Raw genomic sequence first — 59025 nt, 5'->3', positions numbered from 1 at the left:
TGACCCGTGCCTGGCACACGGGAGGACTGGGGCGGGGCCCCAGTGGGTTTAGAGGCAGAACTCCAGAGCAGCCCCCCAGCCCCACCAGATGCCCTAACTGCGTGCAGGCCCTGGGTCTTCCAGCTCTGCCCGGTTCCTGCCCACGGAGGCCCCAGCTGGGTCTGGGGAAGGCTGCAGGGGCTGAAGCCACCTAATCCCGAGACTGTTCAGTTTCCCTGCCCTGGCTAGTTGAGTTGGCCACGCGGTTCGGTAAGACAAAAAGGAACATAGCTCGGGGACATGTACAGGACCTAAAGGGCCCGAAAAGCCAGGGGGCACGAACGCAAGGCCTGGACACACTCACTCTGTGCGGGCGGGCCCCCAGGCAGCTTCCCGGGTCCCGGAAACATGCGATTTCATAACCTTTAACAAACACCGTTTATACACTGCTGTGCGTGTATCATTTCACATCTAACATGCAAACCCAGCGGCGCGCCTCCAAACCCGCACGGGGCACCCAGGGACGGGGAGTGTCTCTGGGCACACGCGGAGCTGTGGGGACAGTCTCTCCCAGCGGAAGTTCCAGTAGTTGATCTTATTATACTTGTTCTAATATTCGTAAGGCAAAATCAAGGCTAATAATAAAGATGCTAATTTTGGGGGAAGACACTAGAGGAACTTGCACCAAACACGAAGGTGCCCCAAAGCCCCACAATAAAACAGGGCGGTGCCGGCAGAGGAACCGGCAGGGAGCGCTGGAACAGAACAGAAGGCCGGAGCCGCCAGGTGGGAAGTCCCTGCTGCGGCAAGTGCTGGGTTTGCCGAGCTTGGCTTTGGCAGCCCCGGGGAACGGGGGCCGGGCCCAGCCCACCGGCCCCCACAAGGCGTCTGTTCGCGCCTCTGAACCTGTATGTGGCGGGGTCTCCATTGTCTCCACACTGCCAAACCCGAGGTGGCTTTCCAGAGGTCCCTGGTGGCTCAGGCCCCTGGGCCCCACAGCACCTTCCTGTTTCCTCTCTTGGAGCCCCTCCCAGGCTCCTCCTCCTCTCCCGCCCACTTCCATGGGGAGGGACCAAGGCCAGCGTGTGCACCCCCCACCCGGACAACCACCAAAGGTGGGACATCGTCTTTCTTCCTTCCTGGGTCCTTCAGGCCTCTGGAGAGTGTCGTGTCCTTAGAGAGGCTGCCCGGGCCCCCCTCTGCTGCCTGGGGTATTGTCCTGAGGCCTTCTGCTTGGGGTCGCTGGGCCTGCCCCTAAACCCCCAGTTCCTAGCGCCCTGCGCACAGCAGGGACTCGGTACAATGGCAGATTCCCCTGCCTGTTGTCCTCCCAACCCCGAGGGACGCCAGGCGCGCCCTGTCCTCAGGTCCACGTATAGGATGTGTGTGCGGACCGTGGCCTTGGCGTGAAGGGAAAGGGCATGTGGGGAGACAGGGCTGGGTGGCCACGGCCTGCACGGAATGTTCCTGAACAGCCTCACTGCTATTTTTCCTTTTTTTAAAAAAAGTGAACAGAGCTGGTGCACGCCTGGTCCCAGCTACTTGGGAGGCTGAGGTGGGAGGATAGCTTGATCCCAGGAGTTTGAGTCCAGCCTGGGCAACATAGTGAGACCCCGTCTCTGCAAAAAAAAATTTTTTTTAATTGAACTGAAATCCACATAACTTCAACCATTTGACAGTGAACACTTCAGTGGCATTTAGTATCTTCATAACACTGTGCAACCACCCTGGCTACCTAGTTCCAGAATATTTTCTTCACCCCCAAAAGAAAACCAGCATCCATTAAGCAATTGTTTTCATGCTCCTCTTCCCCAGCCCCTGGCAGCCCTTAACCTGCCTTCCGTCTCCATGGATTTACCTCATATGAACACTTCATATAAATGGCATCATATAATACGTGGCCTTTTACGTCCAGCTTCCGGGGAGGAATCTGACCGCCCTGGGACTGCCATACTTCCAGGAAGCCCAAGCCAGCATGCAGGGGGCCGGCCAGCCTCCACCGGCGGTTCCAGCCACCCAACTGAGGCACCAACACGGGGCGAAGAAGCATCTGGTCGGCCTGCCCTGCTTAGCCTTCAGATGACACCAGCCCCCGCCACCTGATGACAACTGCAGAGAGACCGCACTGCTGAGCTGCCTCGCTGAGCTGGAGCAACCCCGACTGGCAGAGACACTACCAAGTGGGTGCTGTAAGTCATTAAGTTTTGGAGTGTTTTGTTACACAGCTGTAGCTACAGACACGGGAGTCAATTTCAAGCCCCCTGAGCCATAGTTCAGAGAGCAGGTGCAGGCCGGGGCCCAGCTCCCCGAACCCACGGCTTTTCACCTGCTCCTGGGGAGGCAGTGGTGGCACTGGGGGGGTGGTCCTTAGGATCCATGCCCAAGGAAGAACTCCAGCTGCCTGGGGCCCCTCCACGGCCAGGGAGGGGCGTCAGCAGGGTGGGCGTGGGACATCTTGGAGGAGAGAGCCGCAGCTGCTCTGGGTGGAGCAGGGACAGGTCCGGAGACCGGGAGCAGCTGCTGCCACGTGGGGCAGGTGGGCAGCGCAGCCCAGGCCGGCCCCCAGCCGCCCTTCCCGCAGGAACCTCGAGGGGGGCCCGTCCCGCGGCTCCCGCGGCTCCCCCTTCGCGTGGGCTCTGCTCGCCCGCCCCGCGCCGGTCTGCGGCGCGTCTCCTCCCGAGGCCCTAATCGCGGGGCTGCGGCCGTGAGAGGTCCCCAGTGCCGCCGCCGCCGCCCCCGCCCCCGCGCCCGCGTCCCACCTGAGCGCCGCCCACCGCAGGGCCACCTGGGCGCCCCGCCGCCTAGCCCCGCCCCGCCCCGCCACCCCCGCAGCCCACTGGGCATGCCCAGAGCCGCAGGCCCGCGCCCTCCCGCTCGCGTCCGGGGAGCACTCGGCCCCGCGCCTGGCCTGCCCCGTACGCAGCCATGGAGCGCATCGAGGGGGTGACGGTGGGCCGCTGCGTCGCCTCGCCCTACCTGCGGCCGCTCACGCTGCACTACCGCCAGGTGAGCCCGCCCACACCCCCCGGCCCCCGGCCCCCGGCCCCCGCCCCGCGCGCGGCCCCCGCCCCACGCCCCGCCGGCCCCGGCCCCGCCCCGCCGGCCCCGCGGGCCCCGCCTCACGCCCCGCCGGCCACGCCCCTCGCCCCGCCGGCCACGCCCCACGCCCCGCCGGCCACGCCCCACGCCCCGCCGGCCACGCCCCACGCCCCGCCGGCCACGCCCCACGCCCCGCCGGCCACGCCCCTCGCCCCGCCGGCCACGCCCCACGCCCCGCCGGCCACGCCCTTCGCGCCGGCGGCCCCGCTTCTGCCTGCAGCTCCCAGGTTCCCAGTCCCGGTGAATCCCCAGGCCGGGGAGGTGCCAGGAGAGGAACATGTGCCTTCAGGGAGGCGTTGCTGGGGGTGCGACAGCTTGTCTTGGGTGACAGCTCTGTACCGTGCGGACCTTCCCGCTCGCCCCATCCGTCCTTTTTGGCAGCGGGATTCACCCCACTGGTGGCCCTGGGGATCAGGGAAGGCTTCCTGGAGGTGGTGGCTCCATGCTGGGAATTGAAAGAGGAGATAGCTGGGCCGAGGAGGAAGGAGCATGGGGCACAGAGGCTGAGCAGAGGGGAGGCAGGAGAGGGAGCGGTGAGGACTCCCAAAGTTGGCTTCCTCCCTGGGGAGTTTGGCAGGGAGGGCATCTCCTTGGAGTCTCCACCAGTTCTCCTCACCTCCCAGGGCGTCTCCTCCCACCAGGAGCCAGGACGGCAAGGCCACACTGCCTCTTGGCACCGCGCACATAGAAGGTTCACAAGGAATGCTTGCTGGGTGGGTGAGTGGCCCGGGCCGGCTTCCTGCTGCCCCCATGCCCAGCCCTGCCTGGTCCCGGGGCAGCTTCTGCTGTCTGCTCTGCCCGCTCCGGGGTGTCGCCCCGCTAGGGCCCCTCCACGCCGGCCACAGCCTCAGTCAGGGCGAGGTCCGGGTCTCCGTGCCCCTCTGCCTGCTGCCTCCTGCCTCCCGTCCCCCATCACGTCCGAGCTGTGCCTCTTGCCAGCACTGTGACCCTTGCTGAAAGAGACCCTTTCCCGCCTGAAAGAGACCCCGTGCCCCCCACTCGCCCTCTTGGGGGGGTCCCACTGGCTCTGGACCACAGGGGCTTCCTCTCCTCAGGACGGAGCCGCATGGGCAGCTCTGGCCGGGTGAGCAGCTGGGTCAGTTCGGGGACAGAGGGTGGGGACGGGGCGTTGCTGCCCCTTTCTGACGTTGGCCTGGAGCAGGGGGCTGGCGGATGTAAGATGCCCACTCGTGGCTGCACAGCCACCAAGGGGCTGGGGCTCTGGGGCAGCAGGTGGCCCAGGGCGGCCGGGCCACGTGTCAGGCTGAGGTGCACACGGGCTGGGGCAGCACTTCCGCAGGGCCCAAGGGACCGTGGGCTGTACAGTGTATGCCAGCCCGGGGCAGGGCAGCCCCTGGTTATCTGCTGGGCCCAGCCAGGGAGGCCTGGCGGACAGGCAGACTGACCACGTTTGCTCCCAGTCCTGTCCCTCCTACTGGGCCTCCGTGGGCCTCCGTGGGCCTCCTTGCACCTCCTTGCACCTCGCCCTGGCTGGACCTAAGGGTCTGACTTTTTGATCTTGAGCTGAGACCTGCACGGGGGACACTTACTCGGAGGGGCGGGCTGGGGACACAGTAGGTGTGTGGCCAACGGCAGGGAGGGGCAGGCCTTCCTGGAGCCTGCCCTGGGTGGGTGGCTGGCCCTGGGGTGGCCCGTGCCAGGCAGGCCTGGGCTCGCCTCTTGGGGGTGGTGTCTCTGCGGCCCTCCGGGCAGCTGGACCTGCACAGGACGTGGCCCTCCCCTCCTTAGGAACTGAGGCTGCTGCACTCTCCTCCCACGATGCCTCTGCCTCCCGGCCAGGCCCAGACCATCTTCCTCGCTCCTCGCTCCCCTCAGCCCCACCTCCACCCGTGAGGCCCCCGTCTGGAATGCCCTCCCCCTCCCATCGCCTCCTCCAGGAAGTCCTCAGGAAGGCTGTCTCTCGGCATCGTCCCTCTTCTGCAGCCCTGACTGCACTTTCTGTGTCTCTGGTGCTCGGGCCTCTGTCCATTGCACAGCCCGACAGAGCCCCCAGGCTGGGGTGAGCAGCTGGCCGGGGCCTCAGGGCTGACCAGCGGCTGAGTGGCAGATGGGCCGAGCGTGTTGGAGACCGGCAGCTGTGGGGAAGGTCCCCAGGGCCCCAGGTCCAGCCCCCAGGGTGGGAGCACTCTCGCCCTGGTCGGTCGCATCAAAGCTGGGTGCTACGAGGGGCCCAGCCTCCTCCATCCACTGAGTGCCTTCCGGGTGTGGGAGCCTGGGCGTGGGGTGCCCAGGCTGGGGGAGCAGCCAGGGGGAGGGATGTACAGAGCAGGATGTGGGGGAGAGCCCAAGCCAGAAGCCAGGTGGGGGAGGGGGTGTCACTGAGTCACGACCTCCCTGCTGCTTGGGAGCTGCTGCACCCCGGCTGCTTCTGGTGTCCACCCCTCCTGCCCCATCTCCCTGTGTTCCGTGGCCCAAGGGAGCTGCCGCAGCGAAAACCTGACCTCTGCTCTGTCCCCATGGGGACCCCGACCATCCCTGTGAGGTTGCCATGCCTGTCCCTCCCCTGTAGCCTCCACAGTCCTTCCTACACTTGGTGACAGCGTACATCTCTTTGCAGGCTCTTTTGCTCAGCCTGGGCTGGGCGGTGCTCCATGGCCTTTGCCTGCAGCATCGGGCTGTCCCTGACCTCCCGCCCCGCCCGGGCTGCTTGCTCTCCCGACCCCTGCCGCAGCTCCTGGCGAGCAGGCCCCAGGGGGACCGGGTGCAGCGGGTCTGTCTGGCCTCTTCGGCTACCAGGGCTCTGTCCGTGCTGGTGGCCTCTGGCTCACGCTGACTGCTGCCCTGCCTCTTTCAGAATGGCGTCCAGAAGTCGTGGGACTTCATGAAGACACATGACAGGTGAGAGCCAGCCCTGGCTCAGCCAGTGGGGAAGCCCAGGACTGATGCCCAGGCGACCACCGGCCCAGGGGCGGAGCCCACCCCTCCCTGCCCCGTGCTCCCTCAGGGGTCTCCAAACATCCTCTCTCAGCCCGGCCTCCGGTCCCTGAGGGTCAGGCTGAGGCCTGGAGGCGGAGTCAGGTCCCGGCTCAGGACAGCTGGACCGCGGGGCGGGCAGGCCCTCTCTGGGCCGGGAGAGGCTTCCTGGTGCCCACCCCCCCATCCCGGGGTACGGGATGGATGGCCGTGTGGCTCAAGGAGTGGGGCTGGTGGACAGCTGGCCAGCAGGGGCCAAATGTGCTGTCGGTCACCTGGTCTCAGCTGCTGTCACCCTGACCCCCGGCCCCCAGTAGTTCTGGGTCCTACCTTGGCTCTGTGTGGCCTTGGCCCTGCCTGGGCCTCAGCCTCCCCATCTGAGCAAGGGGCCCGACTCCCCCGGGCTGTTGGGGCGGTGGGGTGGGCGTGCAGGAGCAGACGGACGGCAGCCGGGGCCCCAGCGAGGTGAGGCGGGGGTTGCTTCCGCGCTGAGCCCCTCCCGTCCGCAGTGTGGCCATTCTCATGCTCAACTCCTCTCAGCGGAGCCTGGTGCTGGTGAAGCAGTTCCGGCCAGGTGAGGCCAGCTAGGGCGGGAGGGAGGCTGCAGAGTCACCCCCAGGCCCCTGTGGTCCTGGAGGTCTCAATGCAGATGTGGGGAGGGGCTCCAGGGGAAACTGAGGCCCTGCAAGGGGGTCTGGCCCGGAGCTGATCACAGGGGCTGGCCACCACGTGGCTGTGACGTGGTCTGCCCCCCTCCCGGCCAGCTGTGTACGCGGGCGAAGTGGAGCGCCGCTTCCCAGGGTCCCTGGCAGCTGTGGACCAGGACGGGCCCCGGGAACTGCAGCCGGCACTGCCGGGCTCGGCAGGGGTGACGTTTGAGCTCTGTGCCGGCCTTGTGGACCAGCCAGGGCTCTCCCTGGAGGAGGTGGCCTGCAAGGAGGCCTGGGAGGAGTGTGGCTACCGCTTGGCCCCCTCTGATCTGCGGCGGGTCGCCACGTACCGGTGAGTGGAGCCAGGCGTGTGGGCCTGCAGTGTGCGGGCAGGACAGTGGGCTGGGGCAGAGCGTCCTGCTCTTGCGTGGCCCAGGGAATGGGGCAGGCTGCCTGCAAGAGAGTGAGCACCCCGTCCCTGGGGGTATGTAAGCAGGACAGATTCCTCCTTGTTTTCAACATGGCACTGGGGGAGGGTTGGTCAGAACTTGCCTCAGATCCTAAGCCAGGCCGGAACCCAGGGCTCTCGGGGCTCATTCTGGAGCAAGCTCGGCCCGTGCCCCCACCCCGCGGCCCCTAGCCGTGTGGGGCCAGCCTCCGGGTGGCAGCTGCTGCTGACAGATGCCTCCACTTCCTGTGGGATTAAGCACCGGGCGCTGGGGGTGGGGGTGAGTCACAGCTCGGTTCTCAGATGGTGGCTCAGGAATGAGAGAAGGGCGAGTCCTGGGCTGGGGTGGGGGCTCCAGCTCTGGGGGACGGGGGGGAGGTACGGCCTGCAGTCCCCACCAAAGCTCAGACGTCCCCACCCCTACTCACGCCCCCATGAGGCCCATCAGCTGGGGTCACCTTCCCAGGACAGGATGTTGGGGTAAAGCCTGTCCCCGTCCCAGGGACACTGTGATGGGTCCCTGACCCCGGCAAGGTCTGGGGGCAGCAGGAGAGTCTCACAGTTGAGTCTCACAATGGCCCCTCCCAAGCCGAGCACCAGGCCCAACGTCGCCCCTGCAGGGCGGGGACCCCTCCTCCCCTGGGGGAAGGCCAGGGCGTCGCTGTCCCCACCAGCCCCCTCGCTGTTGAGCCTGGGCCCTCCTGCTCAGCGGTGCCAAAGGGCTGGGGTGTGAAGGGCAGGCCTTGGTTCTCCACAGGTGTCTGCCCCGTGGTCCCTGTTCCCCAACCTCCTGGCCTGCCCTGCTGGGGGCGGGGAGGGTCCCAGGGGCCTGGCCTCCAGGAGGTGCTGCCGGTGGGCAGCTGCGGGGCAGGCTGGATGGAGGGCAGGTGGGAGGCGCCCAGGGGAGGTCGGGGCCCTCCTGGGCGGTGAGTCTGAGGGGGAGTCCTGCGGAGGGCTGCGAGGCAAAGGCTCGGGGAGGAGTGGTCTAGCAGCCCTGGCTGCAGGGGTTCTTAGGGCCTCTGGGCTGTGGCCTGATCGCAAAGGTGCTAGGGAGCCACGGAGAGTTCTGGGCAGTGAACATCTGCTCAGACCTGCATTTCGGAGAGGAGGGTGTGGCTTTGGGGAGGTGGGACTGGAGGTTGGGCGGAGTAGAGGGCAAGGCACCTGTCCCTGTAGGCCTGACGGGGGGCTGGACAGACAGCGGGCCCCCCCATCCTATAGCAGGGCCTGTGGCTCCCTGTCTGTGGCCCTGTAGGTGAGCCAGGCCACTCACCTGCCAGTCACAGGTGACAAGGCGTAGGGCACCCAGCGAGGGCCGTGACATTAGGACCATGAGGGAGGCGTTGGGCAGCCTGGCTGGGCATGTTCCTCTTGGCCTGGGCCAGAGGCGGGGCCGGTCCCCTCCCCAAGTGCAGGACGCAGGACTGGCTGCCCTACTGGCCGCCCCTCCCGTCCAGGCGCAGCTGGAAATGGGCCGTCAGGAAGGGTCCCGGGGGATGAGGGCGGAGGGCGGGGAAACAGCCGGGGTGGGGGTTGGTCTCCTGGGGGCGGGGAGACTCACGTCTGCTCCTGTGTGTTGGGCACATCTCTGGGGGCAGCCCCCACCCCGCAGGCCTCTGGCTGGCCTTGGCACGTGCCCCCTGACACCTGGGGCGAACCAGGGCTCCGTCACCCCTGGGCATCTCCCCAGACACACTGGTTCCTCCTCCTCCCCAGATCTGCACTGAGCCCCCCGCCATTCAGGAGCCCAGCCTGGCCCCCGCTGCCCGGTCCTCTTGGCCAGCCGTCCCCTCTGGGTCCTGCCCACCCACGCGTGCTGCTGCCTCAGGGGGGGCCGCCGCGCCTGGCTTCCAGCAGCTCCCTCTGGCCACTGCCCACCGAGGGAGGGCACTTCCTCTCACCCCTCTCCAGCCAGGACCGCTGGACCGGGCCTGGGCCCTCACTGCCACCCTGCCTCACGCCAGGCCATTGCAGCACATGCTGCCGCCAGGCCTGCCCATGCCCAGTGGGGAGCGCTCACCACACTGGCCGTGCCAGGCTGCTGTCCTCGCCTCCCGGGCAGCCTGGGCCCTAGGTGCGGGCCGCGGTCTGGCTGGCCCCGCAGGAGTGGGGACAGGGGCCTGCCACAGACTTAGTAGCTTCAAACATGTCCTGTTGGCAGCCTCACGGTTTCTGGGGGTCGGGGTTCTGCCTGTGAGTGGCGTCCTTTGCTTGAGCCTTGCCAGGCCTGCGGTCTCAGCAGGGCTCGGGGGGCTGTGTGAGCGGGGGCCTGTCCCGTCACTGAGTGTTGGCAGGGCCACTGTCACTCCTAGCGGCAGCCTGCAGGCCCCTACCTGTGGCCACTGCCGGCGTGGAGGGGTCACTCCGTCTTCAGGGCCGGCAGGATGGACTTTCTGAATCCACCTCTAAACCCAAAAACCTCCTTGGAGAGCTTGCCCCGAGACTGTTCCTTTCAGCCACCTCAAGTCAACTGATCATGGTCCTTAATCACATCTGCAAAACGCTCCTTGGTCTGACAGAACCCCCTCACGGAAGGGGAACCCCTCACGTTCACAGGTTCCCCGCCCCCCCCGTCAAGGGGAGTCTGGCTGGGAGGGGGTGTCCCAGCGTCCCGCCCACCAGAGTGCTGGAAGGAGTGGAGGGGAGGGGGTTGGAGGGCCGTGGAGGGGACAGGGGTAGTGGGCGGGGCCACCGCGGGTGGCTCAGCAGACCCTGTCTCACCCGTAGGTCTGGAGTAGGACTGACTGGCTCCAGACAGACCATGTTCTACGCAGAGGTGACAGATGCCCAGCGTAGCGGGCGGGGCGGGGGCCTGGCCGAGGAGGGGGAGCTCATCGAGGTCGTGCACCTGCCCCTGGACGCCGCCCAGGCCTTCGCGGATGACCCGGACATCCCCAAGACCCTCGGGGTTATCTTTGGCATCTCTTGGCTCCACAGCCAGGTGGCCCCTGCCTGGGGCTCCAGTGAGACTCCAGGGGTCCTCGGCAGAGGCGGCCACTCGCTCCCCACCCTGCAGACCCAATAAAGGCTCGCACAGCTCCAGCCTCCGACTGGCTTTCAGGGGACCGGGTGGGGGGCGGGGCGGCAGCTCTTCCCTGAGATGAGCTCTGGGGTGCCGCAGGCTCTGTGGGTGCCCCCAGCCGTACCGCAGCAGCTGTCGGGGAGCACAGGACCAAGCCAGGCCAGTCAGGGCCCCCGGAGAGCGGGTGGGGCCGGTCGGGGCCAGACTGGGCGTCCTGCCCCCAGGGAGGGGTGGGGCCCGGGGCTCAGCCAGGCCAGGCACTCAGGGCGGGCAGGTGGCAGGCCTGGGGTTGGGCCTGCTGGTCACTCGCTCACAGGACGAGCTGTGTTCCCAGGAGAGGTGGCAGAACCCACCCTCACCCTCGAGAGTGGAGAGGAGGTGGGGACAGCTCCACTGGATCACATTGCAGAGTGTGCCCTACCCCGGGGCAAGAGAGGGTCCCCATCCTGACGGCGGGGGGGGGGGGGGGTTGGCTAGAGCCCCTCCAGGAGCAGGGTGCCCCCAGCAGCCCTCCCTGCGCCCGGGCCCTTGGCCTGCGGAACATGCAGCAGTGCCCGCAGCCTTGCCCCAAGAGGAGGGGCCGGCACGTGGTGGGGACGCGGGGCCAGTGGTGTTGGCGTGGCCCTAGCTCAGGCCATGCCCCGGGCACGCTGCGGACTGCCTCAGCCTGGCCCAGCAGCCCAGACCGGGGGCTCGGCCGGCCTGTGTGTGGGGTGGCCCGCAAGCCCTGAGCACCCCGCCCTGCGTGCCCTGGCCTTGCCCTCTGGCCTGCCCTGAGGGTTGGGCTGCGTGAGAGGCATGCAGCTGCCCCCGGGTCCCCCGCGCACTTGGGGTGGCAGGAGGGCATGCTGCCTCCGGCTCCTGCTGAGATGGGGCGTCCTGCCCTCCCGCCCTCCCCACTCCCACCCCGCCGGCGGAGCTCAGGCCGGCAGGCGCTTCGTGTGGTGGAGCATGGCGCCCCAGCCCCTGCCCTGCTGCCCTCCTGCTGGGCATACCCTCTGACCTCCCCGAGGGCAGGCGTGGCCACCTTCCTGACCGCGATCCTCTCCTGGACGGCATTAGGTCCAGGCTGTGCTCCTGGGAGGACGGAGAAGGGGACCCTGAGAGGGAGAGGGCTTCTGTGCCCCACAGAGTGGCACAGGGAGGCAGGGACTGCCCCCTGGCACTCACCCAGCATGGTGCTGGCCAGCCCCCGGGGGGACCTGGCACTGGAGGAGGCTGTGCCGCAGGGGCCCACACAGGCAGCACCACCTGTATGCAAATGCGGTTGCGGCCCAGGTGGGGCCGTGAGCACCAGGCTGGGCCAGCGACGGGGCTGTTGGGGAGAGGCCTTCAGGTGTGTGGGGTGTCCAAAGGCTGTGCCACGGCGGGGTCCTGGCCAGCCTGAGCTTCACCCTGCCCAGGGGACGCCCCGGTGGGACATTCACAGGATGGGATGCAAGGGACAGTTCTGCCAGCTCCGGGCCGCCCCCCTGTGCCTCCCTCCCTTGCAGCCCGCATGATGCCTGCCTCGAGCTCCCCAGCCCTCTGGGCTGACCTGCAGGTGCTGCCCACGGCCTCGGAGGGACCGATGGTGGCCATGGGGGGCAGGGCTCTGGGCGGGTGGGGACACGGCACAGGGCACCTGGATTGGGTGCGGTCCAGCCCCTCACTCTGCTCTGCAGCCCGATGGGCGGGTCAGCAGGCACCGCTGCTGGCCTTACGGAGCTGGCATTGATTTCCCAGCAAGGGGGGCGGGGGGGCTGTAACCGGAAACTCCCCTCCCTGTCTGCTATATTTAGCACGGCAGGACGCCGACGGAAGCACAGCTCACTCGAGCCTGGTGGCTCTGTCCAAACCCCTGCAGCCTGGTCCCCTGCCTGGTCCCGGAGCGTGCCCCCACCGTGCCTTCTGCAGCACAGGCTGAACACCCCCCCTCAGAGCATTCGAGGCCCTGGTGTTGGGGGGCTCAGAGAGGCAGCTGGGGGCAGGTGGGGCTGGGAGGCTGAGGGGTGCTGTGACACCCCTGGGGCCCCAGGACAATGATGCGGGCCCTTCCTGGAAGAGGAGGGACGGCTTGGCCTGGTGAGGGTGGAGACTGGAGCCCTGGCCCCCACCGGCCCCCACCGGCCCCCACCCCCCGACTCCAGCAAGGTACAGCACCCGGGAGGCAGATGAGCCATCGGAACTCTGTGGGGGCCACGGCTCCCACTGCTGCCACTGGGAATGCTCCTGCAGGGTCCAGCCCCCCCTGGCAATTCTGCCCAAGGGCTGCAGAAATCCGTGCAGGGAGAGGACTCCAGGAGGGAGGGTCCCCTCTACAGTGCCTCCATGCCCTCTTCCCCGAGGGCAGGCGTGGCCACCTTCCTGGCCGTGATCCTGTCCTGGACGGCATTAGGTCCAGGCTGTGCTCCTGGGAGGATGGAGAAGGGGACCCTGAGAGGGAGAGGGCTTCCGTGCCCCTGGGGTGGTGCCCTGGGCCACAGGGACCCAGGTCGCGCACCCAAAGGGCCTGGAGGGAGGCAGATGGGGCCAGGCCGCCATCTCCCGAGTTGCTGGGCGGGCCTGCAGGCAGGGCTCCAGGGAGGCAGCAGCCTGACCAGGCGGAGCTGTGTTGGGGTGGCGAGAGCACCCCTCCCTGGGGGCTCCAGGCTGAGCGGCGCAGAGCTGGGGGAGCCTTGGCTGGACGCAGCAGCTCAAGGAACAGGCCGCGCACCAGCCGCCATCAGCCAGCCACACCGTTGAATGAGCCGGCCTGTTCCATCCTTTCCTCCCGCTCCCCAGGAGCAGGAAGTGGGAGGTGGACGAGGGAGGGGCCCTGGAGGGATTGTTCCCTGGTTCCGTCTCTTATTCTGGAACAGCCCCCCTCGGCCCTGCCCTGCCTCACCCCTGGGCCCCCCACCCCACAGCCAGGGGTCGTAGTGCACATTGAGTCACTGCAGCCCACCCCGGCTCAGCGGCTGTCAGGGCCCCTGTTGGTTTTAGCAGGAAGACTCTGGTCTCACCAGCAGCCCCCAGGGGCCACTGTGTACTCTCACGGGCCCTCACTGGGGTCATGCCTGGACAAGTGCTCTTCTCGGCTCTCGCCTGGCTGGCCCTGGGCACCGTCCAGGTCCGAGCCACCCGGTTTTGGCCTTAGGGTCTGCTACCAGAGGCACCGGAGCGTCCTGGGGTGGTGGGGCAGTGAGCACAGGCAGGGATGGAGCCCTGGTCTCTGGAGCCGGCGTCCTCCCTCTCCTGAGGACCCGGGTACCTGCTCCCTATCCCCTGCTAAAGCTGAGAAGAGGAGGCATCTCCACGGGGGACCCCTCCACCTGGGCAAAAAGCAACAGCAGGGCTCTGAACACTGCTCCAGTGCCCATACCTGGTGGGGGTCTCTGTGTGGCTGTGCCTGGCTTGTGTTTAACCCCACCCGGCCTACCTGCCTCTAGGCCCCGGGAGGTGCGGGTGCTGGCAGGCCCTGAGTGAGCAGAGCCGGCGAGATGCTCATGGGAGACGCACCCCCAGCTGGACCTGCAGGCCTGGCTGCTGGAGGGGGCTGCCAAACAGGGGTGAGGCAGGTGACCCCTGCGTGGGGGGCATTCCTGGCGCATTGGTTCCCTATGCAGGCTGCACTGGCATGTTCTGGGGAGAGCGGGTAGTGCCTCTGTGCCTGTGCCCAGCTTGCCCTCCCCCCGCCGCTGCACATGGCAGCACCTCTGCCTCCAGAGCTCTCTCCTTCCAGGAAGCCCTCCAGGGCCCCACCCCAGCCCAGGGTGGAAGTGACCTGCTTCAGGCAGGGGGCTGCACTGCTCACTTATTGTGTGGTGGGGTGGGGAGGACCCTCTGGATCATACGGGGATCTCTAACCGCCCAGGTGACCAGCCCTGCTCAGTGGAGAGGGGACGTTTGCAGGCAAGGTGCTCTTGGTATTGAGGGCGCAGAGGGACAGGGAGAGGGCAACGAGGGGACTGCAGAGGGTGGGCTTGGGCACTTGGCGACCAAGGCAGCCCTCAGGACGTGCACTGGCGGCCTTTGTCCCCCTGGTTCCCGGCCCTGCACCCCAAGCCCGGACCTGTGTCCTGGGCGTTCCTCGAGGGTATGGCCTGGCGACCTCCGCGCCAGCGCCGCCCTGCACTTGCTGACTGGCCGCGCGACCGGCGCGCCGCGGAGAGCCGAGGCCGGGTCACAGGCGGGGAGCAGCGCCCCCTGCAGCCGGCCGGAGCGGGGGAGTCGCCGGGACGCGGGGGCCGGTCCCGCGATGGCCCCGGAGCTGCGCTTGTGCCGCGGCGGCGTCTCCGCTGGGACGGCGCGCAGCGCGGCGGTGGCGCGTTGACGGGAGGGACCGCGGCGGCGACCTCGGGGGCGCCCAGTCTGCTGCCGACGCCGGCGGGGACGCGGGAGGGGGCGCTACGGCGCAGCCCCTGCCCAACCCCGGCCGCGGTCCCGCGGGGCGCGCCGGTCCTACGCTGCCAGGCGGCGCCCTCGGCCGCCTTTAAAGCGGGGCGCCCGGGCGCGGCCCCACCCCGCAGCGCGGCCCGCCCCCTCATGCATATGCAGGTGCGCGGGTGACGAATGGGCGAGCGAGCTGTCAGTCTCGTCCCGAACTTGTTGGCTGCGGGGCTGGAGCGCGGGCGCGCAGAGCCGAGCCGGGACCCACCGCCGCCGCCGCCGCCGCCGGGTGGGAGCCGGGCCGGGCCGCCGGAGCCGCCGCCAGCGAGCCGGAGCCGCCGCCGCCGCCGCCCGCCGCCGAGGCCCGCGGCGCTGCGCCCGACCCCGCCCGCGCCGCCGCCGCCGCCGCTGCCGCTGCCGCTGCCGCCGCCGGCGCTCGGAGGGCGGGCGGGCGGGCGCTGGGGGGCCGGCGGCGGCCCGGAGCCGGGCGCGGGCGGCGGCGGCGGCGGCGGGGCCGGCGGGCGGGGTCGGGCGGCGATGCGCGCGCGGGGCCGGGGGCGCCCGGCCGGGCGGCTGCTGCTGCTGCTGGCGCTCTGGGTGCAGGTGAGCGGGCGCCGCGGCGGCGGCGGGGGTGCGGACTGGGCGCAGCGGGCGGCCCCTCGGGGCCGGGCGGGCACCGCCTGCGGCCGCGGCCGCTCGGGAGCCCTCGAGGCTGCGCGCCGCGGCGGGGGCTCGGGGCGGGCGCGGCTGGGTGGGGGCGGGGTGGCGGGCCCGTGTCCCACCCCGGGCGCCCGGCCCCCGACCCTGGCCCCGTCCCCACCCCGGGCGCCCGGCCCCGACCCCGGCCCGCACCTCCCTCGGCTCTCCGCTGCCTTATTTTTAGGCGGCGCGGCCCATGGGCTATTTCGAGCTGCAGCTGAGCGCGCTGCGGAACGCGAACGGGGAGCTGCTGAGCGGCGCCTGCTGTGACGGCGACGGCCAGACGACGCGCGCGGGGGGCTGCGGCCACGACGAGTGCGACACGTACGTGCGCGTGTGCCTTAAGGAGTACCAGGCCAAGGTGACGCCCACGGGGCCCTGCAGCTACGGCCACGGCGCCACGCCCGTGCTGGGCGGCAACTCCTTCTACCTGCCGCCGGCGGGCGCTGCGGGGGACCGAGCGCGGGCGCGGGCCCGGGCTGGCGGCGACCAGAACCCGGGCCTCGTCGTCATCCCCTTCCAGTTCGCCTGGCCGGTACGTGCGCCCCTCCCCCGCGCCCCAGCCCTCCCCTCCCCCGCGCCCCGCGCCTGCCCCGCGGCTGCCCGCCGCGCTCCGCACCTGCGGCCGGGCCTGGCGTGCGGGCCGCGCGCCCAGACGGGCGGGGCCGGCAGGGGGCGCCGCGCGTCGGGCAGCCCAGGGCGCGTGCCCTGCGGCCCGGTCCGCGCCCGGCCACGTGCGCGCGCGGGGGGCGCGGGGCGCGGGGTCGCGGCGGGGGTGGGGCGGCGGCCGCGGCGTGTGCCTGCGTCGCCCTGCGCGTGTCTGTCGGGTGGGGAGGCGGGGGGGCGGCGCCGGGCCGGGCGGGCCGCGGAGGCATGTGCGCCGCGCGTGCTGGGGCTGGTCCGGGGCAGGCCCCGGCGGAGCCGCCCGGGCCCGCGGCCAGCCTGTGCCCGCCGAAGTTTCCTGGATGCCCGAGGGCAAGGGCGGGAGCCGGGGGACCTGGGCTCGGGGGAGGGGGCCTAACGCTTGAGTGTCGTGGAAGCCCCTGCTGCTGGCGCGAAATCCCCCAGCAGAGGAAAGGGTGGGTCTCTGGCGCTGTGACCCTCCGTGGCATTGTCCCGTTGGTTGGTTTTTTGGAGGGCTGGAAGCTCAGTCGGGGGTCTCTGGTCTCCCTTGGGCATGGCCAGTCTGGCAGGAGCCCAGGCCTGGGCACGCTGGTGGGAGTGTGGTCAGCCTCGGTGGCAGACAGGCGTCATCCCTGTGGCGGCCCTGGCGGTGTGGGAGGCCTGGCTCAGGCAGGGAGGGAGCTGACTGCTTCTGGAAGCAGGGCATGGCCCTGGGCTTCAGGGTCCTCACCTGCCTAGGTGGTGGCTGTGCTGCTGGCCTGGAGTTGGGGGGAGGGGCGAGGAGGAACAGGCCGGGCAGCCAGGTGGGCCTGGGGGAGCATGGGGGCTGGCGCCGTGTCCTTTCAGGCCTGTGATTAGTGGGCAGAGGAAGCAGGATGCCAGGCAGTGACCCCGGGGCCTGTCCTTCTCAGCCAGTGAGAGGCACAGGAGTGTGTCCACCTGGCACCCTGGTCCTGAAAGAGACTGGACCTGGGGCCGGGCCTGGCCGAGTTTGGACCAGCAGGGCCTGCCCTGTGGGAGGCTGGGCCGGGTCTAGGCCTCACCCTGCTCAGCCTGGCAGGGCGGCCTTGCTTCTTCCCCCATCTGCGCCCTTTCCTGAGCGCCCGTCTGTTGAGGGAAGCAGGCCGGGCCCTTCTGGCTGTACCCCTGCCCTCGAGCGCCCGGCTGGGTATCCCTTGACCGCGGGGCCTCAGGGTGGGGACTGTGTCCCGGAGGTGGCAAAGGCAGCCTAGGCGTGGGGAGCAGTTGGGATGAGCCCAGCCCCTCACCCCACGGCGGTGTGGCGGGCAGGTCTGAGCAGGGCCCGCAGCCTGTCATCTGCACTTGGGCCCCAGCCAGCAAGCTCCAAATCGCTACCTGAGGATGTGTTTTCTGCTCGAGTTGGCAGCAGTGGGCGTGGGGGCAGGGAGGCCTTGGAGGAATGTGCGGCCAGCGCGTCGCCCGTGGCTCTGTGCCCCACGGGCCGCCGGGTGTGGGACGGGCCAAGGCAGGCCCCTGCCTTCCCTGGGGCCACTTCTGTCCCTCCCGCTTGCTCGAAGCCCATCCTCTCAAATGCCCCCGGAGCCTGTCCTGGGTGGGGGGCTGGGACCGTGGGGGTATCCGTGTGTTTGGGGGGCAGACCTGGTCTTTCTCTTCTGCTGTGCGGCCTGGCTGCGGGCACGGACCTGGCGCAGTGATGCCAGCGCCCTGGTATTTCCGCTCTGTCGGTGGCGGCCCCGCGGCCACACTGCCCCAGCTTGCTGCAAGTCGAGCTCCGTCCCGTGAGCTGGGGCGCGTTTGGAGCCTGCGCTTGGCTGCGACTGGGGAAAGCAGGGCCTCTCCCGTCTCCGGCCGCTCTGGGGAATGAGGGGGTGGCTTCAGCTGGGAGGGTGGGGTGGGGACCTCCCTAGGGCCAGCGGGGACTCCTGGCTCCCTGGAGCAGGGGTGCGAGGAGGGCCTTGTGGGAGGAGGATGAGACAGTCTGGGCTCTGCGTGGACCTCTTCCACCCCTGACCCGTGAATGACCTTCCCGCCCCGGCCTCTGCAGGTGACCCAGGCGGCTCTCTGCACCCTGACCTGGTTTCAGGGGGCCGGGGTCTTTGTGCTGTCTGTGATCTGTGGGTCCCGTTGTGTGTTGGTCTCAGCCTCAGCCTCCCTGAGCGGGTGCCCAGGGTCTGGATGTGGAGAGGTGGAGACCACCTGCCAGCGGGTGCCCCCGCTCCCGGCCCCACCCCAGATGCCCCCTGGGAGGTCAGTGTCGCCCTGGTGCCTGGCCTGTAGCCGGCAGGTCGGAGGCTGTGTTCGCCCACACGCGTGTGCCAGTGCGACTGTGCGGGGGGTGTAGCAGGTGGCCCTGGAGGGTTCGGAGAGGCGTGGGGCCCTCGGCTGGGGACGCAGGGGGCTTCCTCCAGGGCCGGGTGGGTAGCAGGCTGAGGGGGCCCCTGCTGGCTGGGGGAGTAGCAGGTGGGCAGCAGTTGGCCGCGACTGTGCAGCCAGAGCCCGGCCTAGCTGGTCCCCCTCCTGGTGTCCAGGAGCCGAGGAGCCCAGCCACGGGCCTCGGGGGCACACGTGTTCCTGGCATGTGCGTGCCGGGCTCCGGAGGGAGTTGTGCACGGAACATGGTCCCCACACGGATCTGGGCTTGTGGGGAGAGGTGGGGTGGTGGGGAGAGGTGGGGTGGGCGGGGCCCTGCAGGTGCAGAGGTGGCCTGGGGTGGGCCCTGTGTCTGACAGCTCAGGACCCCTGAGGTCCAGGGCTGCCAGGAGGTTCTAGGGCCTGGCTTTCCTCACCTGTGACGTGGGTGGGGTGGCACATTTTTACAGGGCCTCTTTGCCCCTCCTCGCCCCTCCCCATGGGCTGTCCAGCATGCGGGCAGGGGGCAGGGGGGCAGGGCAGGGCTGCCCCACCAAGGGGGGGCGGGAAGCCGGCGGGGCTCTGCGGGCCCATCAGGGCTGTGAGTGCCAGTCGGGTGTCTGGCGGGGTGTGGACACAGCCATCCAGCCGCCATGGGGCTTGGCAGGGGTCTGTGCCTGGGGTCCCCGGAGCTGCCCTTGCCAGGTGTGAGGTGCAAGGCCCCTCTGCTTCCTCCTGAGCTTGGGGCTGGGGCTGGGGTGGCCCCGGCCTCCTCCCCACCCCAAGCCTCCCCTCTGCACACTGGGGCCCACCGCCCCGCTCTGCCCACGTCTTTCTGTCTGGGGACTCAGGGCAGTCTCTGCCTTGCTCCGTGCCGGCTGCCTGCCTTACGCGCCAGGAGTCCTGCTCACATCTTTGGCGTGGGGACTTCCGCTGCCTGGCAGAGTGGCTCCCAGGAGGCCGGGAGGGCTGCCCTTGGCCAGTGGAGGGTTACGGGGGTGGCAGAGCGTGGCTGCAGCGTGCTAGGGTCTGCAGCGGGGGCCGGAGGGCGTCGTGGCTCTTGGGGGCCCTCTCAGCCAGCTCTGTGGGGTCTTGGCTCTATGGGCTGAGCCAATGGGGGTCTCTGGGGAGCCAGGACAGGGCCTGAGTCGGAGGTTGTGGTGGGGAGACAAGGGTCTCTGTAATCCCAGGTGCCAGCTAGGGTCCCCAGCCCCCTGACCCCAGGAGAACTGCGGTCCCTGTCCCCAGACCCCAGGCCTGAGCAGGCTCTCTGTCCCCGGAATGTGGGTCTGAGTGGGGTCTCTGTCCCCAGAATGTGGGTCTGAGCAGGGTCCCTGTCCCCCACACCTCAGACCTGAGTGTGGTCTTTGTCCCTGGACCCCAGGCCTGAGCAGGGTCCCTGTCCCCAGACTTCAGGCCTGAGCAGGGTCCCTGTCCCCAGGCCTGGGCGGGGCGTGACTGGGACCAGCTGTACCTGGGCTTTGGTGCATGATCCCAGCTCAGTGTGAGGAGATGCTTAGAGACCCTTGGCCACCACCCTGTTCACTGTTGGGGCCCCTGCACCCAGGGGCTGGGTGGATGCACCAGGCCAGGGCCCCGGCTGGTCTCTGGTGTGGAGCTGCCACTGGGTTCCCTGTGGGTTGGGCCTGTGGTCTCCTGCTGTGGCCCTGGGGCCTGGAGTCCTGTGGGGGGGATCACCCCTCCCCCTCCCCCTCGGGTGACAATGGCGGCGGAGGCCTGGGCCTCTCAGAAGCTCAGGTTTCAGGAAACGTATCTGTGCTTAGAGCTCCTGGCGCCCGTACCAAGCGCTGGGCTCCGCAGGGGGCGGTGGCTGCAGGATGCTCAGGGGAAGAAACCAGGCTGGAGCCCCGGCCCGGACAGCAGGCTGGGGGCAGCGCTGGCCTGGGGTGCCTGGGACATGGGGTGCACTTGACCCAGGGTGCCCTGCATGCGGGGTGCCTGGGATGCGGGGTGCCCTGGGCCAAGAGGTGGCACATCTGGCCCCTTGTCTGCCTTTTGCTCATCTCCGAGCTGCTGCCTGCGCCCTGTCTGGGCCGGGAGGAGGCAGGCGGAGGGTGAGGAGGTGCAGTCCGCGGTTCTGCTTGTGCAGTGGGGGTGGGTCAGGCGAGGCTGGCTGGGCCCTCAGGCAGGAAAGCCTCCCCTGCCAGTGGGCGTCCAGGGGGCGTCCAGGGGCTGGGCAGCGGGGCTGGCCCGGGAGGAGGGAGCAGCTCCTCTCCCTGCTTGCCAAGGAGCCTGGGGGGGGTGGTCTCTGACCTGCCCCAGTCCCCATGGCCCCACACGCCCCAGCCCCAGCCCTAGAAGGGCATGGCACCCCCGCCCGCCAGCCCAGGCCCGTTGTCCATGCTGCTGTGCAGGGTTGGGGTCGGCAGAGCCCTGTCCCAGACCACGGCCCACCAGGCAGGCAGGACAGGGACAACAGAGCGCTGTCCACAGGGTAGGAAACTGAGTCCTGGGGGCCGGGCTGCGGAAGGAGAGGGCCAGGAGCTGGGAGGGCCGGCAGGTGCCACCGCGGCCAGCTCAGGTTCTCCCTGGATGACTTCCTGCCGTCCAGGTGTAGGGACCCCAGCTGGCGGGCGGTGGGGCCCTCGCGGGCGAGCGCATGTCCCCCTGGGAGCCGGTAACCAGAGCCCTGGGCTCAGGCGAAGGTGGCGGTAATCCTACCCGCGCGGCTGGTGTGGGGTTTCCTGGGAGCCAGGAGGAGCTCCCTGTGCATCCCAGAGCCCGGGCCTGGGCTTTCCTCTGCCTGCCCTGGCCGGTGGGCTTGCCCCCTCATGGGGGTCTCAGGCCAGCCTGGCCTCGCCCTCGCGCCCTGGGCCCACCGCCAGCTCCCTGCTCCTGCCGGTTCCTGTCCATTGTTGAAGCCCTGGTGGTCCCAGACCTTATGCAGACCCCGGTAGCCAGTGTCTGGCTGGCATCAGTGACGAAGTGTGCCAGGGCCTGGCCCTGCACAGCATGACCCCACTCTGTGCCACGTGCCGTGTGTGCCCGGCGTGGAACGGTCACTCTGCGGTCTGGGTCACCCTCCGAGGCCTGCCCTGGCGTCTCCGCCCCACCGTGTCCCCTGAGCCCCCAGCTGGCAGGCCGTCACCCCCACGCCACGTGTGAGCAAGCAAACAGGCGAAGCCAGGGAGGAGCTGGGTGCGCCTGCTGTCCCCAGGAGCTAGGGAGGACGCGGCCGGGGTGGCCTTCTAGGTGGACGGGCCGGCGTGCTGGGGGGCGGCTGGGAGGAGGGCAGGGGCCGCGGGAGGGCTGTGGCGGGTGTGGGGAGCTGAGTTTAAGGGAGACTGAGCGCTGGGATTGAGGGCCCGGCGATAGCCCCGTGTGGCCAGGGAGGGTTCTAGAAGAGGGTTGGGATGGCTCCCGCGTCCCGCCCATGCGCCAAGGTGGAGGTGAGGTCCTGTGGCCGTCCCCGGCATGTCTGGGAGGCAGTGCCCAGGGGAGGGTCTCCAGTGCAGGCCTGGCCACGAGCAAAGCCAGGGTGGGTGAGTGTCGTGGGCCTGAGGTGGCCACGCTCGCAGCTGGAGGCATGGCTGGGGGACCGGGAGAGGGTGCCCAGGCTGTGCGCGAGCTGGGTGTGACAGGCTGCAGGGTGGGCAGGGGAGGGGCTGGGCGGTGGGGCACGGCCTGCTGGGAAGTACTGGGAGGGCCAGGGCCTGGCCTGGGCTGGGCGAGTGAGGCTGGGGACGGCCCGGGGTGGGGACCCGAGGCCTCAGTGGGGACACGTGCTTGTCCTCAGCACAGCCAGGCCGTGGGGCCGGACGACAGCCGCGCAGATGCTCCTGGTGCCGTGTGCTCTCGGCAGGCGCCCAGCAGGCCTGGGGCTCAGGCCCACCCTGCCCCGCAGGCCGGTGGATGCAGGGCCGGGGGCGGGGGTGGTCAGCGTGTTCTCGGAGGCTGGGGGGTCCCTGGGCAGTGGGCTGCTGAACGGCCGTGGCTGCAGGGGTGCCCGATGCTGGGCAGCGAGGGCAGAGGCGCGGTCCCCGGTGTGTGCCGGGAGTCCTTCCCGTCTGAACGCTTGCTCTGGGCGACAAGGGCTCCGTGGGCTGCTCCCGGGGGCTCGGGGTGGCTCCTGGCAGGGGCGGGCCCTGTGTTGCTCGGTGGCAGCTGGCAGCATCACCCCATCGCGGGGACTGGGGCGCGAGGACAGATGTGCTGGAGGGGAAAGGCAGCCACGGGCTGAGACCGTGCCGGGCAGTCCCCGGGGCTTTTGGGGCCTCAGTTTCCCCGTGCGTGCGGCAGGGCCCCTCCTGCTCCTGTTCTGGGGTGGGGGGGTCCGCCCGTTTACCACGTGCCTGCTACGAACGGGGCCTCTCGGTAGGTGCTTGCGCACCCCTGCTCCTGGTGGGGGCACGCCTGGCAGGGCCACAGGGCGTCGTCCCCCTTGGGTGGGCTTGTAGCAGGACCCCACGTTCGCTACCGTGTGTCACCCCCCAGTGAGGCACCGAGGGGTGTTGCCACTCAAAACTGGCCCTGGGCCACCCGCTGGACCCCTGTCCGTGGCCACTCCAGCCTCTGCCCACTCCTCTGCCCGAGTCACTTCCCGGCTCGGGGCAGGCTGGGCGTGGGGCCCGGGGAGCCAGTGAGGGGAGCCCCCAAGCCCCTAAACCCCCGAGCCTGTGCCGTGGTAGGGGGCGGTCCCTGTCCTTCCAGCTGGGTCATCGTGGAGTCTGCGGAGGAGACCTGGCCTGAGGATGGGGGAGGGTGCTACGGGGGGGCCCTGCTGGGGAGGAGACACCATGCCCAGCAGGCCTGGGGGCGGAGGGGAGCGCTGGGCCCCCCCCCAGCGCAGTGGTGGGCAGGTGGGGGCCCCGGGCAGGTGGGGGCCCCGGGCAGGTGGGGGCCTCGGGCAGGTGGGGGCCCCGGGCAGGTGGGGGCCCCGGGCAGGTGGGGGCCCCGGGCACCTGACCAGCCCCTTCCGTGTCCGCAGCGCTCCTTCACTCTCGTCGTGGAGGCCTGGGACTGGGACAATGACACCACCCCAAATGGTGAGTAAGCCCCAGGCCACGTGGTCCCCCGAGAGCATTGGGAGGCTGGCTCCCCTCGCCCTAGGGGTGTGTGTAGCCAGGGTCTTGGTCCTTTGCCTGCGGAGGATAAAGCCTTTCTCTATCCCAAGGATTTTCATGTGCTGTTTCCCTTTTTGCTCTGGCTGCCAGGAAGCTCTGCCATGTTTATGACTTGCAGAGCTGTGTGTGCATTGTCTGTCTCCACAGTCCTGGTTTCATCCATGTTGTCCTCCTGTTGGGCATGTTCTCTGGGGGCCTGTGTGAGTGACATAGTGGAGTGGGGTAGTCTCTAGTGGCTCTCTGGCTTCATGGCCTCCTCTCTGCCCATCTGTCTTGAAACCAGGGGCCTGGCGGCTGCCCGTGTGGCAGTGTGGAGGGCCCGTGTAGTGAGGCGGAGAGCCTTCCCGTGGAGGGCAGAGGGGCAGCCTGTGCAAAGGCTTGAGGCAGAGTGAGCTTGCCGTGCCGAGGGGTGGGGGTGCTAGCTCCCCCGGAGCGGGAGGCTCAGGCTGCCACGCGGCCGGTGGACCGTAGGGCCAGGAGGAGACCGGTGGAGCGGGACAGCCTGCAGGGCTGCGAGCTCTGGGTGCTCTCAGAGGAGGTGGAGGCGCAGGATTGGCTGACGGGTGGGACATGGTGAGACAGCAGCGTCAGGTGGCCCTGGTGGCCGGCGAGATGGCCACTTTCAGGGTAGGGATTATGGGGGGAGGGGAACCCCGGGCAGCTCAGGGCCAGGGTGTCCCTGGGAGGAGGTGGCAGTGGCACAGGCAGGCTGAGCGCCTCAGGAGGCCATCGGGGCCCTTAACAGCCTGGGCCTGATGGGCCCTGCTGGGACGGGGGCAGCGAGGGGGCAGCCCGGGCCTTTGCCTGACGAGGTGGGAGACAGGAGGTCTGGTAGTCGTTAACCTTTTATTGTGGAAAATTCCAAACTTGTCCAGACGTGCAGGGATTGGTGTCACGGACTGTACCCAGCGTCACCAGCTGGGACACCTCCTTCCCCAGGGGCTCACGCCTGTAATCCCAGCACTTTGGGAGGCCGAGGCAAGAGGATCGCTTGAGCCCGGAGTCCCAGACCCGCCTGGGGGATGTAGTGAGACCCCGTCTCTCCGAAAAATAGAAAGATTAGCTGGGCGTGGTGGTGCTCGCCCGCAGTCCCAGCTGCGCGGGAGGCCGGGGCAGGAGGATGCTCGAGCCCTGGAGTTGGAGGCTGCCGTGAGCCATGATGATGTGGCAGAGCGAGACCCCATCCTGGGCTCCGACGGATGCCGGGTCCCTGAGTCCGTGCCTGTGTCGGGGTCTGGGAGGAGGCAGGTGCCAGTCACAGTGCAGGACAGGGGGCAGAACAGCTGAGCCTCTCCTGCGCCGCGTGGGGACGCAGGGCCCTCCCTGCCCCTCTGCGTGTGGGTGGGAGCGGGAGTGCAGGGCCTGGGGGCGGGGGCGGGGCCCGGCCGGCGTCCCCACCGTCCTGGCCCCGCCGCCCACTCGCCCCGGCCGGGCTGGTCTCTCCAGCCTGTGCTGACTCCACTGCCTCCCCAAGAGGAGCGGCTGATCGAGCGGGTGTCGCACGCCGGCATGATCAACCCCGAGGACCGCTGGAAGAGCCTGCACTTCAGTGGCCACGTGGCCCACCTGGAGCTGCAGATCCGGGTCCGCTGCGACGAGAACTACTACAGCGCCACCTGCAACAAGTTCTGCCGGCCCCGCAATGACTTCTTCGGCCACTATACCTGCGACCAGTACGGCAACAAGGCCTGCATGGACGGCTGGATGGGCAAAGAGTGCAAGGAAGGTGCGGGGCCACGCGGGGCGGGGCGGGGCCACGCGGACCTCACACAGGGGCGGGGCCACGCGGCCTCGCGCAGGGGCGGGGCCTGGGCTGGCTGCAGCGGTGCCCTCCTGTGCTCTGTCCACAGCCGTGTGCAAGCAAGGGTGTAACCTGCTCCACGGGGGATGCAGCCTGCCCGGGGAGTGCAGGTGAGTGTGGCCGCCGGCCCTGCTCTGCCCCCACGTCCCCTGTCACTCCGTAGAGTGCACACGCAAGGTTGGCCCTGCTCTCGTGGAGCTTACGGTCCATGCAGGGGAGGCGTGTCCTGCGTGTGGGGTGTGTCTGACGGCGGTAGCCCCTCGAGGACAGCGAGGAAGGGATGGGAGGGCAGCTAGATGACACGGCCGTGGCAGGCGAGCCAGCGGGAGGCCTGTGGGGCTGAGGACAGGATGCGCTGGCCGCTGGCGGGTTTGGAGCCGGCACTGGGGAGCAGGAACTGCGTCGGCCGCTGTGGGGTGGGGGGGCGACAGGCCGTGAGGAGAAGGCGGATGCGGGGATGCAGAGTGGGGAGGGCTGGAAGGGGGTGAGCCCTTCAGATGCCCTGGGGCAAAGCCCAGGCATTTGTGAATGGGTCTGATACAGCGGGAGAGGAAGAGCTTGGGGTCAGGAGGGACCTTAAGCTGCAGAGCACGAGTGTCACAACAGGTGGGGGTGGCCCAGGAGAGGCGGGCAGGGCAGAGGGGAGGCGGGTGATGCTGGAGTGATGTCTGAGAGCAGCGGTGGCCTGTGGCACTCGGGGTGTGCAAAGCCCAGAGGCTGCGGGAAGAGGGAGAGGAGGCCCGGGGTGTCCCAGCCTCTCGCAGGTTAAGGCTGGGGATGGCAGGAAGCTGGCGAAGTCCTGCAAGCCTTAGCGGCCATCGGCCATCGCTGGTGGCCTTGGCCAGGGCGTTGGGGGGTGGGCTAGGCCAGAGGGTGGGGAGCCTTGCTGCGTGGCCGGGAGGCCGGAGGGGCCAGGCAGGGTTGGAGCAGGCGAGGGGTGCGAGCTGGGGGCTGACGGCGTGCGAGTGGGCGGGGCAGGGTGCAGGGAGGCCGCCCTGGGAGCAGGTGGCTGGTGTGGTGGGGGCCCTCGAGGGGCTGCGAGTGGGTGGGGAGACAGCAGTGGGGCGGTGGCTGCCCTCGTGCCACCCTTGGGCCACCAAACCCCTCTGAGGAGTGGGTTTGTCTCCACGTACGGGTTCAGGCAAGGATGCTGAGACAGGGGTTAGGTGACGTCCCCCAGGTCACGCAGTGCTGAGTTTGGAGAGGAGGCTCGGAGTTTGGGAGCCGGCTGACTCGGGCGCCAGGCTGGGGGTGGCGGGCCCCCCTGGAGCCAGGCCCGGAAGGTGGTGTGAGGGGCGGCCCTGGCTGACCTGGGGGCAAGGAGGCGGTGGAGCAGGGCGGGGCTCTCCCGCCGGTCACTTGTGCACGCTGGGATTGTAGACAGGCTGAGCGGCCTCGTGGCGGCGGGCAGCCCGGCAGGGGCCCCGTCGGGGGGGGGGGGGGGGGGGGCTGGTTTCTCGCAGGGGGCAGCCTGGATGCCGGCTCCCGCAGCCCTGCCCTTCCCTGTGTCAGGCGGCCTGAGCGTGGGGTTCTGGGGACGCAGGTCCCCGGGTGTGAGCCCATCCCCGCCTGGCCCTGTGTGCTGCACGCCGAAGGCCGTGCCGGTGTCCCCGGGTGGCCAGGGGCCGGGCGGCCCGAGTGACCCCACCCAGGCTGGAGGGAGGTGGAAGAGAGCGGCCCGCCGGCGTGGGCCGTGCAGGAAGATGCGGGCAGCAGTCCCGGCCGGCCGGGTTGGCGGGGGCCGTGGGTGACCCCACCCACGGCTCCGGCCTTGTGGGAGAGGCCCAGCTGTCGCCGGCAGCTCAGGGCTCAGGTTTCAGCGCGGGACCCCCCCACCGGATGCTGCGGAGATGGGCCTGTCTTCCTGCCGCTGCCTCCCGGGCCTGGAGCTGGCCGGGGAAGCGGGAAGGTGGGGGCTGGCGTGGGCTCCGCCCGGGTGAGAGCGCAGCCTGCGACCTGCCAGGTCTGGGCTCTGAGCCTGGCCGCGGCGCTCTCTGGCGGTGAACCGAGGCATGCCACAGCCACAGCCCCACCCCGGTCCCCGTCTGTCACCTGGAGGGAGGATTCTGGGCAGGGATGTGAGGCCCTCGCTGTGCGTGCTGGGCTGGACGCCGGGGCCACGCTGTCCGCAGCCTCAGTTTCCCGCTGCCACTCGGCTGAGCTGGGCTGATGTCCCTTCGGTCCCTTCCGTGCTGGCTGCGTGGCTCGGGGGCGGCTCAGGAAGGGCCGTGGCTCTTTCCTTTTACAAAAATAAATTCCCGTGTCGGGTGCCGGTGTGGAAGTGACGTGGCCTGGACGTCATTCCCATCCCGAAGGACCTGAGCGTTCTAGGGAGGGGCCCTTGGGAGTCCCGTCCCGGCCCTGCAGGGCAGCCCGCTGGGCCCTGGGTGTCTGCCCTGAGGGCAGTGCCTTTGGGTCAGGCCAGGCCCATGCCCAGGCGGCCTGCCCACCTCCCGGAGGCCCCCACGGAGGGGACCCGGCCGACAGCGTGGGCAGGGCCAGGCCGTGGGGTCGTGGCCATGCTGCTGCGTGTATCCGGAGCTCCTCTGGGTCAGGAAGTGCCCCGAGTCCCGGCTCAAGCAGGGCTGACCCGGGGCAGCCTGTGGCCCCTGGCGTCCCCATCCGGGAGCTGGGCCCTTTCCGTGGGGCTCTGCTGAGGGCAGAGACTCCTGCCCGGCCCTGGCAGCACCTGGCCGGGCTGAGCTGGCGTTCTCCTCCCTGCAGGGGTCCCGGCAGGGCCTTCCTTTTCCCGGCGCCTGCTCTCGGGGCCCAGCTCAGGGGTGAGTCCCAAAATAGCTCAGGGAGGAGTGACGGGACAGCTGGGGCTGACCGTCTGCAGCCAGCGGCCGGGAATGCCCGTGACAGTGGGGCTGGCCGGTGGGGCTGTGACCCCGGCCTGGCTCTGGGCCGCTCCAGTTCAAAGGCCCGAGGCCGCTGGCCCCGGGGGCGGCCCGCGTGACTCTGCGCCTGCGTCCTGGCCGCCTTGCTGGGCCTCACGCTCCCCCGTCCTCCCCAGGTGCAGCTATGGCTGGCAGGGGAGGTTCTGTGACGAGTGTGTCCCGTACCCCGGCTGCGTGCACGGCAGCTGTGTGGTGCCCTGGCAGTGCAACTGTGAGACCAACTGGGGTGGCCTGCTGTGTGACAAAGGTAGCTGGGGGGCGGCGGGACAGAGGCCGGGCCCAAAGCTCGGCCATCGTAGGGAGGGCAGGTGGGACACGGGCGCGGGCCAGCCCCTGAGCACCCGCCCTGCCCCCAGACCTGAACTACTGTGGCAGCCACCAGCCCTGCGCCAACGGGGGCACCTGCACCAACGCCGAGCCTGGCCAGTACCGCTGCGCCTGCCCGGACGGCTACCTGGGCAAGAACTGCGAGCGCGGTACGTCGGGGGGCCGCGGCTGGGACGGCTCCCGGGGCGGGGGCGTGCGGTGGGCGCCCCCTCCCTGGCTCTGGGGCCTGGCAGGCTTGGGGAGGAGCGCCGGGCCGCCGCCCACCCCCCACTCTGGTTCTGCAGCCGAGCACGCCTGTGCCTCCAACCCGTGTGCCAACGGGGGCTCCTGCCACGAGGTGCCGTCCGGCTTTGAGTGTCACTGCCCGTCCGGCTGGAGCGGGCCCACCTGTGCCATCGGTGCGTGCCGTGCCCGAGTCCGGGGGTCCAGCTGGTGTCAGGCGGCCTGGGAGCGGGGTGGGGCGGTCGAGTCCCCCCGCGGCTGTGGGCATCCTGGAGGGGGGCGTGGGCAGGAACACCCAGCCACGCGGCGCCACCCCCCTGCGTGGACCACGTCTCCTCTCTGTCGTCTGCAGACATCGACGAGTGTGCCTCGAACCCGTGTGCGGCCGGCGGCACCTGTGTGGACCAGGTGGACGGCTTTGAGTGCATCTGCCCCGAGCAGTGGGTGGGGGCCACCTGCCAGCTGGGTAAGGGCCGCCGGCCACGCGGGCTGCATGGGCTGCGCTGTGCGTGTGGCGGCTGCTGCGGGGCTGCGGGGCTGCGGCGCCAGGCACGGTGAGCGGGCGGCGGGGCCTGGCCCCACGGCGCCCCTTGTCTCGTCCACAGACGCCAATGAGTGCGAAGGGAGGCCGTGCCTTAACGCTTTTTCTTGCAAAAACCTGATTGGCGGCTATTACTGTGATTGCATCCCGGGCTGGAAGGGCGCCAACTGCCACATCAGTCAGTACGGGCGGGCGGGCCGCAGGCGGGCGGGGCTGGGCCCGCGCAGGACCCCCACCCTGACCCTGCTCCTTGCCCCCAGACATCAACGACTGTCGCGGGCAGTGTCAGCACGGCGGCACCTGCAAGGTGAGGGGGGCCCGGGAGGGGCGGGCGGGGCGGGAGAGGCCAAGGGCGTCTGCGTGAGGCTCGCCCCCCTCGCACCAGGACCTGGTGAACGGGTACCAGTGCGTGTGCCCACGGGGCTTCGGAGGCCGGCACTGCGAGTGGGAGCTAGACGAGTGCGCCAGCAGCCCCTGCCGCGGCGGCGGCCTCTGCGAGGACCTGGCCGACGGCTTCCGCTGCCACTGCCCCAAGGGCTTGTCTGGGCTGCTCTGCGAGGTGAGGCCCGTGCCATGGCCGCCCTGCCCGAGTGACCGGCGGGCGCTGCGGGGGGTGTTGTCCCCAGAGTCCTGGGCGCCTGGCTGGGCGGGCCTGAGGGCTCACGGGGTCACAGCGTCGGGCTCCTGTCTGTCCACTCCCTTGGGGACTGGAAGGCAGGTGGCTCTGACAGGGCGGGGTCCACAGGCCACCTGAAAGAGGGCCGCAGGGCAGGGCGGGGGGCGCACCCCTGCCTGCCTCCCTCCAGCCCCGCCTCCCTGCCACCTGGCCGCACCGTCCTGTCCTGTGTGCCGAGGGTGGGCCCCCTGCCCGGCGGGCCCCTTGGAGCCAGGGCAGGGTCCAGGGAGGGTGGCAGGGGCTGTCTCTGGAAGGATCCGCAGTCTTGGCTCTGAGGGTGGCAGTGTGGGGGCTCAGGAGCTGGCCGTCCTGCCAGCTGGGGGGCTGAGGCTGGGTGCCACCCACCGGGGACCGAGGAGCCTCGGCTGCTGTAAAGGTGAGGGCAGGGGTGGCCTGGTGGCCCACAGGTGTGCCCATCCAGCAGACAGGACCTGCACGGTCTCGGGCGGGTGGCGGCCTCAGGCCCGGGAGGCACTGCCCGGCCCAGGGCCGAGGGGTGTGGGTGCCGGCTGAGCCGGAGTCCGGCCTTGGAGCCTCGCAGGGACCTGCCTCCGTCTGGGCCGCACTCTGAGACGCCCCCACCCTGCAGGTCTACGTGGACTTGTGCCGGCCGAGCCCCTGCCAGAACGGCGCCCACTGCTACAGCCTGGCGGGCGACTACTACTGCGCCTGCCCCGATGACTTCGGCGGCAAGAACTGCTCTGTGCCGCGGGAGCCGTGCCCAGGCGGGGCCTGCAGAGGTGCGGGGCACGGCCGGGGGTGGGGCGGAGGCCCGGGCGGGGCAGGCCTGACTCCCGCCGCTGCCGCCACAGTGATCGACGGCTGCGGGTCCGAGGCGGGGCCCAGGGTGCCCGGCGTGTCACCGTCCAGCGTGTGTGGCCCCCACGGCCACTGCGTCAGCCAGCCCGGGGGCAACTTCTCCTGCGTCTGTGACAGCGGCTTCACCGGCACGTACTGCCATGAGAGTGAGTGGCCGGGGACAGTGGGCCAGGCCGGGGCCGGGCTGGCCGGGGGACCCGGGCTCACGGCCTTCGCCCCGCAGACATCGACGACTGCCTGGGCCAGCCCTGCCGCAACGGCGGCACCTGCATCGACGAGGTGGACGCCTTCCGCTGCTTCTGCCCCAGCGGCTGGGAGGGCGAGCTCTGCGACACCAGTGAGTGGGCCGGCGCCCGCCCCCACGCCCCACCCAGGGCCTGTGCCGCACCCCCCCAGCTCCTGTGTCTCCAACCACCTGGGGGTGGGTCGCTGGCCTGGAGGCCCGTCCCGCACCTGGCCTGGCTGCTGCTACCTGGGGCTCCTTCCCGGCCCCCCTCCCTGGCCCAGCTCTGGTGCCTCCGCCCCCGGGAAGCCCTCCCTGCGCGCCGGTGACCCCCCCGCTGACCGGCGTCCTCGCCCCCAGATCCCAACGACTGCCTTCCCGATCCCTGCCACAGCCGCGGCCGCTGCTACGACCTGGTCAACGACTTCTACTGCGCCTGTGACGACGGTTGGAAGGGCAAGACCTGCCACTCACGTGAGTGCCGTGGGCCCGGCCTCGGGGCGCTGCCCGCGGGACCCTGCGGTCTGGGGCCCGCCTGCTGAGAGACGCGTGTGCCCACAGGCGAGTTCCAGTGTGACGCCTACACCTGCAGCAACGGCGGCACCTGCTACGACAGCGGCGACACCTTCCGCTGCGCCTGCCCCCCTGGCTGGGAGGGCGGCACCTGCGCCATCGGTGGGCAGCCCGCGCCCCGGGGCGAGCTGGGCGGGGGGCTTGGTGGAGGGCCACGCCGGGCTCCTGGCGGGGGGCTTGGTGGAGGGCCACGCCGGGCTCCTGGGTCCGTCCGCCCTGTCTGGGCCGGGGCGTGGGGGGAGACCCGGGGCCGCCCAGAGCCGGACGAGCAGGCCGCCCCCCTCCCGCCTCGCAGCCAAGAACAGCAGCTGCCTGCCCAACCCCTGCCTGAACGGGGGCACCTGCGTGGGCAGCGGGGACTCCTTCTCCTGCATCTGCCGGGACGGCTGGGAGGGCCGCACCTGCACGCACAGTGAGCCCGGGGGCCGGGGGGTGCGGGCGGGGCGGGATGGGGCAGCCACGAGTTAGGCCCACTTCACCCTGCTCCCCTGCCCTGCCCCCGACTGCCCTATCCACCCAAGTCCATGCCAACCCCCAGGCCCCCAGGGAGGGGCCCCTCCAGGCTCCCCCTCCGCAGGGCGCGCCCTCCCCCCACTCTCCCAGCCCCCACCCGCGAGCACCTGCCGAGGCCCAGGTTCTGCTGAGACGCAGTCCCCACCCCCCAACTATAGGCGCCCCCAGAACCCTCCTTGGTGACCCTGCCCAGGCTCCCGAAACCTCCCCGACCCTCCCCGGCCCCTCAGCCCGCCACGCCAGCCGGCGGGGGCTGTGCGGGGTCAGCCTGGCCCGCAGTCTGGGCTCAGGCCTGGTGCCGGGTGGGCCGGTGGCTGCCGTGCCCACCGCCTGCTTCTCTCCCCAATGCAGACACCAACGACTGCAACCCTCTGCCTTGGTGAGTGCCGGGGCTGGCGGCGGGGGGCTTGGCTGCCGTGGGTGGGGCCCGCCTGACGCCCCTGACGTCACCTTCCCCACAGCTACAACGGTGGCATCTGTGTTGACGGTGTCAACTGGTTCCGCTGCGAGTGTGCGCCTGGCTTCGCGGGTCCCGACTGCCGCATCAGTGAGTGGTGGGGCCGGCCGGGCAGGCACGTGGGGCCGGGGCCTCTGCCCTGGGAGCCCCTCCAGCCCAGCCCCGGGGTCGGGACTTGGGGACATCAAAGTCCACGGCCCTTGAGAGGCAGCATGGTCACGTTGTCCAGCCTCTCTGAGCCTCCCTTTCCCCACGTGTCTGTTGTGTCGGGTTCCTGGGGCGCACCCTGCCCCCCTGGTGAAGTGGAGCCCCGAAGGGCCAGTCTGGGGCCACGGGAGGACGAGGATGGGGCCACCGGCCGGCGTGTGCAGCCTGACCTGGGCCGCGGCCCAGCCTCCCTCAGCCCACTGCTGCATGCAGGCGGGGCTCGGCCGGCGGGCGGGTGGCCAGAGGTGTGCTCCAGCTGCGCCTGGCCCCACGCCCCGTCCTGGCCCCCGTGCCGGGGCTGCGCCTGCCTCGTGGCTGCTGAGCTGAGACCCTCCCCGCAGACATCGACGAGTGCCAGTCCTCGCCCTGCGCCTACGGGGCCACATGTGTGGACGAGATCAATGGCTACCGCTGCAGCTGCCCACCGGGCAGGGCCGGCCCTCGGTGCCAGGAAGGTAGGCGCGTGTGACGGCTCTGGGCGGGGGCCGTGCCGGGCAAGGGAAGCCCCTGCCAACCCTCGAGCCTCTTCTTCCCACAGTGATTGGGTTCGGGAGGTCCTGCTGGTCCCAGGGCGCCCCGTTCCCGCACGGGAGCTCGTGGGTGGAGGACTGCAACAGCTGCCGCTGCCTGGATGGCCGCCGGGACTGCAGCAAGGTGGGGGCTGGGGGCACCCGCAAAACACCCCGCGGAGTCTGGCATCACGCTGACCCCACGCCCGTGGTCCCGGAGCTCACTGTGCTGGGGCGGGGTGGGCTGGGAGCTGTGTCCATTCACCTCCGAGGGACATGGTGGGAGGAGGGAGCACAACCGCCCCCACCCCTCGTACAACTGGGGAAACTGAGGCTCGGCCTGGGTCCCACCCAGCCCCACCTGCTGCAGCGTTGAGTTGGGCCGGCCTCCCTGGAGCCTCGGGTGGCCGGGCAGGCAGGGCCTGGGGCTCGCTGACCCCGGCGGTGTCTGTCTCCCACGTGGTGCCTGTGCCCGTCCGTGGTCCTCGCCTGTCTGTACGTGCCCAGGTGTGGTGCGGGTGGAAGCCCTGTCTGCTGGATAGCCAGCCCGATGCCCTGAGTGCCCAGTGCCCCCTGGGGCAGCGGTGCCGGGAGAAGGCCCCGGGCCAGTGCCTGCAGCCACCCTGCGAGGCCTGGGGGGAGTGTGGCGCTGAGGAGCCCCTGCCACCCGGCACCCCCTGCCTGCCGCGCTCCGGCCACCTGGACAACAACTGCGCCCGCCTCACGTTGCGCTTCAACCGAGACCAAGTGCCCCAGGTGAGTGGCGGCAGCGGCCAGACGCTGGCCTCTGTGTCTCGGTGGCCTCCCTGGCTGTGGCTCAGCGCTGGGGTCGGGGAGGCTGTGGCTGACCCAGGAGAGCCACTCTCGGTTGGGGGGAGTGGCCACGTGGGGTCAGGTGGGGGGAGCCTTGGGCCCCATGCGCGGGGAGGGGGGCTGCGGGGGCAGGGCCGGGGCCGTCTGTGCGGCCTTGGCTGGCGCTGCCGTGCCCCCCGCCCTGGGTCTTGGCCTGCAGCTCTGCAGGCAGCTGTGCTCTGGCCGTGGTCCCACGCTTGTCCTCTGGGTGCCTGGGGCTGAGGTGACCCTGTCTGGCCGGGGGAGGGGGCTCAGAACCAGACAAAATCCGCCCCTGCGGGTGCAGCCACTTCCGCCCTGGGGTGGGCTGGGTCTGTCGTCCTGGGCCCACCCCGCCCTGGCTCCGGGCTGCATCCTGGTGTGGGGACAGGCTGGGGGCCTCAGTGTCCCTGCCCCGCCCCCTGGTGTGGGCCTGGAGAGGTTCCTGCTGCCCGAGCAGCGCGGCCTCAGGCCTCGGTGCTGCCGTCTCTGCCCAGGGCACCACCGTGGGCGCCATCTGCTCCGGGATCCGCTCCCTGCCAGCCACGAGGTCCGTGGCCCGGGACCGCCTGCTCGTGCTGCTCTGTGACCGCGCGTCCTTGGGCGCCAGCGCTGTGGAGGTGGCCGTGGTGAGTGCAGGTGGGGGTGGGAGTGGCAGCCTGGTGGCCCGGGCCCCGCCCCGCTCCGGCCGCTGGGTGGCTCCCCGGCCGAGGGTGCCCCCCTGCCCGAGCTGGGGCCCGGGACTGGCACAGACATGGAGAGGTCAGCCGGGCGGGAGGACGGAGCAGAGGGACCCACAGGCACCCACCTGGGCAGCTCGGCGTGTCGGGTGGGATGCCGGGTGCAGCCCCGGCCAGCGCAGGGCGGGCTGCGGGGAGAGGGAGGGTCTCAGGTGAGGGGCCGCGGGGAGCTCGTGGGGGCGCCGTGGTGTCCGGGGCGTCGTGGGGGGGCCGGATGGGGCTCTGTGGGACAGGTCCGGGCAGAGCCGGCTCAGGCTGGGCACACGCCCGGGGCAGCGGGTAGCAGCTGGCAAGTGCCGACTCCCGGAGCAGCGTGGACCCCTCAGCCCTGGTCCCTGTCTGGCGTGTGAAGCTGTGGAGGATGGGGCTCTGGGCGGGGGTCCCCGGGGCGTGGCAGCCCCTGGGTGACAGCGGCAGTTGGGCGCAGAGGCAGCTGCCGGGAGGAAGCGTGGCCGGCCCTGGGTGGGTGGCGACGGTGCAGTTGGCGGGTCCCCAAGGGCGGGGCATGTGAGGGGGCCCCCCGAGGTCGTGGCTGAGGATGGGTCTGTGGGGCTTAGCCCCCGCCTGGGACCTGGGCTCAGAGCAGTGGAGCTGCAGTCGAGGGGTGGAGAGCACGGGGCCCGGGCCTGGCAGCAGCAGGGACAGGCAGGGCTGTCGGTGGCAGGGCCCGGCCCAGTGTGTCCCCGGGGGCAGTCGGTCTGGGTCTGTGGCATCCTAGGGGCAGCCCAGGGCCTGCTGTGGGCCCCCGGTGGGTGTCAGACGTGACCGCTGGGGGTGGCTGGGGTGGGCAAGGAGCGCAGGGCAGGAACGTTCTGGAGCATGTCTCGGTTTGGCCCGGGAAGGACACGGCAGGCGGGGGCGCAGGTGGCAGTGGGTGCAGAGCAGTGATGTGGCCACAGCACCGTGGCGGGCGCAGGGGTGGCACTGACGCGGTGGCAAGGGGCCTGGGCGTTGATGGCTCTGGGTGGCGGGGCAGCCCCAAGGGAGGGGGCGGGGAGAGGGGCGCCAGTGGGGTCGTGCCATCCCCGGGTGGCTGCGGCTCTGGGGGTGGTATTGGGTGGTCTCGGGGCTGGGGGCTGACTGCGGGGGGACCAGGGGCAGTGGGAAGGCAGGGGCCGGCCGCACCCGCCTGCCCTGAACCGCCCAGTGGGGAAGCCCCAGACCCTCGGGAGATGCCCTGGGACCCTGGGCTCTGCCACGCGCCTGGCCGTGCGCCGGTGGGGCCACGGCTCCTCCGGCCGGCCGCAGCGCTGCCCTTTGCCGCAGTCCTTCAGCCCGGCGTGGGACCTGCCGGACGGCAGCCTGATCCAGGATGCGGCCCACGCCATCGTGGCCGCCATCACCCAGCGAGGCAACAGCTCGCTGCTGCTGGCCGTCACCGAGGTCAAGGTGGAGACGGTCGTCGTGGGCGGCTCCTCCACGGGTGAGTGGGCGCCTGGGAGCCCCTGTGGGACCCTGGGGTCAGGCGTGGTCCCAAGGGCGGGCCACCCGGCCCGGGGCTGCGATGTGCTGGCCCGCTGGGGGGCAGGGACACCCCGGCCCCTGCCTGGGACCCTCCCCACAAGCCGGGGCCTGCGGGTGTGGCCAGGCGTGTGGCCGGCGCCCGAGCAGCCCCCACTGGCCCCGTCAGGTCTGCTGGTGCCCGTGCTGTGCGGCACCTTCAGCGTGCTGTGGCTGGCGTGCGTGGTCATCTGCGTGTGGTGGACACGCAAGCGCAGGAAAGAGCGGGAGAGGAGCCGGCTGCCGCGGGAGGAGAGCGCCAACAACCAGTGGGCCCCGCTCAACCCCATCCGCAACCCCATCGAGCGGCCAGGCGGCCCGGGAGGCGGCGGGGGCCACAAGGACGTGCTCTACCAGTGCAAGAACTTCACGCCGCCCCCACGCAGGGCGGACGAGGCGCTGCCCGGGCCGGCCAGCCACGCGGGCGGCGGGGACGAGGAGGACGAGGATCTGTGCCGCGGCGAGGAGGACTCCCTGGAGGCGGAGAAGTTCCTGCCGCACAGATTCACCAAAGACCCCAGCCACCCGCCAGGGAGGCCAGCGCGCTGGGCCTCGGGCCCCAAAGTGGACAACCGTGCGGTCAGGAGTGCCCACGACGCCCGCTACGCCGGCAAGGAGTAGGGCCACCGCCGCCGGGACCTGGAGCCCTCGCCGGGCGCTGCATCACCCGCCGGGCCTGGCGGCCGAGGCCGTGTGCATAGTTTCTTTATTTTGTGTAAAAAACACCAAAAACAAAAAAAATGTTTATTTTCTACATTTCTTTAACCTTGTATAAATTATTCAATAACTGTCAGGCGGAAAACAATGGAGTATTCTCGGATAGTCGCTATTTTTGTAAAGTTTCCGTGCGTCGCACTTGCCGCGTGGCAGGAAAGAGCAAGGGTGTCTGTGTTCTCACCAAATGTATAACGTTTGTTACCAGAGGTTGTGCACTGTTTACAGAATCTTCCTTCTTATTCCTCACTTGGGTTTCTCTATGGCTCCCGGCCACAGAGTTGGTGAGACCTGTGGCCGACAGCGTGGCCCGAGGCTGTCCGTGGGACCCGTGGCTGTAGGTGGGACCCTGTGGTGGTCGGCGCGGCCCTGGGTGTGGCTGTGGCGTGGTCGCCGGCGTGGCCTGCGGCTGTGGTGGCACCCGCGGTTGTCGAGGGGCTTGAGGCCACCGGCATGGCCCGAGGCGGCGGGCAGAGCCCCGCTCCTGCTGGCCGGTCCCGTCCGGCCGCCGTCCTCGCTTCCTGCCCGGAGCGCCCGCTCCAGAGATCTGTCCACTGTGCTTTCAGAAGTGCCCTTCCCGCCCGCGCGGTTCTCCCTCCCGGGACGGCAGCAGCACCGAAGCTCATGACAAGTGCCTTCACAGACCCCCCCGCACCCGCCAGCGTCCGCCGTGGGTGCCAGGCGCTGCCCACCCGCGGGCCCCGGCCACCCTCCTCGTGAAAGTGCATTTTTGTAAATATGTACATATTAAATGAATCACTCTGTATATTTGATTTAATAACTTAAACGTTTTGGCCTCCCTTGTTCTTTGTGTGCTGTTCCTTCTTGCTGGGAGCAGGGTCGGGGCAGCGCCGGGCAGAGGGCAGGGCAGGGCACGCCGGGGTGTCGGCCGTGAGGGGAGGGGTCCTGCTGAGCCAGGCGCCTGGGTGTCCCCGGGGTGGAAGGGCCGGCTGGGCGCGGGCGGGCCAGGGGAGCGCCGGGCCCCTACTGAAAGACAGCTAAGAGAGGCTTTATGAAATAGTTTAAAAGTTGGTAGCAATGGCGGGCCGTCACGGTTTAAGGAATTGCCAGGTCAGAATTCGAGGGAATGGAAACAGGGATCCTCCTGCGTCTCACTGCCTGGGCAAGCTGGACCTCGGTTTGGTGGCCTCGGGGCTGGGCGTTGGGCCCCCACCCCCGGCCCTGTGCGGGGCAGGAGGCCACCAAGTAGAGGAGCCGACTCTGTAGGAAAAAGAAGGAAAAAGCCCTTCTGGGAGTGGGGTTGGTTTGTGAGCTCTGCTGGGCAAACTGACCTGCCGTCCCTGCAGGGTGCGTCCTGGGCGTCGGTCCTTCAGCTGTCTGCGTGTGACTGGGGAGGCTGTGCAGGCAGCTCACACGTGGCAGTCTCTCCAGCTCCTGCCCGGGTCCTCTCGTCGGCTCCGCGGTGAGGCCAAAGGCTGTGTCCTCGAGGCGGGGGCAGGGGAGTTAAGCCCTCCTCCTGCCTTGTGCCTAAGAGGCACAGTTGGCCAGTCGGTTCGGGGCAAGTCTGCCCCTGAGGAGTCTGGGGTGCACAGTGACTCCTGTGGACATGAAGCCCACATTCCTGCCACCAGGTTGGCCCCAAAGACCCCAGCCTTTGAGTTTCCTTTTAAATGGGGTTTATCTAACGGGGACCCCCTAGGTGCCTGGCAGAAGCAAATGCAAGTCACCTTTGTCCTAGACCTCCGTACACCCCTTGAATGATTTTTCAAGGCCAGTGAGCAGACCACTGTCAAACAAAACAAGCACACAGGGAAACTGGCGCCATGAGCAAGAGCCACGAGAAGCACGTGCAGAGGCGTCAGATACGCGCACTGGGGCTCTCAGACGTGGGTTGTGGAACAAGTGGCCGTGCTCAGAGAAGATGGGCTTGGAAATGCTGATAGTTCAATCAGAAACTTTAAGTTACCCAGAAGACTTGAAAAAGCACAAAGCAGAACTTCTAGAAATGAGAAACTACAAACCCCAAACCGAAAACTTGAGGAGCGATTTAGCAGCCGCTCTTAGACACTGCTGAAGAGAGAATTGGTGAACTGGAAGATTAAGTCAGAAGAAATGATTCCAGGCTGCAACCCTGAGAGGTAAAAGGTGGAAAACAGCATTAGCAACCAAACGAGGGGCCCTTGGCAGAGGACCCTGGGGGGCTTCCTGAGGCCCAGGGGGGCCCATCAGGCTCGGGGCGAGCAGAGCAGGCAGGTGGGGCTGGGTCACTCCCGGCCCTTCTGGAGAAGTGCCCCACGGGCCTGTGTCTGCCTGGCCATCCAGCGTGTCCCAGATTCTGGGAAAGCCCATGTAAGCCCGCAGGGGCTGGACTGGCTTGGGGACTCGGGGGGCACACAGGACGTAGCCTGGCCTCTGCCTGCTTGTCTGAGCTCTGAGCGTGCCCGGGGCGAGCTGGGGCCTCCACAGTCACCTGCGTGTGTGTACACACGTGTGCGGGCCTGCCCCTCCCTCAACATGCTGCCCACCGTCCTGAGCCCACCCCTGGCTCTTGGCCTTACCCCACGGAGGCCTGGCCTGGTCAGGTGACCTCGTGCTTGGCAGGGGCGGGGACAGGGCTGTCCACGTGCCTGGCCGTGGCCAGCTCCTGTTGATGGCCACACAAAAGAGGTCCAGGCACCGGGATGTTCCGTGCCTGACTGTCCCCCCAGGGGATGGGAGGGCTTGTCTCCCTCTCTGGTGCCGCCCGGCTCTGCCGTGGTTGTGCCAACTCGAGGGGACTGGAGCTCAGGCCCTGCAGCGCCCGACACCTCTGCACCCCCAGAGCGCACCTGCCTGGGCTTAGGCCTGTCCTGCTGGGCCGTGGCCCCAGGGCTGCCCTGCCCCCGACAAAGCCTCGTTCCCTCCCAGGGGGGTGGGCGGGGGGCTGCTTGGCCCAGCTGAGGGCAAGTGCGCTCACTGGCTCGCCGGCCTCTGCCCCCTGAGGTCGGGGCTGGGCTCCTGGCTGTGGGGACAGGTGGCAGCCCCCAGACCGACGGCTGAGCTGGGCTCCCGGCCACTCCTGTTTGCCCTTTGTGGCTGGCTGGCTGGGTCCCAACCACGGAGCACCCAGACCACCTCTGTGGCCACCCCACAGCCGCCGTGTCCTGCACCAGCACGAAGCTCTGAGGCCTCCCCTCGCTGCATCTGCCCCTTCTCTCGTTCTTCCTGGGTGACAGGTTCGGGGCTTTGGCCCGTGGGCTGCTGGGGAGAGCTCCACGGTCCCTGGGGCATGTGTCACCAGAGCAGGTGCCTGGCCTTCCCTGAGTCCGGTGGGCGGTGGGTTTGGGGGCTCCATACTGAGGCATGGAGCCGGCCAGGGTGTTCCTGGCCTTTGCACCTGCTCCCGGCTGGGGCTGGGGCAGCCGAGTGGGCCCAGCAGGGCCTCTGTGTCCCCCGTACGCCTGGGGCCCAAATGCTGTGCAGTGCAGAGAAGGGGGCCAGGGCAGCCCGGGGTCTTCAGACACGCACTGGGCCCATGCAAAGACGTGGCTCAGCAAGGGTGGCCTTGAGGGTCCCATGAGGGGCTTCCTGGGGCCCCACAGGTGTCGGCCGCTGGCTCAGGCTTGGTGCAGAGGGAACTTCGGGGTGTCCCAGGACACCAGGAGGGCGCCTGGCTGCGGGGCCCTGGGGAGGCTGGAAGGCTGAGGCAGCGCTGAATGGCGGTGCTCGCTCTGCAGGCCGGAGACACAGACAGCCCCGCCTCTGTCCCCGCTGCCGTGGTGTCTGGAGTGACCCGGGCACTGCCAGGTGCGCACACACCCACCTCTGCCTCCCTCCCTTTCCTCAGCCCTGGTGGTCAGAGAAGGGGCAACAGCAGGACCCTGCCTGCCCGGCCCGAGGGTCCCGTCCTGACCGACCAGTCTGACCCCCCCCCAGGACCCCGTCCCGGCGGACGGCTGCTCTGGGTGGCAGCAGCTCAGACGCCATGAAGCCATGCCTCTCGCACCCGCCGCCACCAGGGCCGCCCGCCCGGCTCCCGGCCACCTGGCTGCTTCCTTGGCGCTTGGCCCCGGGGACCAGGCCAGCAGGTTCTGCTTGGCGACGGCTCCGCTGCTGTCTCCGGAGAAACCGGGCCCCGGGGAGCAGAGGAGATGCCACACAGGAGCCCGGTCCCCAGGATGGCCTCATGGTGGCCACAGGCCCGACTCCAGCTGCCCCAAGACCAGCTGTCCCACCCTTCATCGGACCCAGGACTTGCAGGTCAGGAGGGACCTGTGGGGGTCTCACAGTGGGGGCATCTGGGTGCCAGGGGCTTGGAAGGGACCTGTCCTGTGACATTCTTCGTGGCCTCCCCGGCCCTGGAGGATTGGGGACCCTCGCCACAGAGGTGGCCACAGAGGGGGCGAGGACCCAGGTCTTGGGAGATGAGGCCGAGGGGTGGCACTTGCAGAGAAGGGTGGCAGGTGGGGAGGCCGGGCCGAGGGAGCCCCCTGGTGACCCGTGGGCACTCAGAGCCGCCCTGGGCCGGAAGCAGGCGGCGGCGGCCGGCAGCACCGAGAGGGGCCGGCGTTCTGCAGCCAGAGGACCGGGGGCTGCACCCAGGCGAGAGCCGGGGACACCTGGAGTGGAGGTTCAGGGCGCCTGACCTCTGGGTGGCGGCAGCTCCGGAGGGAGGGGGAGCAGGCGCAGTGATCGTTGAAAGGGAAAGAAAACAGCTCCCTGCGCTGACAGGCACCCAGCTGGGCGGGAGGGGATCGCGAGCTCAGGCCGTGCTGGTTCTGAACTGCCGGGAAAGAGAGGAAACGGCGTGTGCGTGTGCGGCAGCCCGGCTGGTGCGGGTCGTGTTTGGGGGTGGCGGGGAGGACGCGCAGGCACCACTGAAGCACAGGAAGCTGCACCAGCCCTCGGGGAGGCACCGGGGAAGCTGCCAGAGTCCGGCGCAGGCGCCCGTGACCGCGACCTGGGCACACGGCGAGGAGTGTTGGCGGCGGCTCGGCTGCCAAGAGCCAGACCCCAGCGGCCTCTCCGTGGGCGCTGCCACTGCCCCTGGGCCGCGGGGCGGGCCGTGCGTGGCTGGAAGAACACACTGAAGCTCTTTCGGCATGTTGGTGAGATTCCCCACCTAAGGGGTGAGCTGGGAAGGAAAGATTCAGAGATGAGATCATCGTCTGATCTGATCTGTGGGTTTGTTGTTTTTGCTTTTTAAACCTTTTAAAATCATGGCAAGATATGCACGATATTACCGTTCTAACCATTTTAAAGCACACGGTTCAGGGACGTTGAGTACATTCACACTGTTGTGCAACCATCGCCACTTACACTTTTCAACAATTTTCAATCATGGTGAAAAGCACGGAACAGACTTTCTGTCTGGACCATTTTTAAGTGCACAGTTCAGTAGTGTATGGTGTGCGCACCTTGTTGCTGGATTTCCAGGACGTGTTCACCCGGCAGGTCTGAAACCGCATCGAACAACTTCTCCTCCTCTGCTCCCCCGGCCCCGGCATCCGCCTTCTGCCCTCTGCTCTGTGGGTTGGACTGCATGGACACCGCGTGTGCACGGAAGCAGGTAGCGTGTGCGCGGAAGCAGGTAGCGTGTGCGTGGAAGCAGGTAGCGTGTGCGCGGAACCAGGTAGCGTGTGAGCGGAACCAGGTAGCGTGTGCACGGAACCAGGTAGCGTGTGAGCGGAACCAGGTAGCATGTGCGTGGAACCAGGTAGCGTGTGAGTGGAACCAGGTAGCGTGTGCGTGGAAGCAGGTAGCATGTGAGTGGAACCAGGTAGTGTGTGCGCGGAACCAGGTAGCATGTGAGTGGAACCAGGTAGCGTGTGCGCGGAAGCAGGTAGCGTGTGCGCGGAAGCAGGTAGCGTGTGAGTGGAACCAGGTAGCGTGTGCATGGAACCAGGTAGCGTGTGAGTGGAACCAGGTAGCGTGTGTGCGGAAGCAGGTAGCGTGTGAGTGGAACCAGGTAGCGTGTGCGTGGAACCAGGTAGCGTGTGAGTGGAACCAGGTAGCGTGTGTGCGGAAGCAGGTAGCGTGTGAGTGGAACCAGGTAGCGTGTGCGCGGAAGCAGGTAGCGTGTGTGCGGAACCAGGTAGCGTGTGCGCGGAACCAGGTAGCGTGTGCGCGGAACCAGGTAGCGTGTGAGCGGAACCAGGTAGCGTGTGCGCGGAAGCAGGTAGCGTGTGCGCGGAACCAGGTAGCGTGTGCGCGGAACCAGGTAGCGTGTGCGCGGAAGCAGGTAGCGTGTGAGTGGAACCAGGTAGCGTGTGCACGGAAGCAGGTAGCGTGTGCGCGGAACCAGGTAGCGTGTGAGTGGAACCAGGTAGCATGTGTGTCGAAGCAGGTAGCGTGTGCGCGGAAGCAGGTAGCGTGTGCGCGGAACCAGGTAGCGTGTGCGCGGAAGCAGGTAGCGTGTGCGCGGAACCAGGTAGCGTGTGCACAGAAGCAGGTAGCGTGTGCGTGGAACCAGGTAGCGTGTGCGCGGAACCAGGTAGCTGTGCGCGGAAGCAGGTAGCGTGTGCGCGGAACCAGGTAGCGTGTGCGCGGAAGCAGGTAGCGTGTGCGCGGAAGCAGGTAGCGTGTGCCTTTCTGTGACTGGCTTCTTTCGCTCGGCGTGGTGTTCTCAGGACTCGTCCGTGTTGCTGCACATGGCGGCACTTTCCTCCCTTGCCCTCACTCGCGCCGCACGTGGCTCATCCACGCCTCTGCGGCCGGACCCCGGGGCTGCCCCCGCCTCTTGGCTGCTGCGGACAGGCGGCTGTGGGCACAGACACCCCGTTGACAGCCTGGTCTTCATCCTCCTGGGCACACGCCTGGAAGCGGAGTGGTGGGATCAGACGGTAACTCTCCCTTAGCTTTCCAGGAGAACTTCCACGCGGCCGTCCCCTGGCTGCGCCGTTCCGCATCCCTGCCCCAGGGCCCGGGCGTCCGATTTCTCCACGTCCTCACTAACGCTTGTTATTTGCTGTTTTGTTTTGCTTTTCTAGTGGCCACCGTCATGGGTGTGAGAAACCATCTCATTGTGTTTTGATTCTTATTTCTCTAATGACTGGCACTGTTGGGATGATCTGTGTTCTTCTAGAAGAAATCGTGACGGCCGTGTCATACGAGCACATGCATCTGCATGTATTATGTGCACATAAGGTGGCCTCACAGGTGTGCACAGAAGACAGAGCAAAGGCGCCCACGTCTCCACGTGGTCCCTGGCGAAGGTGGGGCCGGGCCGGGCCAGGCGGGGTGAGCAGGGCAGGTTGGAGGGGAGGCTGGGCCCGTGGGGGGAGGGCTGCCGTGTCGTCCAGTCTGGTCGATAACTCCTGACTCGAGCGATCCTCCCGCCTCGGCCTCCCAGAGTGCCGGGATTACAGGCGGGAGCCACCGCGCCCGCCACCTAAGACTTTGACTATCAATAGAATATACAAGGAACTCTTACAACTCAGTAATAAAAAGACAAATAATCTGATTTAAAAATGAGCGAAGGAGCTGACCAGAGAAGACACACGTGGGCGGCAAACACGGGGTGCGCGGCGTGGCCGGCAAGTCGCAACCTCGGTGAGACGCACGGCACCCCCGGCTGGCTTTACTGAGCAAGGCCGCGACACCCAGGGTGTGGGGAAGTCGGGACCCTCGAATGTTGCCGTCGGGAAGGTGAAACGGCAGCCGCTGTGGAGAGCAGTCTGGCGGCGCCGCCGACCGCCGGCCGTGGCGTCACCACGCGACCCGGCAATCCCACCGCCAGGCGCGGACCCAGGAGCAGTGGAACATACGTCCCGACAAAACCTGTGTGCCAGCGCTCAGGGCGGCGCTCCGTGTAGCCGAAACCGCAAACAACCCAGACAAACGGTGGACAGTGTGGTCCATCCACACAAAGCACAGCACGCGGCCACAGAAGGGAATGCGCCCGCCACCCGCCACGACACGGAGGCCCCTTGGGAAGCCGACGGCAGGAGAAAGGAGCCGCTCAGAAGGCTGCGTGTTGTAGGGGCCCCCGTAGGGCACGTCCAGAACAGGCAAACCCACAGGACAAAGTGTCACAGACCCGTGGGCGCCAGGCCCGGGAGGAGGGAGAGCAGGAGTGGCTGCTACCGGGGGCGGGGGGGTTCTGTTTGGGTGACAATGCTCTGAAATTGCGGTGACGGGTGCCCGGCACGGCCAGAGACCCACAGAGGAGCTTCGCTTCTGTTGCTCTTGGGCTTCCCCTCTGCACGTCTGATACCAAGATAAAACCGGAAATACAAAAAACCGTGTGCACACTGCTGAAATTATTTTCCTTCTCAAACTATTGGCGTCTGCTCTTTTCATTTCTAAGAATAAATCTGTGTCAGGTCTTAAACAATCTAGCTGAAAAGATGCATGTAAACACGGGTTTTCCCCACCTGTTCTGTGTTCACTCTCGGGAGGAAGGTTTGACGGCGGGGCAGCCGCTGGAAGTCTCGGGCGGGCGCTGCGGGGAAGCCCGGGCGGCCCACGTGGGCACGTCCCCGTGGTCTGTCTGGGGCCCCGACTCGGGGTGCAGGCCTGAGCCCCGTGCGCGGCCTGCGTGTCCCCAGCACGTGCTGCTGTTTTCCTCACCTGCCAACGGAGACGGGAGCGGGTGCAGCCTGGTTCAGAGCGGGGTGGGGGCTGGCACCTCCAGACACATGCTGCGTCATGTGTTAATTCTACATCTAACTTTTTGAGAAACTGCCACTGTTTGTTGTTTTTGTTTTTTGCAAGTGTGACTCGAACTTTGCTGAGGAAGGACAGGACAGGTGTACAGAGCAAGAGCAAGACACGGTTGCCACAGACTGATGAAGAGACTCCGCTGTGGTGACAAAAGGGCCAAGAAACTGCCGCCACCTCCCAGCGGGGGACGGGCCCCCTGTGCCTGCCCAGCGGAGCGCGGGAGAGTTCCAGGTGCTCCACGTCCTGCCAGCGTTTGCTGTGACCGAGGTTTTCGATGTCAGCCGCTCGAACAAGTGAGTCATGGCAGCTCATTTGGTTTTAATTTATATTTTTCTAATGACTGATGACGTTGAGCATCTTTTCATTTGTCACCTATATAGTTTCTTTTCTTTTTTTTTTTTTTTTTTTTTTTTTTTTGTTGAGACAGAGTCTCACTCTGTTGCCCGGGCTAGAGTGAGTGCCATGGCGTCATGCCTAGCTCACAGCAACCTCAAACTCCTGAGCTCAAGCGATCCTCCTGCCTCAGCCTCCCGAGTAGCTGGGACTACAGGCATGCACCACCATGCCCGGCTAAGTTTTTTCTATATAGATTTTTAGTTGTCCATATAATGTCTTTCTATTTTTAGTAGAGACGGGGTCTCACTCTTGCTCAGGCTGGTCTCGAACTCCTGACCTTGAGTGATCCACCCGCCTCGGCCTCCCAGAGTGCTAGGATTACAGGCGTGAGCCACCGCGCCCGGCCTAGTTTCTTTTCTTGTTTTGAAATTGGTCTCTCTATGTTGCCCAGGCTGGCCTTGAACTCTCGGGCTCAGGCGATCCTCCCACCCTGGCCTCCCAAAGTGCTGGGATGGCAGGCGCGAGCCGCTCTTTCTGTTCTGTTAATGGAGTCTATCACAGAGCAGAAATCCTTAATTCAGATGAAGACCAATTAAAATTTTCTTTTATGGATCATACTTTTAATGTTGTAGTTAAGAAATCTTTTCCTAGCCCCAAATCACAAAGATTTTCTCCTATTTTTTAGCTAGAAATTTTTATAGTTTTTGGTTTTACTCTTAGGTCTATGATGATGCATTTTGAGTTAATTTTTGTTTATGATAAGTGGTATAGATTGCAGGGGGTTGGCTTTTTTTTTCTTTTTCTGCACAGGGATGCTCGATCGTTCCTGTACTATTTGTTCAAAGGACCACACTTTCTCCACTGAGTCACCTTTATACACTTGTTGGAAATCAGTCGATCACTTTGTCTATATTTCTGCCAATACAAATATCACATTGCTTTGACCACTGTAGCTTATTATAAGTCTTGAAACCAGGTTCTTGGTTCTTTTTCAAAGTTGTTTTGGCCATTTCTACGTCCTTCGTATTTCTATATAAATTTTAGAATCCCCTTGCCAATTTCTACCCCAAAAAACTCCTGTGATTTTGTTTGGTTTCTTACCTTTTAATTTTGAAATAATTATGAACCCCCAGGACGTTGCACAAACAGTACAGAGAGGTCTTGTGTACCCATCCCCCTGGCTCCCCGACGGTGGCGTCGTAACTAGCCCTTGTGGTTTATCAAAACCAGGACACCGGTTGGCATGACACTATCACCTGGCCCACGGCCTCACCCGGGTGACCGGTCTGGGCAGGGTCTTGTTTATGTGGCGCGCTGTGTGTGTCACCCTACAACGCTTACCGCGTGTGCAGAGTCACATGGCCACCACCACAGTCGAGACCCAGTCCGGACAACCATCACAGCAGAAGCATGCCGCGCGCCGCCCTCCGCAGTCACCCGCCTGCAGCCCCGGCAGCCAGCGTCTGTCCCCACCTCCACGCCCGTCACTGTAGGAACGTCACAGAAGTTGACGTGCACAGTATGCGACCTTTGGAGACAGGCTTGCCTCGCTCTGCGCAATGCCCTTAACCGCCACGCAAGGCCCTGCGCACGCCCGCCCTTCACGCCTCTTCTCCCCCAGTGGTGTCCGCTGCGTGGGTTGACCGGAGCGTTTCAGCCATCCACCCACTGAGGGACACTTGTGTGGCTTCCAGTTTGGGGCTATTACAGATAAGCGACTACGCACATCGATGTACCGGTGTTTGTGTGAACATAAGTTGTCCCGTCTCTGGGGTGAGTGTCCCGGAGTACAAATGCTAGGGTGTACGGTAAGTGTACGTTTAACTTGTCCTTTTGACGAATAAACTTTATTTTTGGAGCAGTTTTAGGTTCACGGTCACATTGAGCAGAAAGTACAGAGAGTTCGCGTACAGCCCCCAACCACCCGCAAGCGCAGCCCCCCGCACCGCCCACGCCCCGCCAGAGTGGACCGCTGGTTATACTGGACTCGGCAGGACCCCCAGGCTCCAGAGTTGACACAGGGCTCGGTCCTGGCGTTGGTGTTCTGCGGGTTGGGACGGTTGTATGATGACGTGTGGCCACTACGGTATCGTGCGGAGCAGTTGCACCCCTGTTCATCCCGCCCTCCCCAGCTCCCCACCCCGAAATCACTGATCTTTTACTGTCTCCGTAGAGACCTTTTCCAGAATGTCATATAGTCGGGAGCACACGGCCTTCCAGATTGGCTTCTTTCACTCGGTGATATGCATTTAAGGGTTTCCCATGCCTTTCCGTGGTTTCATAGCTCATTTCTTTTTAGACTTCCATTGTCTGGATGCACTCACTTGCTGAAGGACATTCTGGATGCTTCCAAGTTTGGGCAGTTATGAATAAAGCTGCTATAAACATTGTGTGCAGGTTTCTGTGTGAACATAAGCTTTGAATTCATTTGGGTAAGTACCAAGGAGTGTGACTGCTGGATCATACGGTACGAGGATGTCCACAAGGCCAGGCGTGGTGGCCCACGCCTGTAATCCCAGCACTTTGGGAGGCTGAGACAGGAGTTCAAGGTTGCAGTGAGCTATGATGACACCATTGCACTCCAGTCTGGGTGACAGAGTGAAAAAAAAGAGTATGTGTGCAGTGGCTGTACCATTTTGCATTCCCACCAGCAATGAATGACAGTTCCACATCCTCTCCAGCTGTGGTGTTGTCAGTGGTTTGGATTTTGGCCATTCTCATAGGGGTGATACCTCATTCTCACGCATAGTGGTATCTCATGGGTAGTGGTACCTCACGGGTAGCAATTTGCCTTTCTCTGATGACATACTATGTGGAGCATCTGTTCACACACTTACTTGCCATCTATATATCTTCTTTAGTGAGGTGTCTACTCAGGTCTTTTGCCCATTTTTTAATTGGATTGTTCATTTTCTTACTGTTGAGTTTTAAGAGTTCTTTGTGCATTCTGGATAAGAGTATTTTATCAGCTGCGTCTTTTGCCAATATTTTCTCCCAGACTGTGGCTTGTCTTCTCTTGACGTTGCCTTTCACAGAGCAGAAGTTTTTAATTTTAATGAAGGTGTAGTTTTCTTGGCATTTATCCTGCTTGGTAATCTCTCAGAGTCCCGGATCTGTGGTTTGGTGTCTGACATTAATTTGGGGGAAATTTTCAGTTATTATGGCTTGGAATGTTTCTTCTATTCCGTTCTCTTTGCTGTCCTGCTGGTAATCCCTACGCATTACCACACCTTTGGTAGTTGTTGGAGTTCTTGGATATTCTGTTCTGCTGGGGTTTGCTTCCGTCTTTTCTCTTTGCTTTTTAGTTTTGGAGATTTTTCCTGATATACCTCAAGCTCAGAGAGTCTTTCCTTGGCCGCATCTGGTCTACTCACGAGCTCATCCAAAGCCTTCTTCGTTTCTGTTACGTTATGCTAACGGAGGGAGATGACGAGGTTCACGAATCTGGAGAGGAGGGCTGCATTTCTCACGGAGGGCCACAGCCCGTGGGTGGCCATCCCGACAGGCTGGGAGCAGAGCCCCGGCCAGACGCCAGAGACACGTGCTTCGCGGGACAGACAACGTGGACAGCGAATGTTCGCCAAGCGGCTTGGCAAAGTATATATTTTTAACAAGCTATATATATTTTAATGTATGTGTTTTTAACAAGCTATAGGAGGAGTCATGAATATTTATGAAAGGAGAAGCATGCACATTTGCAAGTGAGCTTTGCGCCCCTTCATGGGGCCATGTTTGGAAAATGGCGGCCTCTGGTGTCACACGGCGAAGCCAGGTCATGAAAACCCTGTCTATACCTACTCCGTGACTGGTTAGAACCGCTCTACGGTTGGTGGTCTCTTCTCAGGAAAGAACGAGGTTCAGTTCTGGGCTGACACCGCCAACAGGAGGAGCAGATGGTGAGGCTGGCTTCTGTTTGCCCTGAAAGAAAAAGGGCTGGTGGCCATGGTCAAGGGAGGGGGGACAATGAGGCGCGTCTGACCTCCCATTCCGTCGTGGCTGGGAACCCAGTTTTAAGGTTTCTCTGGGCTCCCTTGGCCGAGAGGGAGTTTGCTTATATGGCGGGGGAGTTTGGGGTTTTATTTTAGTTCACATGTATTTTTGATCTCTAGCATTTCTTTTTGATTCTTTCTTCAAATTTCCATCTCTCGGCTTACATTATCCGTCTGTTCTTGCATGCTGTCTGCTTTATCCATTAGAGCCCTTTGCATGTTAATCATAGTTTTAAAAATTCCTGGCCCGAAAATTCTAACATTCCTGTCATATCTGACTCTGGTTTCGATGCTTGTTTGGTTTCTTCAACGTGTGTTTTGCCTTTTAGTACGCCTTGTCATTTTTTGCTGACGACCGGACATGACGTACTGGGGAAAGGAACTCTCGTAAACAGGCCTTCGGTCGTGTGGTGGTGAGGTGGGAGGGGGAGCGCCCTGCAGTCCCTGAGTGGGTCCCAGTTTGTGCCCCTGTGCTGGGGACTTCACCAGTGCATGTTTTCCCCACCTCAGGGGGGTCAGGATGCCCGGAGGGGCTGGAGCTGGCTACTGCTCTTCCCGCAGGTACTCTGGCGCTGCTGAAAGCCCGCAGTCAGGGCTGGCCGCGCAGGCCCCGTGAGGAGCAGCAGATGATCCCTGTGTTTCAAAGTGGTTCTCCCCCGGCCCTGCCCGAAGCACAGGGTGATTTTCTCTGCAGTCCCTATGAAGACCTGCTAGCGCGTCTTGGGTAAAACTCACACAAAGGTGGGGCCCCGTGATGACAGGTCCCTTGGAGTTTCACAGACAGACTGGTCTGCAGTCGGCCCCCAGGAGGTTTTCCTGCCCCAGCCCTGGTTCCTGCAGCAGGGTCTGCGCAGGGGCAGGTCGCGCCGCTGTCTCTGCCCGGCTGTCTCTCCGCATTGAGGGCCGTGGTTTGCCCGACGTCACTTCCTTTCAGCTGTTTCCATTCACCAGCTGACAGACCTTTGGGTTGCTTCCAGTTCGGGGCTATTATGAATAAAGCTGCTATAAATATTCATGCACAGGTTTTTGTGTGGACGCGTGTTTCCATTTCTCTCGGGCGGACACCGAGGCGTGGATGCTGGGCCACGTGGTGGCTCTATGTTTGACGTGGTAAGAAGCTGCCAGACTCCTTTCCAAGGCGGTCGCTGCACCAGTGCACGTCCCGCTAGCAAAGCACGAGGTTCCGCTTCTCTCCAGCACTCACCTGTCTTTCCGAGGATAGCCACGCCAGCGACGTGATGCGCGGCTCACGGAACCGGCCACGGGCGTTCCAGGCTGCAGCCTGGGAGCCCCGTGCACGGATATCACGCAGGTGGACCGTGTCCAGAGCGAACACGTTTGAATGTGTCGATGTGAGAGGTGGCGCTCACGTGGGAGCTCCCAGCGAGGGCACAGGTCCTGGTGCCGAGTGGGTGGCCCTGTAAGAACAGAGATACGCGACCTCATTTGTACCCGGAGCTGGCGGAGCAGGTTGTCCCAACTGCCTGCAGTATCTTTTGCCATGAGATATTTTTAATTTTTACACGGCTAAATCTGTCGTTTCTTCCATCATGTATATTGCAAATATTTTTCCGAATTCGGAGTTAGCGGTGGTGTCTCCTGCTGCAGAGAGTCTCAGACGTTTGCGGTCAGACGTGCGTGGTTTCACCGCACGCGCTGTAGGAAGCGCTTCCGGCTTGTTCACTGTGGTTCTCCTGCTGACGGGAAGTTTGACATTTCTGTGTAGTCAAGTCTGTCTTTCTTTGTGGCTTCTGGGCTTTGGGGGGCTTGGGGAGGACCCCAGATAATGTCCTTTCTTCTGCCCCCCTCGCCCCTGCCAAGTGTGGACCAAGTGAGAGGAGTCAAACGGGTGGAGGTGAAAATCTGGTTCAGTGCTGACGGGCGCTGGGTCAAAGACGTGCGTCGGGCAGGCAGCGCCCACGGACTCCCCAGGTCCTGCCGTCCCACCGACACCCTCAGGGTCCCTGGACCTCACGCCTAGGACACCCCTTTTGCTGCCACTTGTCTTGCCTAAGGTAGGGTGGTCCTGGAGCCAAGCGTAGGCGCATGTTCCGGTTTCCCCAACTTCTGGATCGTGGCAGGAGCGGCAGGAACAGCTTCCTTGGAAGGTGCATCAGTCATCTGCTGCTGCGTAACAAATCACCCACAGCTCAGGGACCGGGCACTTGGCTCACGATTCTGTGGGTTGACAGTTTGGGCTGGGCACAGCTGGGTGGGTCTTCCGCTGCTCTCGGCGGGGTTCGTTGGGTCATGCGTCTGTGGCCACCTCTGGTTCCGTAGTGAGCTGGCGGGTCTGCTGGGGTCTGGCTGGTTGGTGCTGGCCGCACACACGGGTCTAGTGGGTGGTGCTGGGCTGGGCGCCTCACTCCTCTGCAGTCCCGCAGACCAGCAGGGCTTGTTCACGTGGTGCCAGATCCCCGAGGGCACCAGGGCAGGAGCCGCACGGCCTCGCTTCGAACACAGCCTTTGGGCAAAGCCAGTCCCAGGCCAGTCCCTGCTCAGGGGGCGGTGAAATCGACCCGCCTCCTGACCGGCGGAGCCACAGGGGATTTGGGACGGTCTGTGACCTGCCACGGCAGGATTCTGCGCTGCAGTGAGAGCCTCGCGACTGAGGCTCAGCCGAGACTTTTTCCTGCCCTCACCGTGCTCTGAACCCCTCCCTTCCTGCCTTAGTTCAGTCCCTTCCTGCCCTCAGTAGCCAGGGTAGCTTTTCTTGTCCACAACCAAGTCCTGACTCCCGCAGTGCCTGGTACAGCAGGGACTGCAGACCACCGACCTTCAGGGTGGGATTCCCGGGTGGTCTCCGTGACCTGGCGGGGGTTGGAGGCCGTGAGGGTGACGGGACATTTGGAGCCTGCGCCACACAGAGGTGCAACAGTGACAGAGTGACATCCACGCTCGCGGCAATGAAGTGCCTGTGGGAGGCGTGGAGCGGGTGGTGCCGGCACAGGTCAGAGGGCACGCGGCACACAGGCCAGGGAGTGGCCGGCTGCGGCAACCTGCTCCGGAGAGGAAACAAATGACGCAGCTGGGGTTTTCAAATTCTGAGCTCAAGGCCTGGTGGGAGAACAAGCATGTTCCTGTAATCGCTGGAAGAATCTCGTGTCCCTCACGGCGGCTGGGCTGCGGAGTGGCTTGCTGTGCCCGCAACCCAGACCCCGGGCGCCGCTGGGAGGTTTGCCCAGGGGGGGCGTGGACTGAATGTCGTCTTCCCCGGAGGCTGCGTGGAGGTGGGGCGCCGGCTGGGGAGGGGCTGGGCCCGGACGGGGAGGGAGGCCGCGATCTGCACCCCACGATGGTCGCGCCAGCAGGAGCAGCCCCTCCCCCACCTGACGAGTCTAGTCCTGCCTCTGGGCAGACCTGGCCGTGACCTCACCTGATGTGGTTACTGTGCACGCAGGTGCCAACTCCCACCAGGCGCCCCAGCCCCGCTTCCAAACCTGCAATTAGAATCAGATCCCGGCATGTCCCGGGGGGAGAAGCACAAACCTAATTTGGGAAAAGAAGGCTTGCACATCAAAAGGTTTTCGAGATTTGTCATTTATATTGTTGGAGGGCCGGGGGCATGGGGGGGACGGCTCCTGCAGGCACCAGACCCTCGAGGGAAGAACAAACCTGTGGATTGGACCGAGTCCCGGGAGCCGTGAGCATTTCCAAGAGATTCTGAATTCAACATTTTTAGCTTGAGAAGCTGGAAGTGTTTCTAACTTTTTTCTTGGTTGTGCAACTGAAACCTGAGCGCTACGATTCGCCGGTGCCAGCTGAGGCGAGACCCGGAAGTGCCTCGTGGGGACGTGAGCAGGGACCCAAAGCAAGGGAAGCAGCATCCCTGGGCCCGATGGCAGCGGGGACGAGGGACCCTTCCTCAGGGCCTAAGTGAGTGGACTTGAACACCAAGGACGGAGAGAACTAACAAATAAATCTAAGAGCCGATTCTTCGGGGGCAAAATCAAGTAAAATAGACAGTTAGAAAACCCAATCAAGGGAAGAGGAAAGTTAAAGGAGACAAAAGAAGGAAACTATCACAGATACAGACAACATTTTTTTTAATTATAAGAAACTGCTTTGGTGAACACCAAGCAAATGAATAACACCTGGTTAAACAGGTGATTTTCTAAGAAAACATTACAATTAATGATTATAATTGTATTACAGGGCCAGGCGCGGTGGCTCACACCTGTAATCCTAGCACTCTGGGAGGCCGAGGCGGGTGGATCACTCAAGATCAGGAGTTTGAGACCAGCCTGAGCAAGAGCGAGACCCTGTCTCTACTAAAAGAAATAAATTATCTGGCCAACTAAAAAAAAAAATATATATATTTCTATATATAGAAAAAATTAGCCAGGCATGGTGGCGCATGCCTGTAGTCCCAGCTACTTGGGAGGCTGAGGCAGGAGGATCACTTAAGCCCAGGAGTTTGAGGTTCCTGTGAGCTAGGCTGACGCCATGGCACTCACTCTAGCCCAGGCAACAAAATGAGACGCTGTCTCAAAAAAAATAAAAATAAAAATAAAATAATAATTGTATTACAACAGATCCCTGAAGAGATTTAAAAATCTAAGCACTTCAAATAATGCAGACCATTTCTCAAAGAGCTGTCCCCGCAAAACTCACCAGGCACAGAAAAGTTAACAAGAATGCCGTGCATTTTAAGGAAAAGACAACTAATACTAATAAAGTGTTCCCTAATATAAGGAAAATCTCCTATTTTTAAATATATCTTCAGTAATAGTGATAACAAAACTCTAAAAATGTAGAATAATGTAAAATTATAAACCAAATAATATCAATGCAAAATATTAAATAAAATATTACTAAATACAATCAAGCAGCACATTAAAAAAAGATCCCACTCTGTCCAGGTGCGGTGGCTCACACCTGTAATCCCAGCACTCTGGGAGGCCGAGGTGGGAGCTGAGACCAGGCTGAACAAAAGCAAGACCCCATCTCTGCAAAACACAGAGACAATTAGCCAGGCATGGTGGAGAGTACCTACCTAAGCCCATAGTCTGATGGTGGTTCTTTGATACGTGAGAAGTCATTTTTTCCTGCTGCTTTTACAATTTTCCCTTTGTCTTTGACTTTCGATCATTGGATTTTACTGTGTCTTGGTGTGAATTTCTTTGGATTCATCTTATTTGGGATCTTCCGGGCGTCCTGTCCATTTCCTTCCCCAGACTGGGGCAGTTTACAGCCATCATTTCCTTGAATACGCCTTCTGCCTCCGCCCGTCTCTCTTATCCTTCTGGGGCTCCCTTAATCCGTACATTTGTCTGCTCGATGGTGTCCCATAGCTCCTTTATGCTTTCCTCACTCTTTTTCATTCTTTTGTCTCCTCTGGCTGATGAATTTCCAGCGGCCTGCCTGTGCGTTCACTGATCCTTCCTTTTGCTTGCTCCCGTTTGCTGCTGAACTCCTCTAGCGGATTTTTCGCTTCAGTTACTGTATTCTTCAGCTCCATGATTTCTATTTGATACTTTTAAATACTTTCTATCTCTTTGTTGAAATTCTCTCTTTGTTCATCTGACCTCAGTGAGCAATTTTATGGTGGTTATTTTAAATTCTCTGTCAAGTAAGTCACATAACTCCGTGTCAGCGGAGTTGGGTTCTGGAGATCTGTTTTGTTCCTTTCTTTGAAACATATTTCCCTGTTTCTTCACTTTCCCTGCCTCTCTGCGTCGGCGTCTGCACACGAGGCAAATCAGGCCCCTCCCGCAGTTCCATGAACTGGCCTCACTCGGAAGAGTCTCACCCATCAAGCCAGCCAGGAGTTCTGGAGGCCTCTCCACATTTCCTTCCGGTCCAGCCCATCTCTCTGTTCTCAGCAGCCCCCAGGTATCTCGAGTACGCCGGGGCCCTGACACAGTCCAGGCGGAAGCCAGTCCCTGGGTGTTCGACACACAGCTCACCTCTTTCCCTCCCCATGGAAAGGTTGGGAGCTGGGGACTTCCTCTCAACCATATGTCCCCGTGCGGGGCATCGGGATTATGCCAAGAGGGTGTCCTGAATTTCCTACCAGTTTCAATGTGAGTAGATTCGTGCTCACCTGGGGTGCAGGTGGTTTCTGGATTTCTTTTTTTTTTTTTTTTGAGACAGAGTCTCACTCTGTTGCCCAGGCTAGAGTGAGTGCCGTGGCGTCAGCCTAGCTCACAGCAACCTCAAACTCCTGAGCTCAAGCGATCCTCCTGTCTCAGCCTCCCGAGTAGCTGGGACTACAGGCATGCGCCACCATGCCCGGCTAATTTTTTCTATATATATTTTTAGCTGTCCATATAATTTCTTTCTATTTTTAGTAGAGGTGGGGTCTCGCTCTTGCTCAGGCTGGTCTTGAACTCCTGAGCTCCAACGATCCGCCCACCTCGGCCTCCCAGAGTGCTAGGTTTACAGGCGTGAGCCACCGCGCCCGGCCTCTGGATTTCTTAAAAAGGGCATTTTCCGTGAGCTGCTGTTGAGCTGACATGCTCATGGCAAAAGTAGGGTCCACAGCTTCCGGTTCCATCGTCTTGCTGACGTCGCCCCAGGCTTGGTTGTATGCATTGTAAGGTTAGTCCATTTTGGTTTTGCTCTTGGTCCTAGGTTTTGGCCCTTGCTCTGGAATGTGATTCTCATTTCTAAACCACGGCCTTTCTGATTCCTCGGCCAATTGCCCAGGGCCCAGGGAGGCTTCTCCACCGCAGCCAGGCAGGGCCGGCAATGCCCCCCAGCGCCGTGCAGGGCGGGGTGCCCGCAGCGGTGCTCAGCCCCACGGCAGCTGCTCTCCGCTGGCCGCATGGAGGGTCCCCTGCACGTGTGCAGCCTGCGCCTCAGCCAGGGATCTGCGGGGACCCCCACGCAGGCTCTGCACCCTCGTTCCACACGGCACCCTCCTCCCCAGCCCCTGCTCTACCAACCGCAGCCCCCGTAGCAGCCCGACCTCTGATTTCTGCGTCCTCAGCCCGTGACCGCTGGCTGACAATCTCTGCTTTGGATTCATCTCTCTTACCACGGTAGGAAAACCTGAGGTGAAAAGACAGGGCAAAGCTGGCGTGGTGGCACACACCTGTGGTCCCAGCTACTCGGGAGGCTGAGGACGGAGGATCACGGGAGCCTAGGAGTTTGAATCCAGCTGGGCAACATGTGAGACTCTGTCTCTAAAACAAACAAACAAACAAACAAAAAAGAAAAGAAAAGAAAACAAGAAAGAAAAAGACGGGCAAACATGGGACTCAGCTCATGTATGTTCCTTCTCACCAAGATCAGTCACCTACTGCTGGTTGTCCACGTCCTGTGAATAATCGCCGTATACATGTGGTCCAACCTTACGGCTATTTATGGCAGGAGGTGTGATAAATCCAGTCACTCTGTCCTGGCCAGGGTCAACTGCGTTCTTGATGAAACTTCCTCGACATGATGCCACACGCTCATATCAGCCCCAAAGCGCCCCTCGTATCAACTCAGGAAGATTCTAGAAGCACAAGCTATCTGCTAAGGTAAAACCTGGGAAGATGTCTTTTATCGTCACCGTTATTTAATATTGGAAAAGGGAAAGAAATTGAGGTATAAAAAATGCAAAGGCCGTAAGACAATATCACTTTTTCCAGATGGTATAATTAGATTCCTGGAAAATCCAAAGGGATCAATTCACATCTATTACAAACAATGTTTCAGTTCTGCGGCTGGAACAAAAGTAGCAGAGTGACTAGCGTTCATCTACACAAAAACAACGTGTTACCAGGACGGTAGAGAGACAAGGGCCCCATTTACCGTAGCAGCGAAAGGTTAAGGGCCAGGACTGAACCGAACAAGAAACGCGTCGGGTCCGGGGAGGAGAACTGGGGGCGCCACCGAGGGGCACCGGGGAGCCGCGGGGAGCGAAGAGGTGTGCGCCGCCTTTGACGGGGACTGGACGCCAGAGAGGGGACGATCCCGCGTCTGGGGACGGAGCCTGCAGACACGTGTCCACCGTGTGACGTGAAGTCTGTGCAGGGCGATTCCGTGCAGCCTCGTCTGTTGCAGCAGAAACGCGGAAACAGCTGAAAGGCCCAGGAGGCCGGTGGGTGAACCAGTCACGCGCGCAGGGGGCAGCCACGGCAGCGAGGACTCCCCTGGCACCCAGGAGGGACGCGCTCCGAGGTGGGTGGCTCCGTGGAAAGTCAGGGTGCCAAGGGGACAGGACTCGGTCATTTGTGGAGTGTGTGTGGTTTTGTCTGTCAGAAATGTTTAGCTTTAAGTAAAAGAAAACCCAGCTTAGCACGAGGTCAACAACTAGGGGTTCGTTTCTCTCCTGCGAGGCAGGGGCGGTGGCCCCGTCCTGACGCCCTGTCCCACGCCGTCCCCGGCTTCCTCCTCCTGCCACCCCGGAAGCAGGGGGGCGTTTCCCGTGGCCGTGTTGCCGTGTCTCCAAAATCGCGGCAGTGCCGTGCACAGGCAAGGAGCAAGGGGCGTCCCCAGGGTGCAAAGCCTCAGGAGGAGGAGGAGAAGCAGGAGGAAGAGCAGAGATGGCGCCGCCACGGCGGCCCACGCGGATGGGAAGGGCCGGTGGCTCCCGACGCCTCCCAGCAGCTGCTGCTTGTGTCTCAGTGGCCAGAACACAGTCACGTGGCTGCCCCATTTCAACACTGGGAAAAAAGAGAAATAACAAAATATAGGACGAAACGGAGAAAACAGCTATGGCCATAAGGGCATTGTTTGATTGCAGGAGACGTTATTTTAAAAGCATACACCTGTCAGTGGTGCGCACCTGTCGTCCCAGCCACTCGGGAGGCTGAGGCAGGAGGATGCCTGAGCCCCGGAGTTGGAGGCTGCAGTGAGCCGTGATGACGCCGCTGCTCTCCAGCCTGCGTGACAGAGTGAGACCCTGTCTCAAAAAAAATAATAAATTAAAAATAAATACATTTAAAAAATCATATTAATATATACACCAATAAATTTGAAAACCTAGGCAAAATGCATAGATTGGTAGAAAATGAAAAATACTAAAATTGGGACAAAAAGATTTAAAAAGCCATAAGAATTTATAATCATTAAATTAATTACATTCAATTAATAACCATGAAATTAATTCAATCAAAGTCGTAACCAACCCCTCTCCCACCACACACGCACACACACGCTTCCCAGAGCTCCCTGCCCTGCGGGACTCACAGGTTCCACACACCAAACCCTTGGGCACCAGGACATCCACGTGATATGTGAGCTGTTCTAGAAAACGAGAAAATTAGGGAACTGGTCCAGCTCACTGTATGAAGCTAGAACAGAACTAGAAAAGGGAACACAGGTAAATTGTAAACCAGTTTTATGTATGAGCGTAAGGTTTTAAAAATCTGGAAGCATCTGCTAACTAA

The 59025-nt window shown here is 65.0% G+C and overlaps 2 protein-coding genes across 3 annotated transcripts; both read left to right on the top strand.

The window, feature by feature from the left end:
- Nucleotides 1-2845: 2845 nt before the first annotated feature.
- Nucleotides 2846-10152, top strand: NUDT14 (nudix hydrolase 14). Its single transcript, XM_069465334.1, has 5 exons — nt 2846-2985; nt 5894-5937; nt 6522-6586; nt 6777-7014; nt 9838-10152. The coding sequence occupies exons 1-5, from the start codon at nt 2905-2907 to the stop codon at nt 10133-10135; spliced, it is 726 nt and encodes a 241-aa protein (XP_069321435.1). The 5' UTR covers nt 2846-2904; the 3' UTR covers nt 10136-10152.
- A 4867-nt stretch (nt 10153-15019) lies between these two features.
- Nucleotides 15020-37407, top strand: JAG2 (jagged canonical Notch ligand 2). Of its 2 annotated transcripts, XM_069465332.1 has the most exons (26): nt 15020-15085; nt 15366-15716; nt 23085-23142; nt 24695-24946; nt 25071-25131; nt 28038-28168; nt 28278-28397; nt 28533-28646; nt 28823-28936; nt 29076-29189; nt 29272-29318; nt 29397-29570; nt 30277-30427; nt 30500-30652; nt 30730-30843; nt 31090-31203; nt 31291-31404; nt 31598-31714; nt 32167-32194; nt 32277-32362; nt 32821-32934; nt 33018-33133; nt 33496-33744; nt 34317-34448; nt 35826-35982; nt 36190-37407. In XM_069465332.1, exons 1-26 carry the CDS (start codon nt 15020-15022, stop codon nt 36678-36680), a joined length of 3738 nt encoding a protein of 1245 aa, XP_069321433.1. In that variant the 3' UTR covers nt 36681-37407. The 2 variants fall into 2 exon arrangements, with proteins under 2 accessions (XP_069321433.1, XP_069321434.1); XM_069465333.1 differs by lacking the exon at nt 29076-29189.
- Nucleotides 37408-59025: the final 21618 nt, after the last annotated feature.

This window comes from Eulemur rufifrons, chromosome 2 (assembly GCF_041146395.1).
Source record: "Eulemur rufifrons isolate Redbay chromosome 2, OSU_ERuf_1, whole genome shotgun sequence".
Lineage (NCBI taxonomy): Eukaryota > Metazoa > Chordata > Mammalia > Primates > Lemuridae > Eulemur > Eulemur rufifrons.
The sequence above is the reverse complement of the archived record's forward strand: the minus strand, read 5'-3'. Positions and strand labels throughout refer to the sequence as shown.

What these genes read in the sequence shown, in the direction of transcription:
- NUDT14 (XM_069465334.1), top strand. Translation starts at nt 2,905, where the DNA reads ATGGAGCGCATCGAGGGGGTGACGGTGGGCCGCTGCGTCGCCTCGCCC. An exon ending in TCACGCTGCACTACCGCCAG is followed by an intron (nt 2,986 to 5,893) that starts GTGAGCCCGCCC and finishes TGCCTCTTTCAG; the next exon opens with AATGGCGTCCAGAAGTCGTG. An exon ending in GGTGAAGCAGTTCCGGCCAG is followed by an intron (nt 6,587 to 6,776) that starts GTGAGGCCAGCT and finishes CCTCCCGGCCAG; the next exon opens with CTGTGTACGCGGGCGAAGTG.
- JAG2 (XM_069465332.1), top strand. Translation starts at nt 15,020, where the DNA reads ATGCGCGCGCGGGGCCGGGGGCGCCCGGCCGGGCGGCTGCTGCTGCTG. An exon ending in TGCTGGCGCTCTGGGTGCAG is followed by an intron (nt 15,086 to 15,365) that starts GTGAGCGGGCGC and finishes CCTTATTTTTAG; the next exon opens with GCGGCGCGGCCCATGGGCTA. An exon ending in GGGCCGCACCTGCACGCACA is followed by an intron (nt 31,715 to 32,166) that starts GTGAGCCCGGGG and finishes TCCCCAATGCAG; the next exon opens with ACACCAACGACTGCAACCCT.